The following is a 72,089-nucleotide window of genomic DNA, read 5'->3' on the forward strand; positions in this document are numbered from 1 at the left end:
GAGAGGACAGGAACTCCACAAGGAGAGCAACAGAACAAGAAAATTTGAATCAGGGAACTTCCCAGAGACTCATACTCCAACCAAGGACTATTCCTGGAGATAACCTAGAACCCTGACAATGCAGCCACTTCTGATGAGAACTGATAGACTAAGATCAGAAAGAAGGAGAGGTCCCTATCAGTGGACTTGGGGAGGGGCATGCATGCAGAAAGGGGGGGAGGGTGGGATGGGGAGGGGAGGTGGGAGGGGCTTATGGGGGGATAGAAAATGAATAAAGTGTAATTAATAAAAGCTAAATAAAAAATTTTAAAAATATATTAAAATATTTAAAATATTTAAAAAGTATGAAGTTATTTACCCTGATAAAATATAGTAAACAAGAATCCAAATGTAATTTTGGTTGGTTGGTTTTGGGTTTTTTGTTTTTGTTTTGTTTTGCTTTGCTTTGCTTTTTTGAGATGGGTTCTCCCTGTATAACAGAGCCCTAGCTGCCCTGTACTCTCTTTGTAGAAAAGGCTGGCCTTGAACTCATAGAGATCCACCTGCCTCTGCCTCCCAAGTGCTGGGATTAAAGGCATGCACCACCATCCCCAGCTTTTCCAAAAGTGATTTTAAGTCCATAATTTAATATCCTTATTTATTTAAAGTAATAACTTCATCCATAATGCCAGTGATAAACACTTGATACTAGCATATAAAATAATCTTATGTTGGAAAAACATATTAAAATAATTCCTTAAAACTGAACACTTACTTAGCCAATTCTAGATTTTGTCAGTTTAAGAGCATAGAGATAACAAAAAAAAATGTGGAAATGGTATTAGCTCTTTACTAACCATGTCACTAAATTATAAAGATTAAATTGAGGATGTTACACCTGCACAATCATGCTTTTGGAGAGTAAGGAGGCAAGCTTAGTGGGGTGAGGGTAATCCACATTTTATTTATTTGGGAGGTATTTAAAGGGTCAAAATGAGTAAAAAATTAAACCAGTGAATAATGAAGATGTGAGCCCATGATTGGCCATGAACTGAACACTTCATTCATAAAAAGTACTGTATACAACACTTGATAGTGATTTAGATAGAAAGACTGGAGATGGCAGGGCTTACAGAATAACTCTGGACAAGGAAGGCAAATATATTAATACACATTAATATATTAATAAATAATAGAATATATTATACATATATAATACTCTTATTTTAATGACAAACTGACCGTTCTGTCCAAAATGAAAACGTTCTGAAGTTAAGAACTGCTTGTAGATCACTGGCTACCTTCTGGTGCAAAAGAGCCACAGTAAAGTCCTGTCTGTCTCACTGGGGGCCCATTAATAGTTGCATATGCCAGGATGGCTGTCTTTAATAGATTGACAACACTGAAGACAGTAATTGGCAGTAATCGGGTGATTCTTAGGAGCAAGCAAGAATTACTGAAATCATGCAGTCTCTGTTGTTAGCATTTTACTCATGAGCCTAAGAACCAACTCTTGGAGAAAAGGTTAGCAGAAATGAAGTCATCCTGTGCACCTGATGCTCATTTCTTTCTGGCATGGAGAGTGTTGGAGTGCTTTGCCATTCCAAAAAGACTATTCTAAATCTTTCCCCAGATCTATATTCTATCATTTCTCCAATCTTTCCAAACATCTGGCCAAGCTGTTAATCACTCCATTAATTCCATTCTCCTCCAACAAGGCAAGTAATTAGATGTACTGTTTGCTATTTTTCCTACTGAAAGGATTTTATTTCCTCAATATCCTATTGGGTCATCTCTGAAGGATATAGCAAGTTCTAGCATATTCTACAATATTCACCTATGAACTAAGCACTTGATTACTTGTCTTGTCGTTGATGCTCAGGAGCAACGCCCTTGTGAGAGTACCTCTGTGGAAGACTGAAGACAGGCAGTCCCATCTGCTGATACAAGGTGTCTTTAGCAGGTTCTGAGCATTCCATCCAGTGGGCCAACACCACTTGATGATGAAATGCTTCCTGTGTTTGCATGTGGGTGTGGTGTGAAAGCATGTATATCTGCATACTCACATGATATATGTATGCATGCCAGTCTTCCATTGGCAGCCATCAGGCTCTAATACCAGTGAAGAAGTAGATGTGGTAGCAAAGCGAGGGCAAGCAGGCAAAGAGCAAAACTTTTCTTCTTCCATGTCCTTACATGGGCTTCCAGCAGAAGCTGTGGCCCACATTAAAGGTGTGTCTTCCCAGATCAAAGGCGTCTTGTCTTCCAACCTCAAAGGTCCAGATTGTATTCCAGGTATAGTCAGATTGGCAACCAAGAATAACCATCACAATGGATTTTAGAACTCTTGAAACAGTAGTTCACCTTCTAGATATGTGAACGTTGCCACATTCTACACTCCTGAACAGTAACTTACCAAATTTCTATTCTGTTGAGGGGCCTGACTCAATCCTGTACATTAAGTAGCTGTTCCACATTGTTGAAAAACAGAGAAACAAACAAACAAAAAAGCCAAAACTCTGCTTGTTGCAACATTTTAATGGTAGAAAAACAATGATATGGACTGTTTGTCTTCTATTAAACTGACATCAATTTCCAATCGATTTTGGATTTCAATTTTCAGTTAAATTATCCATTCCCTTCACATTAATGTTAAATCTAAGTCAGCAGGTACTTTGCTACACCAAGACCCATTTTATTCTCAGGTGATTTTTTTTTTTTTACTACTACTTATTTCTGGTTGCTTTAACATTCTGGTAGCTCACATTTATTGAAGGTTAAGTTTCTGATTGATTCTCTTAGAAAGCTCTACTCTGAACTGAGAATGGTGATGAATGCCTTTAATCCCAGCACTCGGAAAGAAGGCTGGATCATTATGAGTTCAAGTCCAGCCTAGTTTACATAGTGAGTTTCAGGACAGCCAGGACTACCAAAAGAGGGGGGAGAGGAAAGGTTGGAGGAAAGAAAGAAAGACTCCACTCTGTCACTGGGGCCCTGGTACACCTGGTGCTCAATGGTTCCCCAAATAAATGTCTCCATTTGCCATTCCTCAAACAAGTATTGTAACTGTTTCCAAAAATCCTTCATTGATATTCCAGCTTACTAATTATAACTTACTTTTTCCTAAATTTATTCGGGTTCTATATCATTCATAAAGCCCCAGAATCCTTTGTTCTTAGCAGCCTTTTCTATTCACAAGCAGGAGCTCTCCTACCATTTGCTAATTAAACTCATTAAGTGCTTTTCAAATGCCCGTTTTGCATTTATATATGGGAGTTAAAATGAAAACTTACAGCCCTTTTAACATGACTCAAATCCCCAAAACCTTTGTTTCAAGTCAATATGTTCATTATAAGTAACATTATTATAGAATAATTTAGGAACATGAAGCAATCTAATTGGCCTCCAGCCATCAGTTTATAAACTTATCAACATAATTCCATCCTTATCTCTAAATTGATGACCACAAATAATGAGTTTAAGATGAAACAATAATTACATTAGTTGTAGTTATACTTGATAAATGAATGAATGCAAAAATTATCATACTGCAGAGATGCACATTAATGTAATCAGTTATATAATTATACAGTTCAATAATTCAGAGCCCTTTGTAGTCAATATATAATATACAGGTAGAAAAATCAACTCTAGTCTTTGAAAAACTCTTAAGTTATTATGGAAAAAAACTTTAAAAGTGTATGTATTTCCAATTTTTAGTTCCCCTAGTTTTCAAACTAAAAGTTGATCCAATTATGAAAACAATCATAGTAAAGTATTATTTATATTCTTCTATGCCAGTAAATAATTCATTTTGTGACTACATTAAGACTTATATTTTTCTTTTATCCATTATCCAATATCTCCTTTATAGTCCTGAGGTGAATTATCACTCCAAGAACAACAACAAAACTATTTTTTATTTGTATAGCACTTAATAATTCTGAAACCATTCACCACCATTATTTCATCTGAAATCATTTTGACTAATACCTCAGATCTCATTGGTAATCCAACATCCTGGTAAGTTTGCAAATCCTAAATCTTGGAGATTCTCCTAGTCGCATGTAAACTTCCTATCAGTGCCCGTTGCCTAGCTTTTATACCTAATTCTACTTGACACTAGCACTAGGACCACAGGTTTCCACATTGCCACTAGCTATTTTTAGCATTTGACAAAGGGAAGAGCTAGAGGGACTGAGAGTGCAAAGAATAGAATGATTTGCGTCCTGTCTTCCAACTGTTGCCTCAGCAAAGGCCCATTACCATCTTGTGATTCCTCGCTGTTTTCCCAAACACTGTTATTGGAATGTTAAAAACACGTACAGACTTCTAACGCAATATATCCCATGTCACCATGAAAAGAGACTGCATTCCAGTGTTTTAGGAGATTGTTTGGGCTGCATGTCCCATTTAGGAATGAGGACTCAACAATCACTTGCTCTCACCACATTGACCATTTATTAGTCTCTGTGTTAACTATCACCCCATCCAAGACCCAGGGAGCATCACAGAAGAGGAAGCAGAAGGAGCCAGCAAATGGGAAGGAGAGAATTATGATCCTTGTCTTCTGGATATGCCTTGGGCATTGCAAACATAAGTGCCCTCCGGTTTAACTTCCTCCATAAGACCTGGGCATATGCCTGTGCACATGCACACAGGCACGTGCGCACATACACACACACACATACACATGTAACACAAAAGTAGAAGGGAAACTGATTTAGAGCAAGAAGAAGGTCATCAGGAATGCAAAGAAGTTAACAAAGAGTAGTGAAGGGCGGTTGAATATGATCACAATACATCTTATACATGTATGAAACTGACGAAGGGGAAAAGAAGAAAGAATTAAAAAAGAAAAAAACGTTGGCATTTTAGGTTAGCAAATAGCCACAGTAAATATTCTAATTTAATATAATAGAAATAGTATAACGGAAATAATTCGAGATAGTTTCTCAAGCATGAAAGGCCCTGTGCTCCATGTGGGAATGTATTCCACTCCCCTGAACTGGTTCCCATCGACTTGTAAGCTATTTCTTCCTCAGTGTCGTAAGTGATCCCATGAGGAAGTAGTCTTCACCATATGTCAATTTGCATTTTGGAACAATTTCTGAGAAACAGCGTTGCAAGACTGTAGAGTACATGTACTTGTAACACTCTTGCACTCTCCTTCACCGAGGCTCGTATAATTTTGTACATTTATTTCGCCAAAATATCTACAGTCGGATATGGTTTTCAGACCTTGGGATCCTTGCCAACTAGATAGTTGAAAAATAGCATCTTTCTGTAACTTAAACTTATATTTTCCACTCTATGAGCTATGACCAACACCATTTGATGTGTGTTAAGACTTCTTTGAACACTTTCTTTTGCTCATTTTTTCAGAGGGTTTTTTTTTTTTTTTTTTTTTTTGGTCAGTTCTCAGAAGCATTGTTTGTGTCTGAGTGTAGTAATCTGTGTTCCTCCTTTTTTGCTGCTTCTGAGATTTATTGTGTCCATTTTCATCTCTAGGTTATTTCGGTACCTGCTACACAGTGATGTGATTAATGCAGTCATTTCATGTTCCTTGCACAGGTTTGTCGAAGTGATACCTATTGTAAAGGCCACATTTCTATCTTGTTGACCTTGATCAGTCTGGCACTAGTCTTTCTGTATGCTCAGGCATCCATAGCCCAGACTTTCAGTTATCATCTAGAACTAAATACATCATAGTTTAGTTTTCTAAATCCCTGTTTAGGAATATCCTGATTTCTTTATGCTTGTTTACTTTATGATATAAATGTTATAAATAGTCAATATAACTCCAGAGGTAAAATATTTTTCTTATGATCAAATTAAATAAATAGCTTATTTAGGATATATTTTCGCTTATGATGTATTACCTCTTGTCAATTAGTACAATTTTAAATTCATCTATTTTTCCCACTTTATTTATTTATGTATTTGTATGTGTATTAATTACAGTTTATTCACTTTGTATTCCCCCTGTATTTCCCTCCCGCCTCCCCTCCCAACTCCAACCTCTCTCCCCCTTCTCCACCCATGCCCCTCCGCAAGTCCACTGATAGAGGAGGTCTTCCTCTCCTTCTTTCTGATCCTAGTCTATCAAGTCTCATCAGGAGTGGCTGCATTGTCTTCCTCTGTGCCTGGTAAGGCTGCTCCTCCCTCACGGGGATGTGATCAAAGAGCCAGCCACTGAGGTCATGTCAGAGACAGGCCCTGTTCCCATTACTATGGAACCCACTTGGACACTGAACTGCCATGGGCTACATCTGTGCAGGAGTTCTAGGTTATATCCATGAATGATCCTTGGTTGGAGTATCAGTCTCAGAAAAGACACCTGTGCCCAAATTTTTTGGTTCTGTTGTTCTCTTTGTAGAGATTCTGTCCTCCCCAGGTCTTATTATCTCCCCCTTCTTTCATTAGATTCCCTGCACTCTGCCCAAAGTTTGGCTATGCCCCTCAGTTGAGGAATGGATACAGAAATTGTGGTATATCTACACAATGGAATATTACTCAGCAACAAAAAACAAGGAAATCATGAAATTTGCAGGCAAATGGTGAGAACTGGAAAAGATCATCCTGAGTGAGGTATCCCAGAAGCAGAAAGACACACGGGTTATATACTTACTCATAAGTGGATATTAGATATATAATATAGGATAAACATACTAAAATCTGTACACCTAAAGAAGCTAATCAAGAAGGCAGACTCTGGTTAAGATGTTCAGTCCCCATTCAGAAAGACAAAGATTTTATGTCTAAGAATTTTGTTTTGCTCTCTTTTTTCTTTTTATTATTATTATTTATTACAATTTATTCATTTTTGTTTTCTAGCTGTAGCCCCTCCCTCATTTCCTCCCAATCCCACCTTCTGTCCCTCTTCTCCTCCTTTTTCTTTTGTGGGGAAAATTGCAAGGGTGTAGGGAGGATATGAAGGAACAAGGATTGGGGTGAGTAGGATTGGGGTGTATGAATTTACAAAGAATCAATAAAAAAGTTTTAAATATATTTGTTTTTTTATTCACTTTACATCCTGATAGTAGCCACCTCCCTCTTCTCCTCCTTGTCGTACCCTCCCTCCCTCTTCCCTATGTCCCCTCTCAGATAAGGGGAGATGCATGCATGCGTGCACACACACACACACACACACACACACACACACCAACTCATTAAGTTGCTTCAGAACTGAGCGAATTCTCTTCCCCTATGGTCTGGCGAGGCAGCCCTGCCAATGAAGAGTGATCAGAAAGCAGGGACTAGAGTTAGCCCGTGTCAGAGACAACCCCCTTAACTAGGGAACCCACATGAAACCTGAACTGCCCATCTGCTACATCTGTGTAGGGGGTCTAGGTCCAATCTATGTATGGACCTTGGTTGATGTTTCAGTCTCAGTAAACTCCTCTGGGCCCTGCTTAGTTGGCTCTTTTGGTCTTCTTGTGGAACTCCTAGCATCTCCAGGTCCTTCTGCCCTTCCCCCACTTTTCCACCAGACTCCCTACATTTCACCCAATGTTTGGCTGTGAGTTTCAGCATCTGTTTCAATCTGCTGCTGTGTAGAGCCTCTCAGAAGACAGCTATGCTAAGCTCCTGACTATAAGCAAAGTATAATTTCGTTAATAGTGTCAAGGTTTGGCTCTCTCCCATGGGGTGAGTCTCAGGTTGGGCCGAGCATTTTTCGGACATTCCCTCAATATCTGCTCTATGTTTATCCCTGCACATCTTGTAGGCAGGGTAAATTTTGTGTCAAAGTTTTTGTGGGTGGGTTGGTGTTTCCCTGTCTAGTTAGAGGGTGTCCTCTTCAGTCTCCATGACCCCTGGTACTAGAAGTCTCATCTAGAGTCAACCCCCTATCCTCTCAGAATCTTAGTTTGTGCTTCATCATAAAATCAGTGAAGAGCTCTTCATGAAACCTCCTTCTAAAAATCCTGAATTTCACAAGTTCTAGTAGAAAAAAAAGTCAAATAAAAAGTACCATGAGCCAAATAAGATGACTTCCAGTTGTATTCCTTCTCCTCCAAATAATTCATTTATTTTTATGGCTTAATTAAATTAATATCAAGCAAAATAATTCAGGCTAAGAAAAGAAGGTATTATATGATTTTCCTATATGTTGTTTCTAGAATTTATTTAGACACATACAATCTTGTAAGTATATAGTACATTAAAGTAGAATTGAGGTTGTCTAGAAAAATAAATGGAAGAAGGGGAATGAGGAAAGAGGAAGGACTTAAATGTGGTCAAAGTTCATGATATATTTATATGAAGATGACTTTATGAACCCTATCACTACATACAGTCAATATAAGCCAGTTTAAAAGGCAAAAGGAAAAATCCATAAAAGCAATAATAAACAGCCAGGTGAGAAATGATAAGGTTTGAATGAAACAGGAAGAAATTCATAGGCAGTGGGTAAATGTATTTACCATGACTGATTAGGTGGAGGAGATAAATGAAAAGAGGAGTCTGAGATAATTTCCACATCTCTGGCTTAAAAAAAAACATATAGATAATGGAATATTGACTAAGATAAAGGAATATTGAAAGATGAGTAATTGTGGCAGGAAAAATGATAAACTTACTTGGAGTCTTATAGGCATGTACAACATATATAGAGAGAGATTTTTCTAGAGATATAAGAAACATGGGTACATATTTAAAATTAGAGGCGTGAAAAGAGATTATAATTTAATACATGGTAGTGAATGAAGCCTCAAAAAGAGCATGGGCAGTGGGAATGGAGAAGGTCCACGAACTCAAAACCACTTTACCTACCCTAAAAAGCTGGAAGGAAGATTATATGTATGAAAATACTCCCATATGTTACTAAGTATTTTTCTTCTGAAATCCTTTTTACAGCTTCCAGAGTTACAGTTTATTACTCACATTCACATATGAACATGTAAACATCAGGAAAAGATGCAGATGATGTGAAATTTTCAAGCCTTACATAATTGGGAAATAATACTGAAAAAATTTCATACTGACCTTTATTTTGACACGTCCTGAAATTCAGTTTCTACATGTAAATGAAAATAATATCTGGGGTTTGTTGGTTTTATTTTTTTTTAATCATTGGTAAGTTGTTTTTAAAACCCCACTGGAAAAAAACACCACTAAATTTTGATAATAAATGCATTAAATGTTAATTAAAATAAAATAAGCAAAAATGCTATGCATGTTCTCTTATCCCAGTCCAACTACCGTTCTAATTTTAACTGTAACATTATTGTGCTTTGTAGTAGTAACATCAAAAACACACAGATGTGCTTTGGCATATTTGAAGCATTCTTTTAATAATCACAAAATATTCTGTAAGCATGCTGCCTCTGCCATCAGTAGTTATTCACCAGTTGAACGTTGACATTAACTCTGTTTACAAAACAAGAGGAGATGGTTGAGAGCTTCACCGTGGCACCTGTGGAAGGAATAGAACATTAGGCGCTTCACACCGACCCAGAGAAAGGGACGAACTGATGCTTGTCCAGTCTGGAGGAGGGGCTTCAAGACAACAGGTGGTGCTGCTAGGATAGAATACTAAATGGGTACAGTTGATTCACCAGAGGCCATGGATTGTTTCCCAAATGAAATTACTATGCTTATTAAATTAAAGTTAGTTTGAGAACAATATTAAAACCTAATTAGAATGAAAGCTTGAGAGAGAGAAAAATCTTCAAATAATATCTCATAGTGAAAAGAATCTATTTCCATCCAGTGGGTTTCATTTTTGTACACAAACAAATGCTAAGCAACTGAGTTTCATATTAACTTCTTAAAAACCAGGGGCAGCTTAAATCTTCCATTTTCATCTCTATTAAACAAAGAAAAGTAAAGGAAGATAAACACAACCAAGGTAAAGTAACATAAAACAAAGCAAAGTCATAACCACCATGTTCCACAAAAATACTCATATAAGCTCTATAATATTATTCTGTTTCATTGTGAGGCCTCTTTTTCTCATCCTGAAATTCAAGTGGAAAAGATGCACATCTGATTTCCCCTTTCCTGAACAGGTCTGATAGATAACTTAAGAGAAATGTCCATCATCAGCATTTGGTCCATGGGATTTACTAAAGTATTCTAGAGGATCTATGCATGTATTTGCAATGGCTGGTTGCCTTGAGATATTGAAAGAAACTGTTCACTAGTGCCTTTTTAATGGAAAATATTTGCCTTACATATCCAATGGGGGTGGGGAGGGTTGAGACAAGGCTTCTCTGCCTTGGCTGTCCTGGACTCGCTTTGTAGACCAGGCTGGCCTCGAGCTCACAGAGATCCTCCTGCCTTCCTGAGTGCTGGGATTACAGACGTGCGCCACTGCACCCAACTACATACCCAATTTTTTAAAGGTATTGCTAACCTTACAATCAAAGTGATAGATTTTTTTCTCTTGTTGATCTTTAAAAATAAGTTTGAGCCAATTGTGGTAGAAAGAGAAGACACAGAATGTTACCAAGTAATTAAGGTTACTGAATGACATACCCTTCATTGGCTTTTTGTTGTTGTTTCGGTTTCCAGAGTAACAGGTATAAATTATTAATTAATTATTAATCAACAAGTGACTAAATTATGTAATACTATATCTCACCTGCCCAGGCTCAGGTAATTATGCAATACTATATCTTGCCACATAGAAGGCAATAAATAAATCTTGTTACTCATCTATGAATTCTCAGCACTTATGTCTGGTTTAGTTGCATATTTTCCAAAAATTTTACACATCAGCTTCTGATTTTATCACAATCTGCTTGACAGCCAATTTGTTCAGTGTGATAGTGACTGTATGCTCTCTCTGTTATTCAGGTTTTACTTACATTTTCTCTCAGAAGGATATTACACATGGCAACGTCTGAACCTGTGGCTTGGGTTGTTATACTCTCCACAGAAGGCACAGTGAAGAGAAAAGACTCAGAAGCTGCTACATCTGGGAATTATGACATGAGGAATTCTGTCCAGACTGCAGAAACTGAGCAAGTGTTGATTATAACACAGAAATATTCTCCTTAAAAATGGGCTGCTTTAAGTCAGTAATTGGCCAAGAAATTCTAACCCATGTTTAGTTCATATAGAAATTTCATATTATGTCTGTAATAAGATAAGGACACATCTGTTTCTCTTTAAGTCACCAAACAGTATCACCAAACAGTATACTGTTTTTCTCTGTGAATTTCTGAATGATGTCCTGAATTGATATGTTTTATGGCATAAGATAGGTTGCAAACCTCTTATAAAAAATCATCTCTCTTTCTCTCTCTCTCTCTCTCTCTCTCTCTCTCTCTCTCTCTCTCTCTCCTCTCTTCTCTCTGTCCCCCTTTGCATTTTAGCACATTCATTAATATGGGATAATTGGGACAGATTAGTCAAAAAATGCTTTCATCTTTGTTTCTTGCCAACATTGCATTTTAAAATAATTAAAACCCCAGATTGTTTCTGGTTTTCACCTAAGTTTACTGGCACCCAGCAAAGCAGCCTACACTTTGATTTTAATCATGGCCAGACAGTATAAGGCCCTTGTCTCAGAGGCAGCGTGAGCAGCAAGTAGACACCCCGCTGGGTAATTTCAAAGCAATGTACTTCCTGCTGCTAGTCCTACAGTATGATTTCTGTTCTGCCAAGGGCACCAGCACAAGGCAACTTCCAATTTGCACCTCACACATAAATTCACCTTGTGCCAATAGGTTTAGAAGAAAACCACAAGCTACCTAACCCAGCCATCAGGGGTCTGTTAACAGACCTTTAACTATGATCTATTGTGCAGCGGGCCTAAAAGACGCACACTGAGTCCCACTTTGTAAAGCCTGCACTTTCCTGACACCGTTTTTTCCTTGAGATAATTATAAGTGTTTATTTTTGGCTTTTAACAACTTTAATCACATTATTTAGCATGTTTCTGTTTTGTCGTCAACTTAAATGAATACACAGTTCTCCCAGGAATTTCGAAGAAACTGATACATGAGGTGATTTCCCTGATAAACGGATACACCGTATGAGATAGAGGTGGTGAATTATATTAAAACTCCATAAATGTGAAAATGTTTTTCTCGATAAGCAAGTAAGAAAATTATCCCGTGCAGCAGAGAATTCCCAAATAAATGAGGTGTGAACTTCCTAATTAAAGTAACATGGCTCGCCCTCAGCTTCCAGCCACTGTTTTCAGTGGCTTAGTGATATTCACTTCAGAGTGAATCCAGCTGATGGCAGTGCCATGAGCCCTCCATGGCACTGCCAACAGGAAGGCTATGTGGAATACAGAGAAGTACTTCTCTGGGTTATCTAGAATACGTTTAAAAATAACCTTAGCTGATCACAAAGGTCCTATGTGACTGTGAACTTTGAGCAACTGTTGAAATGTCATGCTGGGCCAATTGCGTCTGATGGTCCAGTAACAGAAGGACTATATTATAACAGAAGGAATGAATTCTAAAAATACACTCACCAGTAACAACCGAATCTATAAAGCTGAAAAAAAACATAGTTCCTCTTATTCCTAAATCCCTTCAGTCACCTGAAGAATAATACTAGATTAATCAATAAGTATATTTAATGTATAATAAAATGCACATGTCATTTGGTTTTTAATATGTTCTCTGAAGTTTCTATTTGGGTTGCTTATTAAGAATTTATTAACCATTGAATGTGTGGTTGGCATTGCTGGAGTTGACTTGCTCAGTGATAGGAGCTTTAGAGGCCCCAAATCAAGTGTCAAAAGAGATAGAGATAGCCATCTTCTCTCTGTATCTTCTTTCTGGGCCTGTGTGTATGTGTGTGTGTGTGTGTGTGTGTGTGTGTGTGTGTGTGTGTGTAGTTAAATTCACCTAAATAACTTTGTTTAAGCATGATAGCCTCTTGAACTCTCTACCTCGAAACAAAGTTAAGATTTGAACATATGAATTTAGAAAAGGCTTAATTTTCTCTTTGAGCAACACTGATTCTTTTTATATAATCTAAATTTTCAAAGCAAGCATCATTAGATTTTCCTATAGTTTAAATATGGAATGTTCCACCAAAGGACTGTGCATTAAAGGGTTGGAGGATCCTTTGGACCTTCGGGAGGGGAGGACTTAGGAAGGATCATTGAATCAGTGGGGGCATGTCCTGGGTGATGATTGTGGATCCTAGTCTGTTTCTCTTTCTGTTTGCTTTGTACTCTGCAGTGGAAGTGATCTGTTCTGCAGTACATTCTTGTCCTGATATGATACACTCTCCAGGCCTCCAAAATGATAGGGTCATTAATCTTAAACCAGAACCTCCAGACCCATGAGCAAAATTCTATTTATTAGTTAGTTATCACCAGTATTTTTCACAACTTTTCATGAAACATGGAAATATAATATAAAATTTAGCAGTAAATATAATGGGTAAACTCACAAGATGATTATTAAAAGAGGATCACTGGAGGTCCACATTTGAAGGGGGTTATATAATTCTGTTGCCAGTGATTATGGTCTAGCTTGAGAAGGCATACCTTAGATGTAAAGCATAGAGTTGCATCAAAGTTCGAATTTTTTTTTATTATTAAATGTAGCTATGGAAGAATTTAAAAAGTTTGAAGAGCAATTAAAAAAAAGAAAATATGAAATTTGCAAGGAAATTGTGAGAACCAGAAAAGATCATCCTGACTGAGGTATCTCAGAAGCAGAAAGACACACATGGTATATACTCACTTAGAAGTGGATAGTAGACATATAATATAGGATAAACATACTAAAATCTGTACACTTAAAGAAGCTAAACAAGAAGGAGGACCCAGGGTAAGATGATCAATCCTCATTCAGAAAGGCAAATGGGATAGACATCGGAAGAGGGAGAAAACAGGGAACAGGACAAGAGCCTAACAGAGAGGACCTCTGAAAGACTCTACCCAGCAGGGTATTGAAGCAGATGCTGAGACTCATAGCCAAACTTTGGTCAGAGTGCAGAGAATCTTATGAAAGAGTGGGGAGACAGTAAGACCTGGAGGGGACAGGAGCTCCACAAGGAGAGCAACAGAACCAAACTTCTGGGCATAAGGTTTTTTTTCTGAGACTGATAATCCAACCAAGGACCATTCATGGAGATAACCTAGAACCCCTGCACAGATGTAGCTCATGGCAGCTCAGTGTCCAAGAGGGTTCCCTAGTAAGGGGAACAGGAACAGTCTCTGACATGAATTCAGTGGTTGGCTCTTTGATCACCTCCCCCTGAGGAGGGGGGCAGTCTTACCAGGCCACAGAGGAAGACAATGAAGATAGTCCTGATGAGAGCTGATAGGCTAGGGTCAGATGGAAAGGGAGGAGGACCTTCCCTATCAATGGACTGAGGAAGGGGTATGGGAGGAGAAGAGGGAGGGAGGGAGGGCAGGATTGGGAGGGGTTGAGGGAGGGGGTTAGCTGGGATACAAGTGAATAATTGTAATTAATAAAAAATAAATAAATTAAAAAAATTAGAAACTGGAAGAGTACTAAAGATTTATAACCACACAAAATCATAGTCAATATCATGAGTTTTAAAAAAAAAAGTAAAAAATCAAACCAATAAGGTACGATTCAGAAGTGCCTAGAATGTTGAAACATATAATTGTCCCCTACCTAAGCCTTCACTCCTAATCTGGGATTTAGTGACAATAACAAAGTAGCCATGCTGATTTTCAATTATTCATGTATTCAATCCCTGAAAATTTGGAGTAGTGTAATGCATTCATAATATCAAATTACAGAAGCTTCTGAAGAAATGCTGCAAAATTCACACTAGAGATTTTTTCTTCCACATGAATCATTATCTTTATTTCAGTAAGACATTTCTCACTTGAATCTAATCAAGTCTCTTAAAAATTTCAACATAAAACATAAAGTTGAAGAAGTATTAAACATTTTGCTTTCTATGATAAGCATTTTCTTTATTATATTTAAATTGGTTTGCATTTCTTGGAAGAATCATTAGCATGCTGAGAGCCCAGTCATGAAATCAAAAACAGCCATGGTGCTGTTTACTAGATGTTAATGCTACAAACATAAAATTTTCTTGATTCACACTTGGAAGGATAGAACATTGTCAGAAATTCAGAATAAGCTGATCAGGTAATTATTTTGGAAAAGAATACAACAAAAATATTATTTTTATGCACATTGTAAAGATTTAATACAATGTCTCTCATTCAAAAATTACTGAAACAAAGTTGATTCTCAAACATTATCTATTCATTCAAGAATCTGTCAACACAACTTAGAAAGACAGAAAGCAAACACAGCTAAAATCAAAAATTCCAATCAAATATTAAAAATAATTTAAGTTATTTTAAATTTAAAATAAATTAATGTATAATATATAAATTTGTAAATGATTCAATGCCAATAAGAAGTTGCTTTTGTCGAACTTTTTATTTAAGCCATGCTGAAAAAAAAATTTGTTACACTAGAGTTTTAGATACCTGTTATTTTATCTCCTGGACAAATTCTGAGCAGGACTCTGTTGTTACAAAGATTTTTGAAAATAGTGAATTAAAAATTACAGAGTCCACAATGTATTTTGGAGTATATAGATATAAAACAAATACAGCATTCTTTCAGGAAATTCAAAATTCAAAAACAGAGTTAATCCAGGAGTGTCAGGAATAAAATTTGTGGGCTAAGGAAATAGCTCAGTGGTTAAGAGCACTGATTACTCTTCCAGAGGACTCAGGTCTCAGCACCCACATAGGGGGTCACAACCATCTGTAATACCAGTACTAGCAGATTTGACACTCTCTTCTGGTCACTATGGACCCTAGGCATGAACGTGGTACACAGACATATATGCAGACAAGATAACATACACATAAACTAAACAGATTAAAGAACAAAGTTGATTATATGCTAAGATATGAAAGCTAAAATACAAAATGAGTAAGTTGGGGAGGTAGTGAGGATATGGCACATCAGACACACGACAAATTAGCAACTTGTTGGCCAGGGAGATAGTTCAGTAAGTAACATACATGCAATGCAAATGGACCAAGGTTCAGCGCACAGAACCTACATAAAGGGTTGATTCCTGGAGTTCACTAGCCAGCTAGCCTAACTGAAATGGCAAGCTCTGAACCAATGAGAGATCCTGTCTCCAAAGACAAAGTGGGGAGCTCCTACAGAACAAAAGCCAGGGTTTTCCTCTGGCCTCCACACACATAAGCCCTTGCCTATATAATCACTTACACACACACACACACACACACACACACACACACACACACAGTACCCACTTAAAGAATTTGAAGTGCTGTTGGTGTTCTATTCAGGAAGTTGTCTCCTATTCCAATGAGTTCTAGGGTCTTCCCCACTTTTTCTTCTAACCGATTTAATGTGTCTGGTTTTATGTTGTGGTCTTTATTGTTGCTCTTACAGGCTCTAAGAGCAACAATCAATAAATGGGACCTCATGAAACTAAAAAGCTTCTGTAAAGCAAAGGACACTGTCATCAAGACAAAGCGACCACCTACAGATTGGGAAAGAATCTTCACCAATCCTTTTTATGACAGAGGACTCATATCCAGTATATATAAAGAACTAAAGAAGCTAAAAAGCAGCAAACCAAGTAATCCAATTAAAAAATGGGGAACAGAGCTAAACAGAGAATTCTCTGTAGAGGAATATAGAATGGCAGAGAAACACTTAAAGAAATGTTCAACATCATTAGCCATCAGGGAAATGCAAATCAAAATGACATTGAGATTTCACCTTACACCCATCAGAATGGCCAAGATGAAAAACACATCTCGAGTGTCATCTCGAGTGACAACACATGCTGGAGAGGCTGTGGAGAAAGGGGAACCCACCTCCATTGCTGGTGGGAATGTAAACTTGTACAACCACTCTGGAAATCAATCTGGCGCTTTCTCAGACAACTAGGAATAGCTCTCCTTCAAGATCCAGTCATACCACCCCTAGGCATATATCCAAAAGAGGCTCAAGTACACAATAAGGACATTTGCTCAACCATGTTTGTAGCAGCTTTATTTGTAATAGCCAGAAGCTGGAAACAGCCCAGATGCCCCTCAACTGAAGAATAGATGCACAAATTGTGGTACATCTTCACAATGGAATATTACTCAGCAATGAAAAATAAGGAAATCATGAAATTTGCAGGTAAATGGTGGGATCTGGAAAGGATCATCCTGAGTGAGCTGTTCCAGAAGCAGAAAGACACACACAGTATATACTCACTCATATAGACATGTAATATAGGATACACCTACTAAAATCCGTACACCTAAGGAAACTAATCAAGAGAGAGGACCCTGACTAAAATGCTCAATCCCCATCCTGAAAGGCAAAGAGGAAGGACATCAGAAGAAGAAGAAAACAGGAAACAACCTAGGAACCTGCCACAGAGGGTCTCTGAAAGGTTCTGCCCTGCAGACTATCAAAGCAGAGGCTGAGACTTATGGCCGACTGTTAGGCAGTGTGCACAGAATCTTATGAAAGAAGTGGGAAATAGTAAGATCTGGAGAGGACAGGAACTCCAGAAGGAGAGCAACAGAACCAGAAAATTTGAACACAGGGGTCTTCCCAGAGACTCATACTCCAACCAAGTACCATGCATGGAGATAACCTAGAACCCCTGCACAGATGTAGCCCATGGCAGTTCAGTTTCCAAGTGGGTTACATAGTAATGGGAAGAGGGACTGCCTCTGACATATTCTGACTGGCCTGCTCTTTGATCACCTCCCCCTGAGGGGGGAGCAGCCTTACAGGCCACAGAAGATGACAATGCAGCCACTTCTGATGAGAACTGATAGTCTAAGATCAGAAAGAAGGAGAGGAAGACCTCCCCTATCAGTGGACTTGGGGAGGGGCATGCATGCAGAAAGGGGAGAAAGGGTGAGTTTGGGAGGGGAGGAGGGAGGGGCTTATGAGGGGTACAAAATGAATAAAGTGTAATTAATAATAATAATAAATATTTAAAAAAAAGACTAAGATCAGAAGGAAGGAGAGGAGGACCTCCCCTATCAGTGGACTTGGGGAGGGGCATGAGTGAAGAAGGGGAAGGAAGGGTGGGCTTGGGAGGGGAGGAGGGAGGAGTTTATGGGGGGGATACAAAGTGAATAAAGTGTAATTAATAAATAAATAAAACCAAAAGAAAATTTGAAGTGTGTTTGCTATATGCTTTGTCCTGCTGGCTCCTCAAATGAAATATTAAACAAGATTGACTTTCTTACTTTTCATTCTATTAATCTTTGCAAGATCCCCCAAGGCAAGTTGTAATTATCGTTTTATACATGAAGTTACATAAACATTGAAAAGATTAAGGGTTTTTATGCTAAGCCACAAGAGCTGAGTCTAAGCTTGGGTGTCCCCATATCTGAATTGAAATAGCATACTGAAAATTGTTCCCATTCCAGTGCTCATCCTAGTAGCCAAGTAACTGTGGTTGAAATAATTTAATATTTTCCTTTAAGTCTGACAATAAGTTCAAAGTAAAATAAAGTAGCTAGTAAAAAACAGATTTTTACAGGATGATTAAAACAATGCTTTCTGCATGTTTTAATTTTTTTCTACCTTTCTTAACTCCTTTCCCTTAGGTGTGTGTGTGTGTGTATATATATATGGTATATATAAGGTATATATATCCCTTAGGTGTATATATACATATATATATATGTGTGTGTGTGTGTGTGTATATATATATATATGTGTGTGTGTGTGTGTGTGCGTGTGTGTGTGTGTGTGCGTGTGTGTATATACGTGTGTGTATGTGTGTATACATGTGTGTGTTTGTATGTGTGTGTATACATGTGTGTGTGTTTGTGTGTGTGTGTGTGTATATATACGTGTGTGTATGTGTGTATACGTGTGTGTGTGTGTGTGTGTGTGTGTGTACGTTTCCTCTTAGACCATCCAGCAATTTAAATACTGGAACACTAAATGCTAGGCTCAATATAACTTCCTGGTTAATGTCATGCCTTCCACATACTGTAAGAGTCATAACATGCTTTGCTATTTCAAAGTCAAGACATGTGTTGGGGAACCAGCCCTGGAGGAGTCATCATTTTTCTGTATTCCCCCTTTATCTGTGTGAGTTCTCTTTGCATTACTAATGTGTATATAAGAGGTTTCAAAAGAAAACAAGAACTGGAGCACATTTCATCTGATATGATTGCCAACTCCACTGGAGGGTCCAGATAATTCTCAGGCTTCCGATATAAAAATAGGTAGTGACGTTATTATACATTTTAGTGATTTCTAAAATTTATTCAATAATTCACTTTTGTTAGGTGAATCAGTCAGTGGAGATTCTTGTCTTTGCTTGCAAAACATTTGGCAGTATTTGACGGTATTTGGCTCTAGATGTAAGAGCCATCAATATACTCTGGATAGCTCTATGGGGATCATCAAGCCCAACTTATCTTATATGTTTGAATTAAATTCTGATTTAGGTGCCTATTAACAAGTTTCCTTTACAAAGTTCAACTCATTTTCTTTTCACATTTTAAATATCTAAATATTTCATTGGCAACTGTAATGAAAATAGTTAATGAAGAGACCTTCACCTGACCTAGTTTACTTTTCTTTTAGAAAAAAACAAACAAAAAACATGCATCCATGACACTGTTCATCTAACTATGGAAGCGTTCCCGGGACTGTGAAAGGAAGGCATGAACTTCACTTCCTGAGGGTAAAGCCCAGCAGTGGCCTTTCAACACAACGTGAGCCTAGCACGAAAGTCAGCCTTGCGCTTTTCCTTTCTCTCTAGTTCTCTTTGGTATCGCACAATTACAAAGGGCAGTGATCCTAACCGCATGCCATGTGTTCTCCTTGCCTGTGCAGAGTGATGACTATGGCTGAGGCTTTGATTCTGCAAATGTTCAAGTGGATGTAACCGTTCAGGTTTGGGAGAATCTGTAAGATAAAAATCTATTCAAATAAAATGTAAACTGGTATGAACTGTTCCCTCTGAAATTGCTAGTTACCATTTAGGGGAGTCTAAATGTATTTAGTTAACAAGTTTGTTGTTCTGTTGGAGGAGACAGTGGAATTTTTTTCCCTCCATATTTGAAACACTCCTCACTATTACAAACGTTTTGACTAAAGTGCAGGTTCTGACAGACAGTTGTAAAGCCAGCTCAGGAAACCATGCCAGATGAAAGACTAGACCTGAGAATTTCAGATAAGGTTAATGCAAGCATTCATTCAACAGTATGCTAGACTGTAAGATCCTTCAGTATCAACACCACATTTTTGCTATAAAATTATACATGAAGTGCATTAAGTACCTCCTACAAATGCCCTGGATGTCACATTAAACAGATGACAACCAATGATTAGAATATTATTAAATGAAAAAAGAAAACATACCTTTTTATAAATGTTTCTGTCATTTTCTTTGCAATCATCTCCTCATTCATCATCAAAGCACCACCTAGAATGGCATATTAAAGCTTGCTACAGGCCATTTTCTTTGCTGAATTAATTGTGAGGTTCATATATGACCATATGGCCACCCCATGTTCTATTGAAGTGGTTTGCCTATAAAATAGGGAGGGAAAAAACATATTTCTATCCCCTAGGGGGGAAATAAAAAAAAAAAACTCAAAAAGTACAAAGGACTCTCTCCTACTGGTGTGTGAGTTATGCCAGTCTACAGATATGACCCAAGATAAGCCCACAGGAAGAAGTGGGTAGCTCCAAGTCTCCAGCCATACTGTAGGCGTTTGTTACAATCTTTAAGGATAACTAGTGGACATTGCACAGCAAAGACACTATGTGACACTTGTGTTTGTTTGTTTGTTTGTTTTTCTATAATTAAGTGAAAAATCAATAGAAACCTACCCAATGAGAGTTCTTTTTTAATTTAAATTTATTTTTAATAATTTATTCACTTTACATCCTGATTGTAGTCACCTCCCTCATCTCCTCCTGGGCCCACCCCCTCCCTCTTCTCTCTTATTTCCTTCCCCTATTTCTCAGAAAGCAGGAGCCCTCCTCTCCTACCATCTGGCCACAGCCTATCAAGTCTCATTAGGACTGCTTGCATGCTCTTCTTCTGTGGCCTGAGAATGTCCCCTCCCCACTAGGGGGGTCAAAGAGTGGCCAACAGATGAGAGTTCTTGTTTGAAGAATAAAATGATAAGCCAAAGCCAGACTTACAGCCCACTGACTATTGTAAAGATAAACACTCAAACCAGCCAGGGCTGCCTTTGGCATTCCTCTGTCATGTCTCATGTTTTCTCTGTGGGACTCCATAGAGAAGCTCTAAGATAGAAGCTCCCTTCACGTGGAAGGGAGGGAGCATGATGCAAGGTTCTTTGAGAGAAAGGTGTATACAGATGCACACAGATGCACACCCCACCCACTGTTCCCTTCTGTCACTCTATTCCTGCATTGCATAAGCAGCATGTTATTTATCTATGAAGCCAACTATCACAGTCCTTGACATATGCTAAGTGAAAACATAATTTTACAAATGAATGGATGGATGGATGGATGGATGGATGGATGGATGGATGAACAATAAATGACATCAATATACCGACCATAGAATCAAATGGTAAAAAAAATGTACGAATAGCAGATTAAAATTTGTATCTATTAAAATAAAACTTTCATTGGTTTTTACTGGTCTCTTGCTATATCACTATATTTATGAGAAATTAAACTCCTGTGAAACATCAGTATGTCTGGATCCAATTCTCTTCTCATATGACTGATACATTTTTTCATCTTTATAAATTATGAATTAGGGTTGACAGAATAATATAGTTTGGATATGCGTAGAACATCCCTAAATTCCCCTTAAATAAAATACTAATAAATGTGTTCTTTTATGGTTAATAACAATCAATAACATAACTTAGCTGTATGTTTGACTGCATTTACTTTCCTGTTGATTTTCCTCCTATTATAAAGAAATTTAAAATTCTAAATATTTTAAATTTTAAACTCTAGGTTTTAAAAAAAATCACACCCCCAAATGCCTTTCTAACCTTATGATCATAACTTGATGAACAAATGCATCAAACCCAGACATGGTTAAACAAACCAAATGTTTGTAACATGGTTTAATGGCTGTTCGTGTATAATGTTGTTTTAATGATTTTGTTTTTCCACCAGAATAGAATCGGCATTTGAGAGCCTTGCCGAAAGGGCACACTGACCTCCTCTAATCTCTAATGAATCTGTGATTAGCCTAATAAGGATCGGGTGTCTGGTATTTGATGATGGAGTACTATAATTTTAAGTACTAACCATGCGAACATTCATGGTAAATAGGCAAAAGAGAATGGGCAATTAAAACTCAATAATGCACAGATAAAAGGCAGGTAAACCTGCCCAGATATAGCCCATCGCAGCTCAGTCTCCAAGGGGGTTCCCTAGTTAGGGGAACAGGGACTGTCTCAGACATGAACTCAATGGCAGGCTCTTTGACCCCCCTCCCCAGGAGGAGCATCCTTGCTAGGCCACAGAAGAGGACATTGTAGCCAGCCCTGAAGAGACCTGATAAGCTACGATCAAATGGAAGGGGAGGAGGACCTCCTCCATCATTGGACTTAGGGAGGGGCAGGAAAGAGATGGGGGGGTGAGATTGGAGGGATGGAGGGAGGGGCTGCAGCTGGGATACAAAGTAAATAAACTGTAATTAATATTAAATAAATAAGGCAGGTAAAATGACTTAAGACAGCCATAAGTTTACCAGTTTGAATTTAGTTAAGATTAGAAGGTCTTTATAACATGGGTTCTCAAACAAAGATCCATGACTATTCTCAGAACCTCTCAATGAAAGAGATAACCTAGAACCTTTGCTCGGGTGAAGCCCATGGTAGCTCAGTAACCAATTGGTTTCTCATAGTAAGGGGAACAGGAACTATTTCTGACAGGAACTCAATGGCAGGCTCTTTGACCTCCCCACCCCCAAAAGGGAGGAGCAGTCCTGCTAGGCCACAGAGAAAGACTCTGTAGATACCTGATAAACAGGGTCAGATGAAAGGGAGGAGGTCCTCCACAATCACTGGACTTGGAAAGGGGCAGGGAGGAGATGAGGGAGGGAGGGTGGGATTGGGAGGGAATAAGGGAGTGGGATACACCTGGGATACAGAGTTAATAAAATGTAACTAATAATAAAAAAAATTAAATTAAAAAAAGAAAAAGATATGTGGAAAAAACATACACAGGAAGTTGAAAGTTCTACCATTTATTTTTCATCAGCTCTTCAGCACAACACCAATATTTATTGACAAAATGAATACTTATATCTCTTATAACAGAATAGTAAAAACATATCAGAGCATAGATAATAGAGAAATTACACATTATCATTTATAAATATAGAAGTATGTATTAAATGCATACCAATATTTATGTTATCTTTCTGTATCAGACTGGAGAGATGGCTCAGCAGTTAAGAGTGCTAATTATTCTTCCAGAGGATGCAGGTTTGATTCCCAGAATTCTCACTAGAAGACTCTCAACTACCTGTAACTCCAGCTCCAAGAGTCTGACCTGTCTAACCTCTGCAGGCACCTGCACTCATGTGCACAGATCCACACAGAGACACAGTTAAACGGTATTAAAAATAATTAAAAAATTAAAGAATGTTATTAGAACTCTTAATAAAAGAATTTCTATACTACCATCAATTGACAAAATATTTATGTTCTAGTTAGAGAAATACAAAATTATGAAATTACAAGCTAATTAAAGTGCAGCCAAGCATGGCAGTGTATAACTCTAGTACCAGCTACTTGGGAGACTAAGACTGAAGGATCAATTGAACCTGGATAACCTCAAAGTACAAAACAGAAAATAAGGGATGATATCTTAGAAGGGACACTAAATTACTGAAGGAGACATCAGAAAAAAGGTCATGGAAGTTCCCAAAGAAATAAAAACTAAACTAGTTCAATAAAGTGAATAGTATGATCCAATAAAATGTGGGAGGGGTAGGAAGCACCTAGGATTCAAAGGGAATAAAGTTAAGAAAGTTATTCCAGAAAACAGCCAGTATCTGTGAAGGCCTCAAGGACAGGGAAAGGCAAGCCATTGAGAAACAGGAAGAAGTCTGTCACAGGTAGAGCATAAAGTTAATAGATCACAAGAACAGACCTGAGATGAAATGGGTCCAAACATAAAGGGACAGATTGCAGGGGTGGAGGACAGGAGCATGGAGGAGTTGGGGATCTAAACAGTGACTCATGGTGAGATGCTTTGAAGACAGGGACAAACAGAACACAGAAAACCTGATGGATCTGAGAGACTGTACACAGTGAGACAAGCTACACATGATGTCCCAATTGGTTCAATGAATGATGAGGAAACTAGAAGATGCTTCATATTTTCACTGGAGCAGCTAGTGACACAATGCCATTACCTTACATTGAGACAAGGGAGACAGAGCTGGAGAGGGAAGAGGAAAGAGAAATAAAAACAGTGGGAAGAAGATCCAGTGTGTTTGCTTCCTACGGGAAGGTTTGGCTTCCAGGCACTAGTGAAATATTTAACTATAGATGAATACACAAAGTTCTGGTGCTCATAACTGAGACCTAGATTCCTCATTAATCACTGAAGAGCAAGGGTTCTAAGCTTGATGCTAATGAGGGGTTTCTTTTCATTTAGTTCCTTAGGAAAAAAAACATTAGATTGAAGTTTCGTTATTTTTCTTGAAGAACACTTAATGTACCTTACAGTGCTTCGTTGGCATTCAACTGAAAGAATGCTCTAATTTTCATTGACATTTCATCTTTGACCTGTGGGATACTTTTAGAAATGTTTTATTTCAAAGTATTCAAATATTTTTCAGACTCTTTCTAAAACTGGTTTCTGTTCAACTCTTACGATGATTATATGGTTTGTACAATTTGTCTTTTCAATTTTAGGGGGATGCTTAGACCCAGCAACACCCTTGAAAAGACTTTGGATTCTGATTTCATCGGGTGAGAGTTGATAAGAATAAATAAACTAGACCTTAGTCCTTGCTGGTTTTTTACTCTGCTTGTATATCCACTATACAGACATGTTCAACTCTAATTGTCTCATTTGTCTTTTTATGCTTTCAGTTCTGCCAATTTCTGTTGATGATATCTTTTCTGTAAAATTAATTTTTAATATGTTTTATTAACAGTGCATGCCTTATACTATTCTTTCAATCTCAGCTGCTTTTTTTAATGATAAGATCATCTATATTCTATTGTTCTATTCTATTTTATTCCATTGTTCATGGCCTTAAAAATTTAATTTAACACGTTTCATATGGCAATGTGAAGTGACACACTTCCCTCTTTCTCTCTGTCCCTTCCTTCTATTTTATTTTTTAATTATCATATAAAGTAATACATTTCATTATAGTATTTTCATATACAATTTGCATTTGTCTGCTCCCTTCTCCCATCTTCCTTTCACCCTCCCCTACCCATATCCTTCTTTCTCCCCCAAGTAATCGACTCTGCCTTCATGTCACAATACCCTATTGCTCTCCTTTGTTCCCTCCCCCTCTTAAGGCCTCTTTTCCTCTCTCATGATCCCCTCTCTAGCTTCATGATCTATACACAAACCCATTCGCACAATCACATGCATATATAAAATGTTAAATCTTGGGTCAACATATGAGAGAAAACATGTAATACTTGTCTTTCTGAATCTTGGTTATCTCACTCAATATAACAGTTTCCAGATCCATCCCATTTCAAGATTTCATTTTTCTTTCTGGCCATATAAAGTTCCACAGTGTCTGTGTCCCACATTTTCCTTATCCACCTTGTACATCTAGGCTGGATCTAGTTCACTTCCTTGTTGATATGAATAGCCAGATTTTCTTAAATATGTCTCAAAATCCTATTGTTAGGAGTGCACATGTATTCTAGGTTAGCCTAGAAGAGGGCCTCAGCTGCTCATGTGCCTGGATCAAAGCTTGTGCCATCATTCCCATTGTCTGCCTCTCTGTCTATCTGTCTGTCTGGATGTTAGAGATTAAACCTAGGGCTTTATGCATGCTAAGCACATGCTCTACCACGAAGTTCTATGGCTACTGCCTGATCTTTTTCTGTTTTTTTTTTTTCCTCTGGTTGATTATCTGTTTAGTATTCCTCTTTAGACTACTCTGTTAACTTAGGTGTTTTCTTTTTTTATAATTAGTCTTTATTTTCTTTTTTTTCCCTGTGTGCATATATAAATTTCTGAGTAGCACTGCTGTTGATCTGCCCAATATCTTTTTTATTTATTTTTATTTTTTATTAATTTTTTAATTTTTTATTTAACTTTTATTAATTACACTTTATTCATTTTGTATCCCCCCTAAGCCCCTCCCGTTATTTTCAAAACACATATCAATTAATCAATCTACCTTCAAATAATCTTATACCACTTAAAGTGGGATCACACTTAAACAGAGGTATTCAGTTCTCTGTTCTACCTATTACGTTATCATATTCTTCATTTTAATGCTTCACATGTTGCAAAATCTACAATCTATTACTGTTTGTGTTTCAATTATCATAATTAAAAATACATTTTGATAATAAAAAGTCACTTGTGTTTGCCTTTCTGTTTACAGATTCCAATGCTCTTTAATGCTCTGAATAGATATAAATTTTCATTTCATAGCATTTGTCTTGAAAATGAAACAGTTTTAACATTTCTAATAATAACAAGCATTGTGATGGATTTTCTTGGCTTTTATCCTTATCCTGCTTGGTTTTAATGATTATTTTCACCGAGTAGATTCTAGTTGAAAGGCTTTGCAAGGGTGGCAGTTGTTGCATTGAGTTTTCTGTTCAGTTTTGTTTTGTTTTTTGCTTCGTGACTTACACCATTTATGATAAGAAGTCAGCAGTGATCTTTATCTTTATTCCTTCCTATGTCATGTGTCTCTCCCATTCCTTGCCTGCTTTTATGATTTCTCATTTCCATGATTTTATCAACTGATCATCATGTTCCTTGGCATGATTCACTCTGTGTTTATCCTTGAGTTTATGGGTGCACAATTTTCATCACCTTTAGATGAGGTTTAAGCACCACTCCTCAGCTAAACTGTATTTTAAACACTCAGCATAACTCGTCCTAGAACCTTCAGTTCTTTTTAATGGTTAACTTCTTTTTCTAATTTTTTACATCATTTCTGTTATGCTATCTCACACCCACTGACCCTTTCTTCTCTTTCTCCAATATGCTAGTCAGCCTATCTTTTGCAGTGTTTATTTCAGAGTGTATGTTTTTCAGTTCTCAAAGTTCCATTTGGTTGCTTTCCATGATATCTGTCTCTTTCCCAATTATATTCATGTTTCACTTTAAATAGCTTTCCACTTATCTCCGCAGAACACAAAACTATCTGCCAAATATGAAATTGCTATTTTGTCAGTCACAGTGAACTCTAAGCCAAGATTCATTAGAACTTCAATTCTGCCTTGGGGTCTAAGGGAGTCACTGACCCCTTCAAAATAGTGACTGGTGGAAATTTGATAAAGTAATTGAAGTTTCTAACACATATGTAAATGTTAATTAAACCATTGAGCCAGTTTAATATGCGTAAGGAAATATCTGTATCATGTTCACGAAAGGATCTCTAAAGCATTAACTTCATTTTCAGAAACTTATAAGAAGTTTGGGCATTAATCCAAATGACCATAAGAGTATTCTGATCGTGGTGTCATGGTGTGTCAGACGCCACTTCCCAAAATTCATTATAATAAAAATGATAAAAAGTCTAAAAATGGGAAATGAACTCTTGGCAGGGAAAACCAAAATAAATAAGTTTCCAAGTGAAATAAAGCCAACAGCGTCTACGAGGCAACATAAATAGAAAACAGTAGCTACAGAGACACTTTCTGGGGAAGACAGAGCCCTGCTGTGTGGCCAGGCGAGTTCAGGCACCACTGGATGGGCCAAGTGGCTTTTCCTCGGTCCTGGAGCATTCCTTTCAAACAGAAGCTTCACGAGACTTCACTCAGTGTGCTGCAAGCATCAGGGCAGAATTATAATCTGTGGTAAGGACTGCCAAATATGCAGTTTTGTGATTTAAATGATACTGTAGGGGAATAGGAGTGAACTCTTGAAATCCTTGGAATTGAGACACTCAAAGGGCACACTAGGACGGATTTATCTTTCATTAACCTCACAAATTTTACTTTTCTCCAAAGTTGGAGCCACCTAAGAGACTCCAAGTAGCCAATATGATTGGGAACTCACTGATCCTTTTGGTTTGTTTTGGTTTCTCAGTTTATTTGTTTGTTTCTTGGAGTTGGGATAAGATTACATATCACTGTTCCTCAAAGCTACCTCCTCAAAATAGCCCTAGCTTTGGCATTTAAGGCATTAACGGTCTTTGGTAATTGCGAGAGTGTTTATTTTCAACAGTGCCTGTACTTTTTCCTTTAGCTAAATTATCATAGAAGGTTCATTCTTTAGTCTAGGCTATGCTATGTTTTAAACAAACTGCAATGCCCCCATTGGAGAGGCTTCAGTAGGCCTCTCTTATCCTTTCCATTTGGAGGTCCCTCGCCACACTTCAAGCTCCCAGCCACCCTGGAAGGGTAATTTATGTGTTTAAGTACGGTTCAGTATACTGCCGCCTCAAGAGAGGACTGTAAACGATCAGAGCCCAGATGGAGTCATTAAACTATTTCACTCTGACAACAGCCATGGCATACTCGTGTTTTTCCTGAATGACTCAACATTACTAATAAACCCTGCTAGATAAAGTAGACCAACCCCACCACAAAGAGCTCAGGCTACCAACAGGCACGCTCTCTTGAAAGTGTCTCTAGCTCTCCATTAGTCCTGAGCCCTAAACATTCTGGAATGACATTGATGGGATGGTCAAAAGCTATCAAAAGTGACCTGATAGTGAAACTTTTACAGATAGAAAGACACTAACACTAAGATTGTTTGGGGCAGATGTTTTGCCTTTTGCTTAATTAAAAATAATGCTTTTTTCAGATTATTTTTGCTGAACTGAATGAAAACCTTCTGGCACTAAATTTGAGAGAAAACTAAAGCCACCACCACTGCAATGTACTTGAATTCCCCCCCCCCCCACACACACACACACAGGCTGTGTGACAAGAGGGAAAGTCTTTGCTTTATGCTTCAATTTTGAGTGAATTACTTCCCTCTGAATTTCTTTGGGAAATTTCACAAGGAATCGGGTTATGCTCTACACAGCCCCAGTGTAAAAAAAAATCAGGTCCCTGTGGCCAAAACGAAATAAAGTATTATGGTAATTATCTGGTTTATTCAGGGGAAACGAACTTGTGAGAGGTGATTTGGGGGAAGTTGTTTTCTTTCTGCTTCAGTTGCATATGGGTTGTTTCAATTACTTTACCATGCTGAACATTGTTTTCTTCTGAGTCACTCTATGGTTAGCATATGCCGTAAATACTCTTCTTGTAAAGCATGCTCATGTTCTTTTACATACATGTCGTAAACTTTCCAAAACCTCAGCCTGGTCTCTATTTTAATATTTTAAGCATACAGACATATATATATATATATATATATATATATATATATATATATTTGAATATATATATGCAAACTTCTAAGATTCAACTTAGAATATATTCAAACTTTTAAGATGTATCTGTACATAAATGATACAATTATACATACATATCTTGGAAGTTTGAATCTTGCTGCTCTCAGAAGTCAAGTCTTGCTGAAAGGTCTCTATTTGTTTTCATCACTATCCAAAATAAAATCTACAGTGTTGCTCAATGGCTAAATGGTTTCAATCCACAAATTAAAAGAAAGGACCCTTACTCCATTTAAATTCCTAGCAAGAAACTAAAACTCTCTCTACCACAACAATCTTCTGAAAAAAGTTGAGTTTTTTTAATTAAATTTTTATTTTTTTACATTAATTACACTTTATTTGCTTTGCATCCCAGCTGTAACCCCCTTCCTCATTCCCTGCCAATCCCATCCTCCTTTCCTCCCTCATCTCTGCCCATGCCCCTCTCCAAGTCCACTGATAAGGGAGGTCCGCCTCCCTTTCTATTTGACCTACCTTATCAGGTTTCATCAGGATTGGCTGCAGTGTCCTCCTGTGTCCTGCTCCTCCTTCAGGGGGTGTGGTCAAAGAGCCCGCCACTTAGTTCATGTCAGATACAGTCCCTGTTTCCCTTACTAGGGCACCTACTTGGATACTGAGCTGCCTTGGGCTACATCTGTACAGGGGTTCTAGGTTATATCCATGCAAGGTCCTTGGTTGGAGAATCAGTCTCAGAAAAGACCCCTGTGCCCAGATATATTTGGTCCTTGTGGAGCTCCTGTTCTCTCCAGGTCTTACTAACTCTCTCTTCTTTCATATGATCCCCTGCACTCTGCCCAAAGTTTGGTTATGAGTCTCTGCATCTGCTTTGATACCCTGCTAAGTAGAGTCTTTCAGAGGCCTTCTATGGTAGGTTCCTGTCCTGTTTCTTGTTTTCTCCTACTTCCAATGTCCATCCCATTTGTCTTTCAAAGTGATCAATCCTCACTTAGAAAAGCTAAGTTTAAAAAAAAAAAGAAGAAAGAAAGAAAGAACAGTTGAGTTTTTAGAATAGAAATTTCTGGCCTAAAAAAATTATAATACTCAGTCGGACTGGAAATTACATAACAGAGAAAACAATTAATTGGTTCAACACCATGTTCCCTTCATAAATTGCTTAAAGGAGGAAAAGCTGGTTTGGGCATATGGTTTCATGGATATTTCAGTCAAGCAGGAGTGGAAGAAAGAGTGGTGCGAGCAGCTTCATCTGAAGCCCTGGAACTCCCTGCAATGGCTGTCCACATAGAGACAAAAAAGCAGAGAGTGCAGAAATATTGCTGGGTATAAGTTTCAAGGGCCGTCCCCTAGTGGTCCACTGTCACGAGCAAGACCCTCACCTCCTAAAACCTTCATGATAGCTTGCAAACTGACATCTAAGTATTCAAACTCTGAGCTGTGTGTGCGTGCGCATGTGCATGGGTGTGCACGCACACATGTGAGTACGTGTGTGTTAAACCATAATAAGCACATACACACAGTTATCCTAAGGCCTAATATATTCTTCTGAAAAGTCATACATAAGGCCTGCTCTTTTTTGAAAGGAAACTGAGGAGGTGTGCATCTGGGGAAAGAGGAGGTTGGGGATGCTGGGAGTAGTGGAGGGAGAGGAAACTGCTGTCAGAATGCAATGCATAAGAAAAGAATTTTTTAATTAATTTTTTATTTTTTTATATTAATTACAGTTTATTCACTTTGTATCCCAGCTGTAGCCTCCTCCCTTATTCCCTCCCAGTCGCAGCCTCCCTCCCTCATCTCCTCCCAAAGAATATTTTTTAAACATACTTGCGTCCTTCTCCATATATGCCCTTTGTAAACTTTCTAAATTTCTTAGCCACTTTCATTTTTAAGCATGCATAAATATGTATATTTATCATGGACATTCTGAGTTTTTGCTAAAAGACTATTAGTCAGTCCTAAAAGACTATTAGTCAGTCCTAAAAGACTATTAGTCAGTCCTCTACTATTTAGTATCTATATACCCTAGGAACACAGAATCATCTTCTTCAGGTCTGATGACCCAACTGTTATTTCCATATCCTAGTTTGTTCTTATAATACTTCAAGATGATGCATCATAGTTATGGTTAAATAGCACTTAGAAAGTTATCAAATTATGAACGATAAATATCATTAACACTTAAATGAGAATGTATTTTATTATAAAACATAAATATAAGGAAAACAATGTACACAAGAATGTTAACATTCTCGTAATCGCTCAGAATTTTCAAATTATAGATGTAAGAGCAATGAGTATAATGTATTGATTTTCCTCAAATCCATTTTTAATCAACAATGTCAAATCTTGTCACAGATAAGACAACTCCTTACCATTTCCACTTTTACAACTATCTATCTGAATTAACTTCTGGCTATAATGTCCTAATTTTTGTTTGTTTGTTTGTTTGTTTGTTTGTTTGTTTCTAGATGTCTTTTTTTCTGCAATTTTTTTCCATGGGTAGCAACAAGATGACCTTTTTTAGCAATAAATCACATCATAATCAATATCTTTTACTCAACTTTCCTAGGGTTTCCTAATGCTCTGAGCAAAATACAAACAGCTTATTAAAATTTCCCAGGAATTTGGGTTTTTTCCAAATTCATCTCCTGAAACTTTCTGTCCCACACCAACGTTCAAAGGTCATCTGTCACGCTTCAAAAATTCAAAAATTTCATGTTGCTCCTTTTTTGTGAGGTTTTATCCATTTTTGTTGTCTATCCTGGAACATCCTTGCCCAATTAACATGACAATGCTTCATCAACTTTATGTGGGTCACTGCCAAAAAGAAACCTCCATAGAGAAGTCACCCCAACTTCTCTACCTGCTATGATTCTCTTGTCTTTCCCACTGCCCTCTCCTGCTCCAAGCTCCTTTCTGATTGATTCCCATTCTTCCTCCAGTTAGAACCCTCTTCTGCTTCCCTGTCAAATGTATTCCACTGCTTTCCTCCACCCGTTAAAATGTCTTATCTATATAGTTATGGAGCGACAAGGAGGCTGAAATTGGAGGATTAAATTTAGAAGGGGAAAGAAGAAGGAGATGAAGAGGTAATACAGGAAGAGACAGTTAACACTAAAATTCATTTGAGGGGTCATGTGGAAAACTACTACAGTAGAAGCTTCTTAAAATACATACTTATATAAAAAAATTAAATGGAATCACCAAATAAAATCACCAGACAAAGCCCCAACTAGACATCTCTTGCCACCAAAGGTAACCTCCAGTGCCAGAAATGGGCTGCATGTAATTGAATTGTTGGCTGAAAGGGCCCATGGAAACCCCCAAACAACTCAAGTTATTGCCAAAGCTATTGTTTGTTCTCCACAAACTGGTAATATGGCCCTATCGCTGAAGGCAGCACTTACATATCTCATTGAATATAGAGAAGTCAATCTAGTGTCTAACTAGAGCCTTCACCCCTACTTACAAGTGTTCATGGTCCTGGAAGGGATTCTTCATGCTATCAGAGGAGAAAGGTAAACACTAACCCAGCTACAAACCCTTCAGTCTGCAAGGGTGACCTACCTGCATGATATGCTAGTTCAACAGTAGCACAAACGTCATGGAGGTAACCAACAATTATGTGATTGGATTTAATGGCCACTCCATGAGATGGAACCCATGCCTGACACTATTTGGGTGGCCAAGAACCTGAGACTAGATAGGCCATGGACCTAGAAGAAGACCAAATACTACTGTTCTACTAAGGAACACAGCAATAAAATGACTCCTAATGACATTCTGCTATACTCACAGATCAGCGTCTTGCACGGCCATCATCAGGGAATCTTCCTCCTGCAGCAGATGGGAACAAATACAGAGACCCACAACTGGACGGAGTCCATATAGTGAAAGGCTTTGCAACACTCAGTCCTGAAGAATAGAATGTCTTCATCAAGCCCTTCCCCTCAGGGCTTTCACCTCCCATTGCAGCCCTCCAGAAATACCTGATGTCCACATTCCCTCTACATCCATCCAGTGTGAAAAAGTGTGATCTACCTTAACACTAAAGTCTGAAGAAGTGATCTTGGTTTGCCTTTTTTTTTTTCAGAAAGCTTCTATTTGCTAAACAACAGTAAGACCCTTAAGCAATCCATGCCTATAGGTAGTAATAGTTATCTTATATGTTTTTTGTGTCTTCTCTCTCCACAAAATTGATTGAGTTGTGGTTTTCTCATCCCCACGTAACTGCTGGATGGTTTCTATTTATTGTGTAAGCCCCACTTTCTTGAATTTACATCTGTCTACAAGTCCAAGATCTCTCCAGGATTCCTCTCTGTCTTAATAAAACCTGACAAAATAAAACTTTAGACTATTTTTAGGTCCAATCAGATTCCTCTCTTCAGTAAACAACCTCATATTAATATAAACACAATCAGGCAAGGTGACTAGTTACTTTAAGAGTCTCTAATTTTCTTCAGTTATATTTCCCCTGCACTGTCTTTTGAGAACATCAGAAGTATATCTACTTTTTTCAATGTTACCAAGTTTCAATTTTGTGTTTGGGGGCGGGGCATACCTGGGAGGATTGGGTACTGAGTGTGATCAGGTGGCTTGATGTGAAATTACCAAATAATCAATAAAAATATTATGTTAGAAAAATGAACAAAAATAATAATGGTGAAATAAAAGTAAATAATTCTTCCCTGTGAAAGTTGTCTGCCTTTCATTGGTTTGGTACTTTGTGTCACTGTTTTCTTCCAAACACATGTAACCTACAACCTTGTCAGGTAGATGCGACTAGAATTTTGTGTGGCTATCTGACATCTACTTTTAAAACATGGGAGAACACAGTGCCCGTGGATATGGAATGCAATATGAAGCATCTTCCTACGTGTATCTGTTTTATTTTACAATCCATATAGTTTCAGCTGAAAATATTTTAAATAGTTTTGTATTGCCAACAAATAAATTTTTTACAACAGATAATTTGCTTGTGTATGTATGATAAAACACAAGCCTCCAAGAACATCACAGTTTTTATATACCATGTTTTTTTTATGTCTTCCTCTGGGGAGATTTTTTTCCCTCTCTCCTTACTCTCACCATCTATCTTTCAATAAAGTTTCACAGGCACTCTGTGCTCACCAAAAGGAGCAGGGAGTATATGACTGAAAACAGAAGCAGAGCGGCCTCCACACCTCTTCTCTATAAAAGCTGTAAAGTCCCGGGGAAATAAACACAACTTGGAACACAGTGTGGAGAGGATCTTTCTTGCAGAAATTTCAGTTAAGTGTAGTACTCTTGAATTTTGACCTCAAACTTTTAGAAAAAGAAGGGGTCTGTCTTGAGATAGAGGAAACAGAGTCTCCTTGAGATCACAGAGGAGTGTCACGTGAGCAGGGACTGTGGTGTCAGCTACAGCCTGAAAACAGTGACAGGAGCCACAATGTCATCTCCTCACCTTGGCACCAAGCAGCTTCCAAAGATTCAGATGTGGCTCTGGGGAAGGGAGGAAGCCTGAACCCACTACAATTAAATTTTCCTCCCCCTGCTAAGAAGGGGTGAAGAGTAACAGAATTCAGAAAAATACATTTATGCATTCAGGAAAGCACGCTTACAATCCTGGCCTGCCTGAAGGCAAAGAATACTATTAATGTCAATATGTCCATTGGTTAAACTATAAAAATCTATTTTAATGCCTCAAAGACTATTTTTGATTATATATTAGGACATAGCTGAGGGAAGGCTGAATATAATTCCTACTCTCATGGAACTGATGGAATATTTAATACTCTTATTATATGTATCAAAGTTTTTCAAGTGGATAGAGACTAGCCAGGCAGCAGACAGAAGGGGTAGGGGAAAACTCTGGTGGAGGACGTGCCAATAGTGAGCAAATAGAATGTTAACTCTTCCTGTCTGGGAACAAGAACAAAACACCCAACACTTGGTATTTTCTATACAGCATAAATCCATTTCTTACTTCTAAGGCATCTGGGAAGATTGGGGGACGCTTGGAGATTCAGTACCTGCTGAAGAGCCATTCTTATTAGATGTTTCTCCAGAAGTCTTTACTCAGTAGAAAGAGCAAGAAAGTCCCCTTGGTTCTCCTAATAATCACAATTACCAGAACTCCACCCTCATGTTTAATCATCTTCCCCAAAGGCCCTTTGTGAAATAAAAAGATATAATATTTTCATTTATTCTTTGAGAATTTCATTCATCCATCCATACATATATACAATATATGTTATGGGGTTCACTCATCTACTCCCTGCCCCTGACAGATCTATCTACCCTCAACTTCATGTCTTATTTTTTGTTTGTTTTAATGACCTACTTAAGTCCAATTTGTGCTGCCCAAATACTCAGAGGTATAGGGTGACCCACAGGTGGCTTAGGGTTGACATATCAGGACCTGTACCCTTAAAGAACATTGACTTTCCCTCTCCCAGCAGCTGTCAACTGTCCAAAGCTCCTCAGTGAAGGGCAGAGGCTAAGGACCCCCTTCTCATTCCGTGCTGGAATGGTAACCAGTTTGGTCTTGTAATGGTAAACACAGCTGCTGTGAGTTCATGAGTACAGTGGTCTTGTTATATCCAGGATATGCAGTTTCTTGCACCCGTTCTTCCTCCCAGATCTCTGCCTCTTAAAATCTTCTTCTGCCTCTTCTATGATGGTTCGTAGGCACTGGAGGAAGAGAGGATGGTATAAATGCCCCTTTAATGACTGAGCCGTCCTACAGAAACTTATTCTCTACACTTTGAACAGCTGAGAACTCCTACGTTAGCTACCAGCCACTATACAAAAGAGCATCTCTGGTGAGGTCTGAGAGCTGCACTAATGTACAAGGATAGAGAGGAATTTAAGATCTGGCTAAGCTGCCCAGCTAGTTGAAGTTTCAGAATAGTGAAGATACAAGTTTAGAGGACAGTTTGATACTATTTCCATTCAGCTAAACAATAGTAGTGAGTCTACCTCAGGGGTGGTAAGAGGACTCTGAGTTCCACAACCACAGGTTCTTGGCTAGATTTATAACACCAAGCATGCATCTTTTTTCTAGATAGCAGACTTTTTTTTTTAACTTTTAACATTTTTTTTCTCGATGCAGTTTATTCAGGATAGCAGACTTTAAATCCAATCAGAAAGTGGCTGGTTGGCACCATAACATTTGTGTCATTATTGTTCCCATAGGCTTGTCTTGATACCGTGGTTATTGTTACAGCTTACAGGGTTTCCAGTGACAAATGACTTTTCTCTCCCAACAGCCAGAGGAGAGGAAGCTTTCCGGGCAGAACCAACTTGACTTCTCTGCATTCTATGGAAAATGTATGTGTTCTTCAGCAACAGGGTCTTTCCATCAAGTTCTGGAAGGAAACCAAGAGCAATGACCTACAGTATTTATGGGATCACTGGGGTACTCCTGAGCAACAATTCGAAAGGAAATATCCCACACGTGGCACTGGGCTTTTGAGTATTTATGAGGACCCTACTTCTTAATATGATCACACTGAGATTTAGGTTCTAACATGGGGATTTTGGAGAAGCCAAAAAAAATATTTTCCCCCAAACATAGGCTGTTTTTCTTAAAAGATTATTAATACTTGGGGCTTTCTCATCAGAAATCTGTAGTGGGGAATATTGTAAACCCTCAGGTGAAAACTGAATACTGTTGTTTAGCTAACTTGATGTAGAATAGAGATGGCTTCTCAATATTTGCGTTCACACCCACAGGAAAACCTTAACCGTGGAAGTCTTTCTTTCCCGTGAACAGCAGTTAATGTGGAGATACATGGCTGCATAAAATGCTGAGAAAAAGTGATAGATGAATGCTCAGAACCAAACACAATCCCCTCTAAGGCTCAAGTAGCAGTGTTGAAGAGAGAGCAGGAAGAATGTAAAAAGGCCAGAAGATAGGGAGATGGTTGCAAAGAAGAATCAAATGTAGGCAAGATACAGTCTTGTAATCATGAGCTCACAGAAGCTGTAGATTCCTGAACTGGGTCCACAGAAGAATTTCCACATCATCACTCAGGCCTGAGTGGAAGAGGAGCTCACTGCTGAACCATTTGTTACTGATAGATTCAGGAATAAGGAACTGTTATCTTAAGTTCTAAACCCATCAATGACTCCACCAGTCTCCAATGGATGGTTCAAATCCAGTGGTCACACAGGTGGCCCTGGTTAAAACAGATAGATCACAGAACAAAACCAAAGGCATGATTCTGGGAAAGGGATTGGTAAGAATTAGAAAGTCAGGGTTTCATAGGGATACAAGGGAGATAAGATAGAAGGGAGATAAGTGTACTGGGAAGAGTAATAAAAATATATCGTTTACATGTATAAAATTTTCAAACAAAATTAAAAAATAAAAAGATAAATGTTTAAGAGAATAGGAGTTTTCATGCTATTTGATAGCATAAATTTTGTGCATGTCAAGGTAGAATTTCCTTATAAAGTGGGGTTGCTGTACCCCTCTCAAGTACTCTAAGGTAGCTGGGTAGCAGTGGAGGATCTCCACAGAAAACAGATTGGAGAAAATATGACTGATTTTTTTCCTGTATTACTTATTTGCTATGTGGGGGGAAAAAGGCATAGAGTTATAAGGCAATGTTGATTGGCTATTGTTGATTGCCAACTTGACTATATCTGGAATGAACTACAATCCAGAAATGTAGGGCACACCTGTGACCAGGACCTTGAAATGGGAAGATACACCTTTAATCTGGGCCAGTCCTGCTGAAAGCCTATATAAAGGACAATGGAAGAAGGAGGCTCATTCTTCTTTGCCTACTTGCATTGGCCTTGCTAGCACAATACATTTCCTCTCTGGCATTGGCATTCTGTAAGTTCTGTGACTCTGACTAATTACAATGATCATCCTGGTTTGTTTGGGTCTTGTTTTGTTTTCAGACACTGTCTCTTGCAGTCCATGCTGGCCTCATAGTCCCTTTGTAGAGGGTGGAGACACTGAACTCCTGATCTTTTTGCCCCCACCTCTCCAATGCTCAGGTAACTGGTGTTTATATCACCACCCCGGGCTTCAAGGCCACTTCTCCTTGTACCATGAAGAGGCCCTATGCTCAGTTTTCACTGCTGCTCAATATTCAACATTATTCCCCCACCACCACTTTTCCTGTTGTTTTTCCTTCTAAAGGCCAAAATCCTAAAATTTGGAAAAAGAAGAAACACAGATCTCAGCCATCCTTAGCTACTTTTAAATGGAAGCAGCACTGGCAGGAAAATGTAAAAGAAAAAAAAAATGCCAAAACCCTTACTTCAGATTAAGCCTTGGGCTCCAAAAGCCTTCAACCTGCCTCTGAAATAATTGCTAGTAAAACATCAGACGGTCATTCTATCTGCCAGGCTGACCATGGCATTAGTACAAGCCATAAAGTACAGAGGAGGCAGGAAAACTAATATGAAAACCCAACAGCCTGCTTCTGGATAATTGGGGTTGACCAAAAACACCTAAGCAATCACACAGCAATTCTGGCCCTTGAATACAAATATTTTGTAAGAAAACGGTTTTGTCTCATGAAACTTGTATCTGCTTTCAATGGCTTGAAGTTTGTTTTCCAGAATGATTTTCAGGCGTAAGAGGATGTAAGCAATGATAAGGCCCAACACACAACCCAACGCCCCTCCCACAGGGCACATGGCTCTGTACTCGTGGCATTGAATGCATACTTTGAAAAGTACGTGTTATTCTGTGAACTTCCTACTCCATCTCCTCCCCAAGAATGAGATTCCATAGTACACTTCTTTTCCCTCATTAAAACAAAACTGCTGTTAAAGGGCAGTCACATATTTAAACTACTCTGAACTTCCCTAATAGTGAACACCAAGCTGACTTGACATTCACAAAAGCACCGTTTCCAAAAATCTCTAATGCTCAAGTTGTCATTTGATGGCAAGAGCAAATTTAGATTTGGCTTTCCAGGGTGCTTTTGGTCCTTTTGAGTGCTGACATTAAGGAATATGGGGAAGTTCTTATGAAAGTCTGGATTTCTGGATTCTCTTGAAAGAAAACCATGGCAAGGCAGCCCCACATCCCTTCCTGGCACCCATCTGCTAGAATTCTGTAAGGCTCTGTTTTTAAAGAGGCACATTTACCACCAAGCCATTCTACTCATTGGCAGTTGCTTCATGGACCAACTAAGCATCTGAGTTCACAACTCCAGCACAAAAATATATAATTACTCCATAAAATGTACAGTAGTCATAAATAGTAAACAAAGACATTTGGAGTTGTTGATGCCCTCTTCCAATAGATTTGCTTGGCACATACTAACTATAAGTTCATAAATGCACCATGGCTACATAATATGATATCCACAACTGTGCTTCAGAGAAATTAGTTATGGATTATTTTAAGGAAATAGGTACCCTATTTTCAAAATTGTTCCTCACAACTCCATGAAGAATAACACTCTCCTGTATACTGTGAGGTTTTCTTTAAGACAGTGGTGTGCAGGGTTTAAAAGATGGACTGGCTAGGTAAAGGAGAGAAGTATCTCACTGAATTATGCTAGAAAGACCGTGTTCTGTGAGGCACAGATACACGATTCACGACCAGGCAGAATGGGAACTACCCGAATCTTCCTCATACATCCTTATTATCACTCAGTACCCCAGACCACTGAATAAGAAACTGTTGTTGGGACAATGTGTGGTTCAACAAGCCCTGTCGGTGACTCTAGTGCCCATCAAAGTTTGACACAGAGTATTCCTACACAGGACAGGGCCCAGTGTGTTCAGGGCCCCACCCATCCCTCAAGGCACCAACTTTAACATCAAGCTGACTCATCCCTGTGTCTCCAACTTGTCCCCAGGAAGTTCAGGCAGAGCTGGTCTCATCCTGTGCTTCTTCCTAGTCCTCCTCCATGCTGAGAACCTAGCCAAAGAGTCTCTCTGCCGCCTGTGTATCTCCCTCACACTAACAGCCATTTGGACAAGGGCCATGATGCTACCCACGAAGTGTGTATCATGTAAGCCCAAGGAGATGGGAAAGGACCAAGCACCTATCAGTGGTGGGGACCAGAGTCGAAGAAGGACAGCAGGAACAACTAGTGACAGCCCTAACCTAGCAAACAGAAGGTAAATTCCTGTGCCCATTGGTAGCTGGAGACCCATGTAGTATTCTCCATTCTGTCTGCATGAACAGTACTCCAAAGACACATGTGTATTCCCAAAGTTTGGACTCTCGTTTTATATATACATATTTTTTTATTTCCTTAAAACATTGTAAAGAAAATTAAATAAGTTTTCTTTCACCTGTATAAACACACCCAGTTGCTAGGTAATATATCCAGAATAGCTCACAAATAGCAGTATCATATCATTTCACGCTTTGCCAAGGAATTAGGACACTATTTTAACTGTCAAGTCAAACCTAAGGTACACCTGTTTTTGAGGCACACAGCCATTATGCGTGAAACCTGGCAAAGGTTTGTATTATACAAAATACTACATACTCTTTGGTTCTGAATAGGAGCTTTTGAAATTTCCACAAATCAAACAATCTTTTCTATTTTTAAAGTTTTCTGTCATTTGTGAAAGAAGAGAGAAAATACCTCTTTGCGTAAAATAATTCTTTTTTATTTTAATTTTTCTTTTTTATATTAATCACAGTTTATTCACTTTGTATCCCAGCTGTAGCCCCTCCCTCATTCCCTCCTAATCACACCTTTCCTCCCTCATCTCCTCCCATGCCCCTCTCCAAGTCCACTGATAGAGGAGGTCCTCCTCCCCTTCCATCTGACCCTAGCCTTTCAGGTCTCATCAGGACTGGCTGAGGTAAGGCTACATAAAATGATTCTTAATTCTTTGGGATTTGGGGAGAATCACGGTTCTGTATAAACACAGAGCCAAACTCACAGTGACAAACATCTGCACGGCTGTACTGCACTGAGATTTCAGAGCTGCATATCTGAGCATATCAGAGCTGCCCAGGCTCTCTTTGCTTAACCACACTGTCTCCTCACAGTTAGGCGGAGATGATAATGATATGTAATTCCTTGTCTCTTCACCCAGAGTTTCTGAAAAGGGGAACTCACCAGAGGTGGGAAAGAAGGCCCTTTCAAGTGGTCTTTTTCCATTCTCTCTACAGCTCTAAAAAAATTAAAAAGGTGTCATTGGCCCATACTATTTTGTAGAAAAAGAACTTCAAGGTCACAGTCATGACTTCCCTACTTCTTCATAAGACAAACTATAAATATGGAGATTTATTGCAATCACCTAAAAATACTCTGAACCTTACATATTTATTATAAGCTATTTTTAACTACACCATGATTTTTTAATAAATTTTTGAACACTTCAATTGATTATCCCACAATATAAGCTCATAACACATTGTATCTGATTTATTTTATCTGCACTGTAGGTTCTTTTTAATTTTTATGTGCATTGGTGTTTTGCCTGCATGTATATCAGTGCTAGGGTGATGGATATTCTGCAGCTTTTACAGACAGCTATGAGTTGTCGCATGGGTGCTGGGAACTGAACCTGGGTCCTCTAGAAGAACATTCAGTGCTTTTAACTACTGAACCATCTCTCCAGCCCTGACTGGTTTTTTTTTTTTTCCTTAATTGTAATGTGGAAGCCAAAATATAAGATATAACAAGTAAAAGAAAATAATGCACCAAATGTATTATTGAGTGTTCGTGGAAATGCAGCATCCTTCTCACCATGATCTGCAGCCCTCACCATAATCATGTGATCGCAATAACCACAATCAAAAGGGACATTTGATTTTTTTTCAAGTACTGATAGCTGATGCTACATAACTGATGCTGTACTATTTCCTCATTTCCAGCAGTGCTATCTAGACGTTTAACGTTGGTTTTAGTTAGCACGTAAAATGATGAGCTTCAGTATGGCATTTTTATACATACACATATTTTTTTTCATTATTCTCTCCTACATCAACCCCAGTTTTGTCCTGACTCATAATATTAGCTCTTTTACTTTCCTCTGTTACTTAATCTCTAAAGCTTACCCTCCATTCAACATCGCTGAGAACAAAAATATTTTCAGCCAAGAGATATTGCTCAGTGGTTAACACCACTGGCTGATCTTCCAGAGCACCTGGGTTTAATTCCCAGCATCCACATGGCAGCTCACAGCTGTTTATAACTCCAGTTCTGCAGGTTCTATGCCCTCCATGAACAGCAAGACAGGCATGTACATGATTTGCAGACATACGTGTAGGCAAAAATAACCATGCACATAAGATAACTAAAATATCTTCACATGGATGAACTAAAGATTAACCCTATTTCCAAATGATCAGTTTTTCCTTGAATATTTAAATATCAATGCTTTTTAAACTATTAGAGTTAATTAACTCAGAGGACTCGGAGGATGGCCCAGTCAGTAAACTGCTTGTGGTACAAGCTTGAACACTGGAGTCCAGATCCCCAGAACCGATGTAAAAACTTGACCGAAGCTGCCTATGAGCAGTTCCCAGCATGGATGTAGATGGCAGACACAGGTAAATATTTATAGTTTGCTGACTGAAGCCTAGCATAATGAATGAGAATACACTGCAGGTTTAGTGAGAGATCGTATCAAAAGGTAAGGAGTGACTAAAAAAGACACCCAACACCAACCTCAGATCTCCATAGACATACTTGTGCATGCACAACTGCACACAAGCAGAACCCTCATACGTTATTACACAAACACATATGCACAAGCACCACACACAAAGAGAAGTCATCCAATAAAACGCAATACTCTGATGATCACAGTTATTAAAAATAGGTAATCAGGCTGCTACATATTAATTTAGAAACTTCTAGAAACAAATTTTCTCAGGAAAACACTTCTTCCCCTCAGGCTCCTCCCTTTCCTGCTTCTCTGCACCTTCTACTCTCTGGATACTTTTTCGGACTACAGTGACACACACTTGTCATTCTTTCAAGGAACTTAAAGGTAGCCCTCCAATGAGATAGCTATGTTTTCTTTTAAGTGTTGTATAAAATAAGACTCAACATTCCGAGGAGTCATTAATTAAGACAAGCCTGACAGCTGCTTGTATACGCAAACCTTGCTCTGTTGGCTATTTTCTTCATGACTTCTAAAGAGGTTCTGACATCACCACGTCTCTGTGCTAGCCAGAGGCTTAGTATCTATCGCAGTACCTATTTGTTAACATCCTCTGCAAATTTTTCCTGATTTGTTCTTATTAACAAACATGTGTGTCTTCTGTTGGCCTATCAATTGAACTTCTTTAAGCTCTTCCTTAAAGAAAGACACCAGGCCACAGAGAAAGACAATGCAGCCTTTCCTCATGAGACCTGATAGACTAGGATCAGAAGGAAGAGGAAGAAGACCTCCCCTATCAGTGGACTGGGGGAGGGACATGGGTGGAGAAGAGGGAGGGAGGGAGGGTGGAGTTGTGAGGGGAAGGAGGAGGGAGCTACAGGTGGGATACAAAGTGAATAAACTCTAATTAATAAAAATAAAAAATAAAAAAAGAAAGACACCAAGATCACCATAAATGAGATACACTGGCTTTTCTTTGTTGAATGGTCCTTGGTGTGCCATTCCAGGAGTCTTAATGGTCTTTTCTGCTACCTTCTGTCCATACCATATGACTGTCCCGAGTGACTCATCACCACAGGTGTGAGTGCTACCAGCATGGCTGCCACTTTGAGAACTGTTGAAGGGTAGTGATAATGTCCCTCTTTTTCTGTGTTGAAAATAAAGGTGGATGTGGATTACAACTTTATACAGAGCATACATTTGTATTTGTTTCATCATTTCTCTTACTGCTGCCCAGCCAGAGAAACCAAAGCAGCCTAGAATCTCTGCATCACAGCTTCACTTCCCCCTTGATAGACCTCAGGAACATCCTAGCTCCCAAAGCATGGCTTATATTGAAGTACTTGGGTCAGTACAGAAGCCCTGGGTGACACCCTTGCTGCCCAGACAGAAGCCAAGCTTTTTACACACACAAAGAGCCATGGTCCAGTCACCCTTCCAAACCCAAACTTAGTTGCAATTATATGAACTTTCAGTTGAAACAAAATTCTCCTGGCACCACTATCTCTTAAAGAACACATTAAAACCTAGGCTTGCCCTGAGCAAATCTGGATCTAACATCTGGCAAGGGTGTGCAGGCAACCAATTCTGAATGCACAGTGGTAAGACTCAACCTAAAAACAGTATGATAATTTGCTGAGCAGATGTGTCCTTTATTATGGTTTACCTTAGTTAACATTAAAAATAATCCTCTTGATCTGAAATGTGGCAGAAAAAGTTAACGCAATTTGGCATCATGCTTTCTATTTTCACTTTCAGCTTTGGCCTCAAGTTGTTTTTCTTTTTCAAATATAACACATACTTTCTAGCCTCTGAGCCTTCACAAATGTTGTTTTCTCCAAGAATCTTTTCAACTTTCTATTATCTTCCTTCAAGTTTCAAATTAAATGTCACCCAGATACCCACCTTTTTATTTTTATTTTATTTATTTTTATTAATTATAGTTTATTCACTTTGTGTCCCACCTGTAGCTCCCTCCCTCTTCTCTTCCCAATCCCACCCTCCCTCCCTCTTCTCTACCCATGCCCTCCACCCAGTACACTGATAGGGGAGGTCTTCCTCCCCTTCCTTCTGATTCTAGTCTATCAGGTCTCAACAGGACTGGCTTCATTGTCTTCCTCTGTGGCCTGATAAAGCTACACCCCAATAAGGGGGAGGTTATCAAAGAACAAGACAATCAGTTCATGTCAGAGACAGTTCCTCTTCCCATCACTAGGATACCCACTTTGACACTGAACTGCCATGGGCTACATCTGTGCAGGGGTTCTAGGTTATCTCCATGAATGGTCCTTGGTTGGAGTATCAGTCTCAGAAAAGACCTCTGGGCCCAGATTTTTTGGTTCTGTTGCTCTCCTTGTGGAGCTCCTGTCCCCTCCAGGTCTTTCTATCTCCCCTTTCTTCCAAAAAGTTTCTTGCACTCTGACAAAATTTTGGCTATGGGTCTCAGTATCTCCTTAGATACACTGACCAGTAGAGTCTTTCAGAGGCCCCCCTTGGAAGGCTCCTATCTTGTTCCCTTTCTTCTCCTATTTCCAATGTCTATCCAGTTTGCCTTTCTGATGAGGATTGATCATCTTTCCTAGAGTCCTCCTTCTTGCTTAGCTTCTTTAGGTGTACAGATTTTAGTATATTTATCCTATATTATATGTCTAATATCCACTTGTAGGTGAGTATATACTATGTGTGTCTTTCTGCTTCTGGGTTACCTCACTTACGATGATCTTTTCTAGTTCCTACCATTTGCCTGCAAATTTCATGATTTCCTTGGAGTTTTTTTTTTTTTTTCAATGCAGTTTATTAAGGAACATTGAACAATCCTCGGACCCCGGGGAAAGCCAGCCCACAGCTTAAATAGCCTCTGGGTAGCCAACCCAGGCGTGCCATGGGGGCAATGCAGATAGGTCCACATACATGGAAGCAAGCCAGATCCTTGGCCTTAGCCAGATGTGGAGTTGTTCGTGACAGAGAGCACTCACCATCGGGAAGGTGGAAGGCGGAAACCAGCTCCATCTTTAAGGCATAGCATTCCGCAGCTCTCTACAGTTCCCCCTTTTTGTTTTAGACGCATCAGGCAAGAGTAGAGGTCTGATCTCTGATATTAGAAATAAATTGGGACTTTGTACAGATGTTCATTTAGGTGTCATCCACTCCTTGGAGTTTTTTATGTATAATTTTATTTTATTTTTTTATGAATTCCACTTTATTCACTTTGTATCCCCCCATGAGCCCCTCCCTCCTCCCCTCCCGAACTCACCCTCCCTCCCCCTTCTTCATGCATGCCCCTCCCCAAGTCCACTGATAGGAGAGGTCCTCCTCTCCTTCCTTCTGATTTTAGTCTATCAGATCACATCAGGAGTGGCTGCATTCTCATCTTCTGTGGCCTGGTAAGGCTGCTCCCCCCTTAGGGGGAGGTGATCAAAGAGCAGGCCAATCAGATTATGTCAGAGGCAGTCCCTCTCCCCATTACTATGTAACCCACTTGGACACTAAAGTGCCATGGGCTACATCTGTGCAAGGGTTCTAGGTTATCTCCATGCCTGGTACTAGGTTGGAGTATGAGTCTCTGGGGAAACCCCTGTGTTCCTTGTTTTTAATTGCTGAGTAGTATTCCATTATATAAATGTATCACAATTTCTGTTTCCATTCCTCAGGTGAGGGACATCTGGATTGTTTCCAGATTTTGGCTATTATGAATGAAGCTGCTACAAACATGGTTAAGCAAATGTCCTTGACTTTCAATAAAATTTTAATATGAGACCTGGAACTCTGAAACTGTTAGAGGAAAATGTTGGATTTAGGGGCAAGGACTTTCTAAATATGTGGTTCCTAGATTTTATATACCTACAGTATCCCATGTTTGCTAATATTACAAGAAAGTAGAAGTGAAACTGGATGATACAAAGGAAGTCTTGTGGAAAAGTGGGAGGAAAGAGAAAAGGACCTGGAGATGATAGGAGCTCCACAAGAAGACCAACAAAAAGCTAACCAGAGTCCAGAGCGGCTTGCTGAGGTGAAGCATCAACCAAGGACCATGCATGGACAAAGATGTAGAGGATGGGTAGCTTAGGCTTCGTGTGGGTCCTCAAGTATGGGAAGTGAGGACTGCATCTGACAACAGAATCTCTTGCCAGCTTTTTTAACACTTTCCCCTGTCAGGACAGTCTTTCTAGGTCACAGGTGAAAAGGATATGCTCAGCTCTAAAGTGACCTGATGAGCTGAGACAGATGGAAAGGGGGGCTCCTCTTTTCTGAGAAATAGGGGAGGAGTTGGGTGAGGGAGAGTGGGACTGGGAGGTGAAGAGGGATAGGGTTACAACCAAAATGTAAAGTGAAAAGGAAGGAAGAAAGAAAAGAAAGAAAGAAAGAGAGAGAGAGAGAGAGAGAGAAAGAAAGAAAGAAAGAAAGAAAGAAAGAAAGAAAGAAAGAAAGAAAGAAAGAAGAAAGAGCTTCTAGGCAGAAAGCACAGAAGCTAGGTGAAGCAATCACCTTCAAATTTTTTTTCTTACGTTCTTTTATTTGGTATATGGATAAGAAAAATTAAATATCAAGCTTTTGTAGCAAGAATTGTTAGAGAGATGAGGCGCCAATGTGCTATTATAGTATACTGTGAAAATACAAAAAGTTGTTTTATTTGGACAATATGAGAGCTTTCTGCCAATGAGTCATACTGCATGAAAAACTAAAAATGAGGTAAAGAGACTGACATGTTCTATTTGAATTTTTCATAATGACAATAAATTATAGTTTGAACAACAACAAAAAGAAAGAAACTGTCTATGGAAACAAAACGAACTAATGGAAAGGAGGAGATGTGCAGAGAAGGAAGGGGACATGGGGAAATGTGCTCAATACACAACGTATAAATAAGTTAAAATGTTCTCATATAACATACTACTATGTACAATGAATGCATAAAGTGAAAATGTTCGAAAAGAAAAGAAAAAAGTCATTGAATAGGGGAATCATTAAAAAGGTGGTTTGGGCATTTGCTTTAAAGAATAAAAGAAAGTAGATTTCCCCTGTGCAAACTCTGTTGAGCATACATACCCATATGTTATACACTTGAGACCTACACTAAGACATGGAGAGTCCTTTAGCAATGTAGAAAATGTTTGTATCACATAAAGGAGTCATTCGCCAGACTGACATATATTGATAAACTATGCCTTAACACTGAAAATCAATTGTCTATTTCCAACTAAAAGCTTTGCTTACAGAACACAGCACAAAAATACTTGCAGTGTAAAATATTCTCTGAGTTAGAGAGGGCCACTTTTATTTACAAACAAGTTTCTCCTGATCATATCCTTTCTGACTATTTTATTAGTTATAGAAAACAGCAAACAAGGTGCATAGCACAGGACAAAATTGGTCAGACATGACTAAAGTGGGATCAGGATAAAACACATGTGCTCAGGGACCTACATTCACAAATGTAAACTGTGAAACATTGACCAAAAGAACAGTCTAAAATAAATTTAAAATGAGCACAGATCTATAAGGGAAATCCTTTGTAATGCTTTCCAGGGCATTACACTTTTGATCATTGCACATAGAAAACTATTATATGGAGGAAAACGTGACCTTATGAGCCATTCCATGAGGCTGTTTCTGTTTTAATGAATATCATACAATGAAGCCTCGCTGAACACTATTGCTGGAATAGATCAGTCACTTCGGATTTCTCACTTTAATCTTGGGAGAAATACTTCTAAATACTTTCAGCAAGACATGTAAGGGGTGTTTCCTTCTCACTGCTAAAAAGGCCCAGCCAATTCACATTTGTAGTATTCGTCAGACTAACTAAAGAAAAACAAATTGACAAAATACAAAATGAATGATAAGGACATCTCTATTCCATTTACTTGTAAGCTCTGAAAATTAAGGAGCATAGGAATTTAATATGCTCAGTTTTCAATGATCTTCAGCATTTAAAGACTACCTGCATGAGTTCAAGAAGTAACGTGAGGCTAAGAAAAATGTGAATTAATAAAGAATACATCATGGTGATAAGCTTATGAATAAAGATCATTTCTGTGTTTAGAGCAGGTCCTGCTTATTAGACAATGCTGATGAAAATGAAAATAACTCATCATTTTATGTAAACTTTTATTATCCCCTGCCTCTTTTACTTCACTAATGATTGTCAGTGAGGATGTTAGATGTATTTTGATATTTTGTTTACAACATTGGACATGTGCTGCAAAAGTTCTCATGGAATACCACTTACTACTTGTACCAAAAAATACAAGTTCACACCAACATAGATTTAAAAAAAAAAAATCCCATTTCCCACATTGGTAATGACAGGCATTCTGATTTTTTAACAACTTTGGCATAATGCCATGTATAACTTCTTAACAACAGCACAGTCTTTGCTGCAATCAATTGTTCTGTTTGATAGGTCTTAGACTGGTAGCAAATTCATGATTCTTCCAGATGTTATGACATTTCTTCTCTCTGGACTCAAACGGGAACAGCCAAATGCAAATTTCCTTGGATTTTTGGACAGGAGAAGCTGATTTACAAGGGTTCGTTCCAAAAAAAAAACATATTCTCCACTCAAGAAAGCTGAAGGCAAGAAATTAGGAAGAAAATGCTGAGCAGTTAGAGTGACAGAAATATTCCCACTTCCTGGATTCAAGAAGCATTTATAATTTGAAAGTTACTATTAGGAAACAGAAGACTCTATAGTAGACACATTTCTGTTGCCAATGTCGGCTCATGTTTTATCTCAATCCAGGGATTACTAGTATCCAGGGAAAAGGGTGGGCCAACTTCTGTTCTTGCTGAGCACAAATGAAGGCATCCATACCTACACACTCAAGTTTTACACAAAGTTAACACACCGTTAAATTAAAAAATAACATTCTCTATTGTTTTACCTTCCAAATTGAAAGCTAGGGTTTGTGCATGGTTTAAGTCTGACAAAATACCAAAGAAAACACTGAACCTTCCATCGTGCAAATACGGGAGTTCTCTTTATGGCCCAACAATGTGTGAGTGATAGGATACAAAAATAATAATAATAATAATTAATTTTGAAACATAAGTATACCTCACAAAATTCTCTAAATTGACTATTCTGTTACTACCCAATACCCCAGTTTTTATACAATGGTGGTAAACAAATCGGGAAATTCTTAGATATTTTCCTCTTTGATTTGGAAAAACTTTGTCTTACTAATGACAATGGCAACTGTCAGCAACAACTTAAAACAACATTTAGGTTAGAAAACAAAATATGAAATTAACATGTTGTGTTCAAAAATTGAAATGAAAATGATTTCCATAATAAATTATCCCCCAAATATCATGAAACTATTCAATCACAGACACAAATCTCTTTGATTTTTCTGAGTTCTTAAAGTACCTTGAAAGCAGTGTCCACATCGTGTACCACAGTGGGTCTCAACCTGTGAGTCACAGAGTCACACACGTATCAGATATGCTGCATATCAGGTATTTACATTACAACCATAGCAGTAATGAGCTTGCAGTTATGAGTAGCAATGAAAACAATTTTATGGTTGCGGAGGGCACCACAACACGAGGAACTGTATTTAAAAGCCACAACATTAAGAAGGGCAAGAGCCTCTGCTGTAGTACATCTTATGCTCATTTTCATTTTCATTTTCAAAACTGCCCGATACAAAGAGAACTGAAAGGAGCCCTGCCTTGCTCAGTTCATTGCAACCCGTCTTCAGCTGAGACCATAAATTGCTTCTAATCACAGACAACTGTCTACATCGTTTCTGCATAATGAAGGAAATGTTTCTATTTCTTGTGATTCTCTTCTATTTTAATGAACTGTCTCGCTGGTTACACTGATGGTGTCACCTGTAATTTCTTCCAAAGTAGAACATTTTTTTACTCAAAGTTTTTAACTAATTGCCAATTTGTAAAATATTGCATTATCTTTTGCTGAGGCTACTGATAGCAAACAAAATGGATAGCTCACATTCAAATGTAAGTTAACAATTTTCCACAATTTCACTACTATTTGAGAAACTCCTCGATATTTTGAAGCCCAGTTAAACTAAGTATTTATATCCACTTTCTTATAAAAACCAATGTTGAAATTTGCATTCTCAATCCAAAAGAGAAATTCTATTTTTCCTTAGTTTTAAACATATTACATGGCCATCAACTGGGTTAACAAGTTTGGAATAATTTATGTTACAGCTAATTTGCTCTCAACTTTTCTGTGTCCTTTTGTCTTTGATAAATATTAGTCATTATTATCTTTCAGTTCATTATATAAACATTCTATAGTTTATCCTATATTTATCCTTTTGTCGTTAAAATATCAATTATTTGTCACTTCTTTGAATTTTCCATCCTGATATTCTTTTTCCTTTGGTACTTGTGGCATTTTTGTTGTTTGCATGTTTGCTTTAAGATGGAGTTTTCATACATGTAGCTCAGCTGGTCTAGAGATTGTAATCCTTCTGCCGGAGTCTTAAAATTACCAGAGTGCACCACTATATCCTGCCTCGTTTCATGTGATTCTATTCTAGAATGTGTTTACATTTGTGAATATCGTCACCCGCCAAAACCAATCATAAACATTGGTTAGAAAATATATAACATCAAAACAATAGCAGCAACTCACTTTGTCTTCGAAATTCGTCCTTAACAGATGCTGTCAGAAGTTTGGAGAATTGCGCTTAAAGTGAAATATAAATTTTCTGCCATGCTTATCCCATGGAAAAATGAATAGGATGGCAACTTGCTAGAAGCAGCCTCAGTCATTTCCAGATATGACAGCCATTTTCCAAAACCATTATCCAATAAACAGAAGAGCACTCCGAAGACTTTTGATTTTTTCATCCAACTTTCAGATTTTATGAATACAGTTCTCCTCAACTTCTAATGAGCAGGCAAAAGTTACATTTGCTGCCTCAGAGTGATAAATTTGATATGAACAATTTTCTCTTCCATTTTTGTTACTTTAATTACTAGCGATGGTTTCACTTCACAGAAAATTTGATATTGCAGATTTGACCTAACCAGTTCCACTGTAAATTTGATGAGAATAATTTCAGTGCTCGTTTTTCATTTAGTCTTTAAATAAAGAATTTGTAATGCCCTGCTTGTGAGTTTTATGTGTTTTTGCTCACTTTCCCAACTTCCAGTTGTTTAAATTTGAAACATTCATCTGAACATTTCTTTCTGTTTTTTAGCTCTTATTCTTTTTTTAATTCCAATTTTAAATTTTATATTTTATTGTAATTTTAAATTGAACACTTCTTGATGATGTAAAGCTGGAGTGAACAAATGTTACCTACCACAAAGGATCAAGAGTTATTTTTGGCCTTGGGAGCCAAGTAGCCTGCAAGTCTAATGTTGTGACATAAAACCAGTACTAGGACTATTCATAAAAATGAATACAGGTATGTATTCTGATGAGACTGTTTGTAGCATCAATGGCAGACCATCATTTCTTACCTCTCAGGTAATCATTTCTTACCTCTCATCTAACTAAAATACAAAGACATTATTTTCCAAGGGTAAAAAAAAATTATCGCAAATACAAGTTGAGCACTCTAGCCTGCAAGTCTAAAACAAAACAAAAAATATATAAAAGTTTTTTTTGACTGACTTGTCTCTATAAGAGGAAACATCCACGTAACTTTATGAGATAGCTTATAATGCAGGAGCTATATACAAAACTATTTTCAGGATTCGCTATACAAAGTGTAAGCGAATCTCCTTATAGGATTAGGTCTCATCGGAAAGGTTTCTATAAGTCATCTGCAAATATTCTAAAACCCAAAAGAATCCACAATCCATAGCACTTTGATCCTAAGAACTTCCAAAAATGAATATTCAGTTTGTAGTCTTAACACTGCTTCTCGTGGGCTCAGTCAGTAGAATCTTTCCCTGTCATGCATGAAGCCATGGGTTCAAACCAAGAATCACATAAATATAAGCTCTTAACACAAGTGCGTAGCCCTGGAACACAGGAAGGAAAAGCAAATGATCAGAAGCACAAGGTCATCCTTGGCAAAGTAGATAGTTAAAAGTCAGCCTAGAATTGTTCAGGACTCTGTCTCAAACAACAACAAAAATGACTAATAACTTAAAATTACTTTCCATGTCTGTTATCTTTGCCCATAATTTTTTAAATTAAACTGAAATATGTAAATAAGCCTTTTAATTAATTTTTGAAAATATAATTACATATTATTAAGCATTTTATAAAAATAAAACTTCCCAATCAAAATATTCAACTTTCAACTGGTCACCACTGTGCAAAATCATTGTGATGTTTCATGTGCTTCATTTAGTCCTAATATACAAATTTCAAAAAAAGATGGAGTATTTAATATTGGAAAATGCTCTTCAAACATCATGCACAACTGTTGCTCACACCTTCTTAATTTATGGTTAGTTAGCTCCAGATCCAGAAATCAGAGCACACCTCTATGAGTCAAATAGGGCTGCAGCTTAAACAGGACGGGAGCCTACTATAGAGAGTCCTCTGAAAGGCTCCACCCAACAGGGGATTGAAGCAGATGCGGAGACTCAGGGCCAAACTTTGGGCAGAGTGCAGGGAGTCTTATGGAAGAAGAGGGGTGTGGGGGATAGAGGGATAAGGAGGGGACAGGAGCCCCACAAGGAGACCAACAAAGCTAAAGGATCTGAGCCCAGGGGGTCGTGCAGAGACTGATGCACCAATGGAGGACCATGCATGGAGAGGACCTAGACCCCCTGCTCAGTTGTGGCCATTTGGCAGCTCAGTCTCCTTGGGGATCTCCACTTGAGGGGAGCAGGGACCGCCTCTATCATGAACGCAGTTGACTGCTCTTTGATCACTTGCCTCTGATGATGAGGCCTTGCCAGGCCACGGAGGAAGAGGATTCCAGCAGTCCTGATGAGATTTAACAAGTTATTGGCAGATGGCAATGGTGGATAACTCCCCCTTTCAGTGGACTAGGGAAAGGGGATGAGGAGAAGAGAGAGGGAGCGTGGGACTGGTGGAGTTGAAGGAGGTGGCTTCAATCGGGATATATAATGAATAAATTGTGAAAAAAATAAAAATTAAAAAAATAATTTATTTTTCACACGTCTGGATGTTGCAAGCTCCATATCAAGCTTTGTTCCTTTTTCTCCCCGTTCCCGGATTATCGTTTCCTCTCTCTTTACTCCTACCTGTTTTTCCACACTTGCCCTCCCCACTGGATCCACTCTCTTTTAGTTCTTATTAGAAAAGGCTTCAGGGGATCTCTGCCATCGAAACCAGCCTGATCTATAAAGTGAGGTCCAGGACAATCAAGGCTGCACAGAGAAGCCCTGTCTCAATAACAAAACAAAGTTTAATTTATGACCTCAAATCATCATACATAAGGAAAAAGTATTTAAATAGGAATTTATCCTTGGGAAATGCTTATTAGATTGTATCCACTTTAAAATTACTTCTTACCTATTCTCAGATACACTAGGAAAAATGCTGGGGGTTGAATTTGTTAAAAGTTTTCTATTTCAGAATAAAAATTTGAAATAATTTTTGCTTTTACTCTGCAAAGAGCATTCACAGAAGAAAGTATTAAAAGAAAATTGTCCTTTTCATCTTGGGACAGTAATGTCATAAAAAAAATCTGGAGCATATAGAGATAACCAAGTTCTGGTTAATGTTCTCTAGACATTTATCATTTATATTTTCTTATATACTCATTTCCTCTTGTAGAATGTAAAGTTAATGATTTTAATTAATTTTATTGTTAATATTGAATTAGTTTGATTTTTTTTGTAATGCTGCAAGGTTTCCAAGGAGTAGGAGATGCTATGAGAGAGATTCAAATCATTTGACTGTAGGCTTTCAAAAAGGGTATTGAACTGTTTCTTCTTCTTCTTTTTTAACTGTTAATTTATAGATTCGACTTATAATTCAAATCAACAGTGAAGTATTTAGGATTCTCACCAATAGACCACTGAATCCACTTAGGCTAGTTTAAATGAAAATTAAATTGAACTTGCATAGTTTAGAAACTCCTTGGGACGAAGAAAGAGTAAACCTAAAAGTGTATGAAGCCAGACATGACCCACAAACTCATGTCAAGCTGTTCAATGGAGAACCCATCGCCAGTAGCGCTAGTCATGGACACTGCAGGTCACACTACTGGTACTAGGAATTAGCCACTAAGACACTGACAGCTATGGCCAATACACCCACTCTGTTGCATACATGGATATAACTATACACACACATATGTACCTACACATATATACATACACAAGCAAACATACATATATGTATACACACATATATGTACATAGATACACATACATACATACAAACATACATACAGGTACACATAGGTTCCCTCCTGGCCATGGTTCTATAGGTTTTCATCTTCTGAACCAAAGAACATATTGATAACTATCTGATTTGTGCAGTATCTGTTAGGAGGGATTAGTAATCAAATACCTGACTCATTTTTTGGCGGGGGGGGGGGGGACTAGAATTTACAGAACATTCTCCCTAAATACATGAAGCTTGTTCAAAAGGTCCTAAGCACACACATGTATGTATGTATGTATACACATGCCCACCAACATACATGAGGACGTGCATATGTGCACAGATACATACAAATGCAAACAAAGTATTAAGCAACAGATGCATTGCTTCACTTCTCTTTTTTTTCAATTAAAAGTTGTTAACTACTGAAATAATATGCACAATAGGCCATGCCCCTCTCTCCTAAGTTTGTGTTCCAAAGAAACAGACAATAATCAATAAAGTAAATAAATGATAAGTAGGTAATAATTTGCTGAGTAATTTAAAGTAAAACGCAGCAGAATAAAATGCCAACAGTGGTGAGTGAAGGGAGCAGAGCTGTCAATGCAGAGTGGACAGGAAGGCATGGCTAACAGAGTTGCCCTTTAGCAAAAACCTGAAAATGGTGATATGACAAGCCTTGTATGTGTCTCAGAACCAGTACCATAGGCTCAGGATGCAGGGTGTGAAAATTCCATGAGATGGCTCAAACACATTCCATATGTGTGTGTGTGTGTGTGTGTGTGTGTGTGTGTGTGTGTGTGTGTCGTGTAATAAGTCATATGTAATAAGTCAGATATGTGGATTACCTGGTAGCCCACTGGTAGCTGTTGTCTCAAGAAAGAGCAGTCTTAAAGGAATAAAGTGTAATTAATAAAAGTTAAATAATTTTTTTTTAAAAAAAAGAGCAGTCTTGTGGAAAACTGATCTCCTTCACCCTTGCAGTGAATGCTAACCCTAGTTTGGTAAAGCAAAAAATTGAATTTCAGTTCACCAGTTGGAATAGGAACACAATAGGATCTGACTATACCAGCTAATCAATGAAGCCAAAAATTAGTTAATAAAATTAGTCCAACCTGGATAACCTTTCCATCCTGAACCAGTCTGTCAAATTTACAAATATGGTGGCACCTACAGCAGCCACATGTGTTTCAAGGGAAGAGGTCTTAGAAGGAAAATGGATAGGCAACATCTGGTGCTTTACTCACATCGCTCAAAGCGTCAATAATTGCCTCAGTTGTTTTCCTCTGAAGTCTAGGCAGGTCTACAGGTGTCTCTGCTGATGCTATAAACTCATGTCATCATTCTCTGCAGCTGGAAAGTATACATCATGCTCAACTTATTAATTTGAAACCTTTTAAAATGACAAGTAAAATAATTTCCAAGTGGCACAAAAAAACACCAAAATAATTAATGAATTATTGAATTAATTAATTAATAACATACATGGTCTTATAAACAATCAGCCGTGGGTTCCATGTTTCAAGAAAATTATTCAGTGTTTTTCTCAAGTAAATGTTTTCATTGACACCATAGATAAGTATTGTGCTAAACACGGCCCTGAGAATAAATGTACGGTCTATTCTGGCATTACATGTGCAAGAGAGAGCAGTAGTTCCATGGGTGAGACCGTGGTAAGCTATAATCTGCCTACAAAGATCTATGGGCTTGCAGAACTGAAAGGATAAAGGTGGACAGTCAAGGCACACAGCAAGGTATACACAAGAAGACCTCTCAGGCAATTTTGTTACTTACTGCTGCCAAAATTTTCCTCAAAGACTGTGAATATGTCCTAGCTCTTGAAGACACCATTGTAGAACTTGGTATACTAGTTCTTAAACTTTCTGCAGTGGCTGCCAAACTCATCTTCATTCTCCAGCAAATTATGCAAGAATTAAAAACATAGAGTGTCTTCTGTGTAGTCATCAAGACCAACACAATGTCCAGAAGTTAACAAAAGAAAACAAGTAACTATTACATCCACATTGTTTGATGGTGTTTTGCATGTGGTCTAAGCTCCCTGGCTATTGGTTTGCTCTGGAGTAAATGAAAGTAATTATAATTCTTACTTCACAGGAATGTTATGAGGGCTAAATGCCCCATCAATGCTGTCGTTGATAATGGAGCCCCAGTCAGCAATCATAATTCACTGATTAGAAGCCACCCGCCTCGTAGCCAGTTATTTATAGGAGGAAAAATTGCAGGAGGATATTTCACAAGAGGTCTAGGTCACTGTTCTCAAAATAAGCAGCAAATGAACCAAGCCTCGCTATTCTGATAACACACACATACCATACAACACACATACACATACCACACACAAATACACACACCACACACACATACTCATACACACACACACACTCACACACACATACACAACATACACCCATATATACACACTCTTCTATATGGTCATGCACTGGGCATAGTATTAAGATTTTGATTATATATATCAAGTCACACATGCATTAAATTTTGCTACTTAGTATTCATTGGGTTTGGGGGTTAGGGTTGGGGGTTTGTTTTTCATTGTTTTGGGGGTGGTTTTGGGTTTGGGTTTTGGGGGGATGTTTGTTTTTTTGGTTTTTATGAGACAGGGTTTCTCTGTATAGCCTTTGCTGTCCTGGACTCACTGTGTAGACCATGCTGGCCTCAAACTCACAGAGATCTGCCTCTCTCTGCCTCCTGAGTGCTGGGATTACAGGCCTGCACCACCTTACGCCCATCAGAATGGCCAAGGTGAAAAACTCAAGTGACAACACATGCTGGAGAGGTTGTGGAGAAAGGGGAACCCTCCTCCATTGCTGGTGGGAATGTAAACTGGTACAACCACTTTGGAAGTCAATCTGGCACTTTCTCAGACAATTAGAAATAGAACTTCCTCAAGACCCAGCTATACCACTGCTAGGCATATATCCAAAACTTGCTCAAGTACACAACAAGGACATTTGCTCAACCATGTTTGTAGCAGCTTTATTTGTAATAGCCAGAACCTGGAAACAACCCAGATGTCCATCATTGGAGGAATGGATACAGAAATTGTGGTATTTTTACACAATTTTTGAAGGTTTGTGAATTCAAGTTGATTTTTAGGGGGAGGGAGACTTCCATCAAAAAACACTATTCCAAATTGCCTTTGGTATGTTTAAACATACACTGAACTCTGCAACAAAATCACTGGAGATAAGCAAGCAGTGCCCTTACCTTTTCAAACACACACACACACACACACACACACACACGAGTTTATTACCTAAATCACATGCTCTGTACTTAACTGGGATTATAATTCTAAATTTTGGCTCTAATGAATTTCTTTTAAAATAATCATAAACAAGAGTCTACAGATTTCTTATGCAAAGTCAAGTCGGAATTTACTGGTGGCGCTCACAATTCTGGCATCTCATGGAGGTATGCCAAGCATGCTGCTTCTTGAATTATAGCCAGCTAACATTCATTTTTGTGAAATATGAATTTCACCAGGGAAACTCAGAACCCTTCAGCCACTTACAAAACACGTTTATATTCCCAAGTGGTTTTATTAAAGGCAGCAGCACTGCTCCCAGTTAGGAGTTGTCGTGAAATGTTTTATTTTTATATTTTACTTCACAGATTTGCATCAGAGTTTCCTACCCAGGCTCCAGACACCATGATTGCATTCATAAACATGCACATAAGATGCACGTGAAATCACATTTCCTTTTTGGACACATTAGCAAAATTCCATCTGTCTGTTACTTTTTCAAACTGTTAGGTTTTCCACATCTAACACAGAATTGGGTTACAGTTACTTACTGTAACTGTTCATCAAAATAATATTTTAAGTTGTGTATAATATTATTCCAATTTATTCTCTGCCTGAAGAGTTTAAACTAAACCCACCCAGACAGTTCTACAGTAAATATAAAAGCATATTAGAAAAGTTGAAAGTCAAAAAGAAATGTTTAGACATTTTTTTCAGTCTTGCCTCCTTGTTTCCTTTAAAGATAAAATAATAGCTTTTAAAATACTGAAGAAAATACAAGCTTAAAAAATATTGAAGATGCAAGATAGCAAGTATTGGTGAAAATATGCATTCTTGGGCAAACTGCCAAGATTCAAGGCTGACTTTAGCACATCCTCACTGTGAGCTGGCAGTCCTGTACCTCAGTTTCCCCATCTGTAAAACTGCATAAGGCCTACTCCAAATAGTCATTGCAAGATTCAAAAGAACATTTCCATGGACATCAGTTCTTTTCAGTTCCTGTGATTTGGATGAGGCTAAAATCACCTTAAGAACTGCTTTCTGTGGTTTTGAAAGAGGGAGAAGCATGACCAGGTAGCTCTTTCCTTGTCTTTCTCCTAGGGGAAACTGCTTTCAGACTTATTCCCCAGCCCATCTCCTCCTCTTGTTCATCTTTTCTTGTTAATTTTTATTTTATTTAAGTTTACTTACTTTACATCCTAAGGGTGCCTCCCCTTCCTCTCCTCCCAGTCCCCTTCCCTCTCCCCCCATATCAATCCTCCCCAGCACATCAGGTCACATCAGGACTGAGCATACCCTCATACACTGAGGACAAGCAAAGTAGTCCCAGGGGAAGTGATTCAAAAGCAAGCAATAGAGGCCATGTTAAAAACAGCCTGCACCTCCACTCACCCTCATAAAAACCAAGCAGCCCATCTGCCACATATGTGCAAGAGTTCTAAGTCTAGACCATTCACACTCCTTAGTTGATGTTTCAGTCTCTTTAAGCCCCTGTGAGACTGGGTTAGTTGTCTCTGTTGGTATTCTTGTGAGGTTCCTGTCCTCTCCAGGCCCTTCCATCTTTCTCCCAACACTTCCCCAAGACCCCTCCCCCCAAAACTCCACCCCATGCTTGGGTACAAGTCCCAGCATCTGTTGGGTGGAGCCTCACAGATGACAGTCATATTAGGCTCCTGTCTGCAAGCATAGCAGGTAAAAACAGGTAAACATTAAATGTGTCAGGAGCTGGCTCTAGACCTTGGGATGGGTCTTAAGTTGGGCCAATCACTGGTTGGACAATTTTGGTTCCCTCTTTATCCCTGGACTTCTTGTAGGCACAGGAATTTTTGGATCACAAGTTTTGTCAGTGGGTTGTTGTTCCCCTCCTTCTACTAGTCCTGCCTGGCTAGGAGGTGGTCACTTCAGTCTTCATGTCCCCCCACTTCCGTAGGAGTCTCAGCTATAATCACACTCATATCCTCCCAGGAGCCTACCTGTCGCAAACCTCCACCTTGTTAAAGTGATGCCCCCTCAAGTTTCTCTTCTCTCTCCCACCCCTCTCACCTCCCATCCTTCTTTTCCCCACATCTGATCCCCACTCTTGTTTCCCTCCCCATTCCATCTCCTGCCCAGTTCCCCCTTCATTTCTATTCTATTTCCCCTTCTGAGTGACATTCTGTCACCCTTCCTTGGGCTCTCCTTGTTACTTGGCTTCTTTAGGTTTGTGGCTTGTAGTATGGTTATTCTGTACTATTTATTGGTTTAATATCTGCTTATAAGTAAGTACATATCATGTGTGTCTTTCTGGGTCTGGGCTACCTCACTCAGGATGATCTTTTCTGTTCTACCCATTTTCCTGCAAATTTCACAGTTCCCTTTTTGTTTTGTTTTGTTTTTTATTCCCTTATTTTTAATAACTGAGGAGTAGTCCATTGTGTAAATGTACAACAATTTTGGTATCCATTCTTCAACTGAAGGACATTTAGGTTATTTCTAGTTTCTTTCTATTAAGAATAAAGTCGTTAAACAAATACAAATAAATTTAAATTTAAAAAAGAATAAAGCCCCTAAGAACATAGTTTGGCAAGTTCCTTCTTGTATGGTGGAGTATATTTTAGATATAGCAGGAATAAAAGGCACATACCTAAATACAATAAAGTCAATATACAGCAAGCCAGTAGCCAACTTCAAGTTAAATGGAGAGAAACTTTAAAACAATCCCACTAAAATCAGGGACAAGACAAAGTTTCCCACTCTCACCATATCTCTTCAACATAGTACTTGAAGTTCTAGCTTAGAGCAATAAGACCACTAATGGCAATCAAGGGGATAGAAATTGGAAGAGAAGTCAAAGAATTGGCATTGACAGATGTATGATAGTATATATAAGTGACCCAAGATTCTACCAGAGAATTCCTACAGCTTATAAACAATTTCAGCAAAGTGCTGGATACAAAATTAACTCAAAATAATCAGAAGCTCTCCTGTATACCCAAGACAAAAGGGCCAAGAAAGAAATCAGGGAAACAACACCCTTCACAATAGCCACTTATAAAGTACCTTGGTGTGACTCTAAACAAGCATGTGAAAGACCTGTATGAGAAAACTTGAAGTCTCTGAAGAAAGAAATTGAAGAAGGATATCAGAAGATGGAAAGATCTCCCATGCTCATGGATCAGTAGGATTAACATAGTAAAAATGACCATCTTACCAAAAGCAATCTACAGATTCAATGCAATCTCCATTAAAATAACAACACAATTATTTTCAGACCTCAAAAAAACAATTCTCAACTTCATACAGAAAAACAAAAAACCCAGAATATCTAAAACAATCTTTTATAATAAAAGAACTTCTGCAGGTATCCCTATCCCTGATTTCAAGCTGTACTATAGAACAATGGTAATAAAAACCGCTTGGTACTGGCACAGAAAAGTGCTGGTTGGTTAATGGAATCAAATTGAACACCCAAAAATAAACCCACACCTACGGATATTTGATTTTTTACAAAGAAGACAAAAACATACAATGGGGAAAAAAGCATATTCAACAAATGGTGCTGGTATAACTGGAGGTCTACATGTAAAAAATGCAAACAGATCCATATTTATCACCTGCACAAAACTCAAGTCCATGTGGATCAAAGACCTCAACATAAAACCAAATACACTAAATCTATTAGAAGAGAAAATGGGGAACAGCCTTGAACTCATCACAGGAGACAACTTTCTGAACAGAACACCAGCAGCTCAGGCTCTAAGATCAAAAATTAATAAATTTGACCTCACGAAACTGAAAAGCTTCTATAAGGTTATAGACAATGTCAACAGAACACAATGGGAGCCCACAGATTGGGAAAAGAGGACAGCAACCCACCATCTGACAAAGAGCTAATATCCAAAACATATAAAGAACTCAAGAAATTAAACACCAACAAGCGAAATAATCCAACTAAAAAATTGAATAAAGAGCTAAACAGAGAATTCTCAACAGAGGAATCTCAAATGGCCAAGAAGCACTTAAATGAATGCTCAACATTAGTCATCAGGGAAATGCAAATGAAAAAGGACTCTGAGATTCTATCTTACACCAGTCAGATTGGCTAAGGTCAAAAACTAGCAATATCACATTCTGGCAAGGATGCAGAGAAAGGGGAACCCTCCTCCATTACTGGTAGAAGTTCAAACTTGTACAACTACTTTGGAAATCAAACTGGAACTTTCTCAGGAAATTGAGAATACCTCTACCTCAAGCTCCAGTTTTTCCATTCCTGAGCATATACCCAAAAGATGCCCCACCACACAACATGGACATTTGCTCAGCTCTGTTCATAGCAGCTTATTCTTAATAGCCAGAAACTGCAAACAACCCATATGGCCCTCAAATGAAGAATAGATAAAAAAAAAAAAAAAACTGAGTCACATTTACACAATGGAATACTACTCAGCTATTAAAAACAAGGAAGTCATGAAATTTGAAGGCAAAAGAATGGAACTAAAAAGATCACCTAAAACATACCATTGCGAAGCCATTATAACATTGTGATGTCATAATATCCTTACAATGCCATAGCATGTGAAGATACAATAGCACTGTTGATGATATAATAGCCTGGCCATGTTATAATAGCATTGTGATGTCATAATATGTTTGAGATATGATAACAATAATGTGAAGTCATGATAGTATTGTGATGTCAAAATTGCATTGTTATGTCATATTATTATTGTTAAGTCATAATTCCATTGTGATATTATACCATATGAGGTCATAATAGCATTGTGATATCATAATAGCATTGTGATGTCATAATTCCATTGTGATCTCATAATATAAATACAATGTCATGATAGCATATTGAGGTCAAAACCCTATTGTGATGTCATAATAGCATTGTGCTGTCATCATAGCATTGTGATAAAATAATACCGTTGTGATGTCAAAAAAAAAAAGAAAAGAAAAAAAAAGATAATCCTGAGTAAGGTAACCTACACCCAGAAAGACACATGGTATGTACTCATTTATAAGCAGGTGTTTGCCATTTAGTAAAGGATAACCATACTAAAAGTCACAAACCCAAAGAAGCTAAGTAACAAGGAGGGCCCAAAGGAGGATGGGGAAATAGAATAGTCAGTAGAAGTGGTTGAAGAGAGGGAGTAGAGTAGGAGAGGAAACACTGAGAAAAATGAGAGTAGGGATCAGATATAGGGAGAGCAGGGGTGGAAAGACAGAGGGCTTGCAGAGAAAAGAAACCTTGAAAGAGGGCATCTCTTAGAGAAGCTGGAGATCAGCAACATAGTGGGCTCCTGGGAGGATATGGTGGTGACTCTAGCTGATACCCTTGGTCGCAGGGGCCATGGAGACTGGAGAGGTCACCTTCTAACCAGACAGGACTTCTAGTAAAGCAAGGGGAACCCCAACTGACCCACAAAAAGATTCCACCCAGAATTTACCCTACCTGCAGGATGTGCAGGGATAAAGATTGATCAGAGACTGAGGGAATGTGCAACCAATGCCTGGCCCAACCTGCGACCCAGTCTATGGATGAGAGCTAGCTCCTGACACTATTGATTCTGCTTTACTGTGTTTGCGAGGGGCTTCTAGCATGCTGTCCTCTGAGAAGCTCCAACAAGCAACTGAAAGAAACAGAAACTAAGACAGCCAAACATTGGGCGGAGAGTAGGAGCCTTGTAGAAGAGTAGACAGAAGGGTAAAATGACCCAAAGGAGACTGGAGCTCCACAAGAAGACCAAGAATCCCAACAAACCTAGGCTCGGAGGGGCTTGTGAAGACTGAAACACCAATCAAGAACCATTCATAGACTAGATCTAGGCCCTCTACACATATATGCCCAATGTGCACCTTAGCCCCCATGTGAGTCCCATAGAAAGGGGACCAGGTGCTGTCTCTGATATGGTCTCTGTTGCATGCTTTTTTTTATTAATTACACTTTATTCACTTTGTATACCCCCATAAGCCCCTCTCACCTCCCCTCCCGATCCCACCCTCCCATCTCCTTCACACATGCCCCTCCCCAAGTCCACTAATAGGGGAGGTCCCCCTCTCCTTCCTTCTGATCTTAGTCTATCAGATCACATCAGGAATGGCTGCATTGTCATCTTCTGTGGCCTGGTAAGGCTGCTCCCCCCTCAAGGGGAGGTGATCAAAGAGCAGGCCAATCAGATTATGTCAGAGGCAGTCCCTGTCCCCATTACTATGGAGGCCACTTGGACACTGAACAGCAATAGGCTACCTCTATGGCAGGGGTTCCAGGCCATCTCCATGAGTGGTCCTTGGTTGGAGTATCAGTTTCGGAAAAGACCCCTAAGTCCAGACTTTTAGGATCTGTCACTGTCCTTGTGGAGCTCCTGTCCTCTCCAGGTCTTACTATCTCCCACTTCTGTCATAAGATTCCCTGTACTCTGCCCAAAGTTTGGCTATGAGTCTCAACATCTGCTTTAATACCCTGCAGGGTAGAGCCTTTCAGAGGCCCTCTGTGGAAAGCTCCTGTCCTATTCCCTGTTTTCTCCCTCCTCCGATGTCCATCCTCTTTGCCTTTCTGAATGAGGATTGAACATCTTAGCCAGAGTCCTCCTTCCTGATTAGCTTCCTTAGGTGTACAGATTTTAGTATGTTTATCCTATATTATATGTCTAATATCCACTTATGAGTGAGTATATACCCTGTGTGTCTTTCTGCAAATAGATCCGTGTTTATCTCCCTGCACAAAACTAAAGTCCAAGTGGATCAAAGACCTCAACATAAAACCAGACACATTAAATCGGTTAGAAGAAAAAGTGGGGAAGAGCCTTGAACTCATTGGCACAAGAGACAACTTCCTGAACAGAACACCAACAGCACAGGCTCTAAGAGCAACAATCAATAAATGGGACCTTATGAAGCTGAAAAGCTTCTGTTAGGCAAAGAACACTATCATCAAAACAAAACGACTTCCTACAGATTAGGAAAGAATCTTCACAACCCTCTGTCTGACAGAGGGCTAATATCCAGAATATATGAAGAACTCAAGAAGTTAACCAGCAGCAAACCAAGTAATCCAGTTTTAGAAAAGGGGGTACAGAGCTAAACAGAGAATTCTCTGTAGAGGAATAGCGAATGGCAGAGAAACACTTAAAGAAATGTTCAATGTCCTTAGTCATCAGGGAAATGCAAATCAAAATGACCCTGAGATTTCCCCTTCCACCCATCAGAATGGCTAAGATGAATAACTTGAGTGACAACACGTGCTGGAAAGGATGTGGAGAAAGGGGAACCCTCCTCCATTGCTGGTGGGAATGTAAACTTTTTCACATGATACATTGCCAATTTAACTAGTACATAACAACAAATATTACTTTAGCCTAGTAAACATTGAGATTCTCATGATCAGAAGGTTATAATTATGAAATAAGCTGGATACTAACTATCATAATTTAACCCTGTTTAATAAAAAAAAATTAAGTCATGTTTAGTGTGAGTGTTAGTAAATTATTCCTATTAGAAAACTGAAATGATTTCTAGAAAAAGTATTTTTAATATCTAAATAATGTTACAACTTCCATAAATTATTGGTTGTTATGAATATGTTATTGAAATATTTTCAGACATGCTCATTGTTTCGTATTTGTCTTGAACCTGAGTATTAAGTGGCTTAAAAATGTTGTAATAGCTTGTCTGGGTATGGTGTCCCATACTTACAGTGTAGAGCTTGGGAGATGGAGGCTGTAGGATCTGGAGTTCAAGGTCATATTTGACAACATAGTGAATCTGAGCCTGGGCTACATGTGGCACTGCCTCAAACAGATTATATGAAAATTGTTGCTTGCTAATTTTACAAAGAAGTCATTATTAAAAGAAAGGCAAAGAGGAGGGACATCAGAAGAAGAAGAAAACAGGAAACAACCTAGGAACCTACCACAGAGGGCCTCTGAAAGGCTCTGCCCTACAGACTATCAAAGCAGATGCTGAGCCTGATGGGCAACTGTTGGGCAGAGCGAATGGAATTTTATGTAAGAAGTGGGAAATAGTAAGAGCTGGAGAAGACAGGGTCTTCACAAGGAGAGCAACAGAACAAGAAAATTTGAACACAGGGAACTTCCCAGAGACTCATACTCCAACCAAGGACTATTCATGGAGATAACCCAGAACCCCTGCACAGATGTAGCCCAGGGCAGTTCAGTGTTCAAGTGGGTTACATAGTAATGTGAAGAGAGACTGCCTCTGACATAATCTGACTGGCCTGCTCTTTGATCACCTCCCCCTGGGGGGGAGCAGCCTTACCAGGCCATAGTAGAGGACAATGCAGCCACTTTTGATGTGAACTGACAGACTAAGATCAGAAAGGAGAGGAGAACCTCCCCTATGAGTGGACTTGGGGAGTGGCATGCATGCAGAGGGAGGAGGGAGGGAGGGATTGGGAGGGGAGGAGGGAGGGGTTTATGGGGGGATGCAGAATGAATAAAGTGTAATTGATGAAAAATTAAAAAAAAAAAGAGTGCAGTCACACAGGGAAAAAAAGTTACTCAGACATATATAAAAAGGTCAGGAAGATGGGCATCTCAAGTTCAACATTTTCAAAATTAAACTTGATGTTTCCCATTAAATGCATTACATCTGTCTTTCCTGCCTTCATTGATATCACTTCCTTCCTTTCTTCCTTCCAGTTCCTTGAGCCAAATGACTACATGAGTTGTCAACTCCTCTCCTTCTATCACAAGCCACATTCAAACTGTCAAGAATGCCTTTTGGTTCTGCCTTCAAAATATGCCCAAGGTGAATCTTATGAAATAAAGGGGAGATAGAAAGACTTGGAGGGGACAGGAGCTCCACAAGGAGAGCTAGGCACAGGAGTCTTTTCTGAGACTGATACTCCAACCAAGGACCAAGCATAGAACCCCTACACAGATGTAGTCCATGACAGCTCAGTTTCCAAGTGAGTACCCTAGTAAGGGGAACAGGGACTGTCTCCAACATGAACTCAGTGTCTGGAGTTTTTGATCACCTCCCCCTGAGGGGGAAACAGCCTTACCAAGCCACAGAGAAAGGCAACACAACCAGTTCTGATGAGACATGATAGGCTAGGGTCAGAGGGAAGGGGAGGAGGACCTCCCCTATCAGTGGACTTAGGGCACAGGAGGAAAAGGAGGAGGAAAGGTGGAATTGGAAGGGGATGAGGGAGGGGGCTACTGCTGGGATACAAAGTGAATAAACTATAATTAATAAAAATAAATTAATTAATTAAAAAAAGAAAAACTATGCCCAAGGCAGATACCTCTGCCATGGAGTTTTGTCCCTGCGACCTCAGCCACCATCATTCTTTCTTATTTAGATTCTTGCCTTTCTGTTGACCTCTCTTGGTTCCTTCCACCTTACCCAACATCTATCCTCAGCATAATGGCCAAAGGAGTTCATGAAAGTTAAGATCATGTCTCATTCCTCTGTCCAAAATGCTGTGAGAATAGCAATTTACTAAGGTTGCTCATTTGTGACACAGAGGAGAGTGACTCTCCTCAAATGGGTTTCAGACCTGGTCCTACTTCTGAAGAAGGAGTTGGGGAAGAAAGTGAAGAGACATTTGAACAGTGATTCAAATAAAATATTTCTATTGTGTCAGTGGACAACTTCATAAACAAAAGTCGGTGGGGAAAAAAATTCTCTTCATTACACTGGCCCTCTTGAATGGTCTGAGTACCATAAGAGGCCTAAAATTTCTTTAACTTTTTTGACTTAAAGTTGTTCTCATTTTAAAATGAAAAAAAAAAAGCAGAATTGGCCTTCTCCACTATTTCCCCAACTCTGGCAGATCAGTAGTATCTGTGACTTTGATTCTCCTCTGAAATAAGAGCTGGTCAGGCTAGCTCTGTTGCCTCTCCAGCATTACAATGAGATTGAACAAAGAGCTTCATATCTGTGGAGAGTTTTATACCAAAAGAGACCATAGGCACATGCATCCTGATGATGAATGAAACCATTTAGCAGACACACTGGCCAATGAGTGACCTCTCAGCACCCAATCAGTCCTGAGAGTCAATGAACTCCTGGTATAAATCACAGAATCTCTAGACCTGTAGGTGACCCTTAGACCTGTGGGCTCTCTGCTTACCAGGTGACTAAATAATGAAAAACAAGTCATGATCTGTAAACTTTTACAGCTGTCTTTTTTTTCTAAATAATCTGAAATTAGGGCGAGAGGCAGTCAGTAAATATGGCCGTGTCTAACTGTGACGTAGAAGTCTCACCGAGCAAATGTCAGCTAGTATTACTGACACGGTTCAGTTTCTGCCTTTATTCATTTCAACATCCCTGGCCTAGGTGGGGGGGGGGGGAGAATGGCAAGCCACCATAAGAAAGAACAGAACAACCATCATGAGGAAATATGGGCTTGTCATAACATGCGTAAATGCCTGGGTAGCTGGCAGCTCATCATTCAGTTGTGAGATATTTTTGGCCTTTGCATTTCCCATGCTACTGCTGTCATGTGCACGATTCCGATAGCATTTTGATAGAGAGAGAAATCTGAGCTACCAAATAAGAGAACCTTAGAAGAGCTGTAAGGATAGCGTTTCTCCATAGCAGCGTTTTGATTCTGGTGGCTCTCATCATACCATACCATAGATTAATTCAAATCTTGTCGAATCTTCATCAATCTTTTCACATGGCTCCTACCTTATCTGCCCCTCCTTCCACTGAGCTTTGCCTATTAGAAAGTGCTTTGTTTGAATTGTCGTTATGAGATATGGTCTCTGTATTTCCATGATACCCCTTCTGGATGCTAAGCCCTACCCTGGGAGGCCAGCCTGCATAGAGTGTATCGATCACCTTTTGATTGGACTGAGCTGCATGACATCTCCAGCAGGGAGGACAAGAAGAAAATGATTTAAGAATGCATCCACTGACTCTAGCATATGGGGATCACCTCCTGTGGCACTGTGACCCTTCAAAGGCAACACTGCTTTCCCTATTTTCTCCCTCCAAATGTTGGTAAACATGTCCTCCACCTTGTCATTTGGGACCTAGGGAGTATGTCAACTTTGCCATCCTCAGCCTGCTGCACTTCACATTATGGCTGACTTAGTCCTGGTCACTCCTGTATAAATTGTCTGTTTTTAAACCTTCCCTAGGTCCTGCTTTAGAGATGGTATCTGCTTTTCAGACAAGCCCCTAACAGATGAATTTGCCAATGGAATGAATATGTTCTAAATATCCTTATTCTGTATGGCAGACAATAAAATGGCAAGAGAGTACATAATCCTACCAATTTTAGCATATTTTCTGCCCAAATTATGCCCTTATATTTTGATAACCTGTGTGTCTGGTCTCAACTTCAATATCCCTTTGTTAGATCTGTAATGAAGTCTGGTCATTCTCACAGCAGCTTACCTTTTCTTCCTGATGACTCACAATATGTTTCTTTGTTTTTATTTCATACCCATTATCCTGACATGGGTCAGCACAGTTTACATCCATGCTATCTTCTCAAGCAAGGCACCTAGCACATGGCAACTACCCAATACATACGTGTTGACAGTGTGGCTGAATTGAACAAATAAACACAATTGAAGGGGCCATCTAATTCTCAACACCGATTAGTTTGCCCATGCACTGCACGGCCTAGATTATCACACTTCCTGTGCATCACCTCCCTGGGTCTAGTTAGGTCACAAACTCTCAGCAGCTCATTGGTCTTCTCATCTACACACTCCTGCAGATGAGTACCACTTTCCCAAAACAGAGTGCAGATTTCTGGCTTAGAGTGATTGTTTGCTTCATTTCATTCCACTTTGCTTGCATCTTCCAACATGAGACCTCAAATGGGAAAGCCCAAAGCTGAGTCTACTCCTAGGCCAGAGGTTCTAGACAAGAACATAAGAGGTAGAAGAATGGCAAGGGGACTCAAAACAAGCAATTAGACATGATCTGTGCCTCCTTGCTGATTTCAATAACGAAATCACCCAAAGAAGGCTTTTCACTACAGGTCATTCTTAATCCTTTGCTTAAAAGAAATAGTTGGTTTCAAAACAGAAGGATCATAAAACTCATAAAATGTTTTCAGTGTCCTACATTATTTATGAATGTTTGCTGTAGCTGTGACTGCCATTGTGGATTCCATTGTCAAAGTGACTTTCTACATCTTAACATTTCATCATTTCTCCTTCTCTATCTTTAAATGACGAAGTTGTAGGTGAAGTTTTCAGATAACTCCAGGGTTTAGTAAATCAGATGGAAAACCAGTACAAAAGTCTGAGATCTTACAATCTCAAAGTTTTTAAAGAGCAACGGGCTGGGTTTCCCCAGGGTCAGAAGATTGTTCAAGGTTCCTGAATAAACTGCATTGAGAAGAAAAAAAATCTGACATTAATTGGCATTAATCAGCAAAGACTCTGTGTTCAGTGTAATTTTAAATTATCCAATTATTTCAATGTAAGTCAAAGTATTTTGACCTTTTGAAAACTTTTTGGCTCTTTCTCTATCCTTTCACCTTGACTGGAAAAAAATATTAGAAAGTCATAATATTTTAATAATTAATCCAATTTTTGATTTGGTGACAATGACATGTGATATGAAGTAGCTAACTATTTATAAAGATATACTTCTAAAATAAAGTCTTAAATTTCAAAACAATCTCATCAAGAAGCTCGTTGTATTCTTTTGTGTTTATTGTCTTTGTCTCCCATAAAACATACACCTTGGAAAGATAATTGATTTTGCTTAATTCACTCTCAAAATAATTTATCTTTTTGAAGCCTTTCTAGGTAAGAGTGACTAGATTTAAACACATCTTTGGATTGCATTGGCTTTATGTGAAATTTTCACAAAAAAAAAAGAGCTTTACCTTCTGCATATTTGTACATATTACAATCCTCCTTGGAAAGAAAATCTCAAGATTTACTCAAAATCCATAGTACCAGGAAGTTCTCAAAAATCAAAACATAAAATTGTCTAGCACACAAAGAAAAAGTTAAGTTCTATAAATCTTTTCTTTCTAATGAGAAGCTGTGCACCATGTGGGCAGATATGGTGACAAAGAATACGGAGGTCTGTCTCTTCGTGAGACAATTTAAATTTTCACATGCCTGAACTCTTAGCACACTTGGTGAACTTCCGTAACACTCTACCAGACATAATGAGCCACTAATGAAATTTTACTGGGGCTAAAAAATTACAATGTATATTCCAAATCTCTTTAAGTATGAAGGAGCAAATTCCATAGGATGATGACCTTCTTACATGAGAGACTGCCACAGCAAAGCTCAGAAACGAATCTGTCCCCAGCAGCTAATAATTCACCTATTATCAAGCCCTCCAGCATCATAATACCTCAGTCCCAACTGTGAGCCTGCAAATATGTGACAAAACAACTGATGGATGGCAGTGGCCCGCCGAATGGGTAATGTGCCTTGGGATTTGGTAACTCCACCCACCCTATGTGTTAGAAGAATTTATGAAGATAACATGACATGCTAATATATTTTTACAGCTTAAACAAGATATTCAATGCCATTTTTGAGCACCACACATAGTTTATCAATATAACTCCAAAGACCTTTATCCCCTTTTTGTTTCTTTGCTGCTACACATAATATAATTATTGAAGGTTAAGAATGACTGATTAATGGAAGCATCTGAACCCCAGAA

The sequence above is a fragment of the Meriones unguiculatus genome, chromosome 4 (assembly GCF_030254825.1).
Source record: "Meriones unguiculatus strain TT.TT164.6M chromosome 4, Bangor_MerUng_6.1, whole genome shotgun sequence".
NCBI classification, from domain to species: domain Eukaryota; kingdom Metazoa; phylum Chordata; class Mammalia; order Rodentia; family Muridae; genus Meriones; species Meriones unguiculatus.